Source organism: Simochromis diagramma, unplaced genomic scaffold, assembly GCF_900408965.1.
Source record: "Simochromis diagramma unplaced genomic scaffold, fSimDia1.1 OVJJ01000768.1, whole genome shotgun sequence".
NCBI lineage: Eukaryota > Metazoa > Chordata > Actinopteri > Cichliformes > Cichlidae > Simochromis > Simochromis diagramma.
Genome location: NW_024387035.1, coordinates 910,131 through 982,219, shown reverse-complemented (window position 1 = coordinate 982,219; position 72,089 = coordinate 910,131). Strand labels below are relative to the sequence as shown.

At 43.7% G+C, this 72,089-nt stretch overlaps 2 protein-coding genes and 1 long non-coding RNA gene across 4 annotated transcripts; 2 read left to right on the top strand and 1 right to left on the bottom strand.

Moving 5' to 3' along the window:
- The first annotated feature begins 15,034 nt into the window (after nt 1-15,034).
- Nucleotides 15,035-19,534, top strand: LOC120740784. Its single transcript, XM_040043266.1, has 6 exons — nt 15,035-15,164; nt 15,428-15,469; nt 17,188-17,445; nt 17,533-17,769; nt 17,853-18,065; nt 18,143-19,534. Exons 1-6 carry the CDS (start codon nt 15,077-15,079, stop codon nt 18,217-18,219), a joined length of 915 nt encoding a protein of 304 aa, XP_039899200.1. The 5' UTR covers nt 15,035-15,076; the 3' UTR covers nt 18,220-19,534.
- Nucleotides 19,535-21,510: 1,976 nt separating this feature from the next.
- On the top strand, nt 21,511-44,294 carry LOC120740803. Its single transcript, XR_005697500.1, has 3 exons — nt 21,511-21,521; nt 31,373-31,382; nt 44,111-44,294. It is a non-coding gene; the product is annotated as an uncharacterized LOC120740803 (long non-coding RNA).
- On the bottom strand, nt 26,618-55,874 carry LOC120740771 (E3 ubiquitin-protein ligase TRIM21-like). Of its 2 annotated transcripts, XR_005697493.1 has the most exons (3): nt 27,280-28,287; nt 27,132-27,182; nt 26,618-26,880 (listed from the first exon to the last, which is right to left on the bottom strand). XR_005697493.1 is itself a non-coding variant. In XM_040043248.1 (2 exons), the coding sequence occupies exon 2, from the start codon at nt 37,353-37,355 to the stop codon at nt 35,700-35,702; it is 1,656 nt and encodes a 551-aa protein (XP_039899182.1). In that variant the 5' UTR covers nt 37,356-37,364; nt 55,807-55,874; the 3' UTR covers nt 35,179-35,699. The 2 variants fall into 2 exon arrangements, 1 of the variants encoding a protein (XP_039899182.1); XM_040043248.1 differs by lacking the exons at nt 26,618-26,880; nt 27,132-27,182; nt 27,280-28,287 and adding exons at nt 35,179-37,364; nt 55,807-55,874.
- Nucleotides 55,875-72,089: the final 16,215 nt, after the last annotated feature.

The following is a 72,089-nucleotide window of genomic DNA, read 5'->3' as shown; positions in this document are numbered from 1 at the left end:
GATCCTGGATGGGGGGCAGGGGCGTGCCGATGATCCTTTCTGCTGCCCGTACAGTCCGCTGCAGTCTGCTCCTGTCCTGTTTAGTGGCTGCTCCATACCAGACTGTGATGGAGGAGCACAGGACAGACTCAATGACCGCAGTGTAGAACTGGATCAGCAGCTCCTGTGGAAGACTGTACTTCCCCAGTTGTCTCAGGAAGTACATCCTCTGCTGGGTCTTTTTGAGGATGGAGTTGATGTTGGTCTCCCACTTCAGGTCCTGGGAGATGGTGATACCCAGGAACTTGAAGGTCTTCACAGTTGACACAGGGCTGACTTCAACATAATATTACCATATTGTGTGTGTGTGTATAAGGTGCTCAAAATGGCACCTGCTAAGAGATATGGTTACAAAGCAGATTTCAACATCAAGGCAATAAGTTACGCTTCAGAACATGGGAATAGAGCAGCTGTGAGAGAATTCAGTATCAATGAATCAATGGTATGGAAGTGGAGGAAGCAAGAAGATGGCCTGCGCCAATAAAGAAGACCAAATAAAGTTTTAGAGGGAAGAAGGTGTGACAGCCACAGTTAGAGGACACAATTGAACAGTGGGTTATTGAACAAAGAACAGCAGGTAGAAGCATGTCTACGGTCTCTATTCGACTCAAGGCAACAACAGTAGTGCGTGACATGCAGATCAACATCTTTCAAGGAAGACCTTCTTGGTGCTTCTGTTTTACTAAAAGGCATAATCTCTCAATCTGCACAAGAACTACCATCTCGAAACAATTGCTTACGGATTACAAAGAAAAGCTGGCCATTTTTCGCACCTACTGCAAGAATAAGATCACTAAAAAGAAGATCTGGCCAGAACACATCACCAACATTGATGAGGTCGCCTCACCTTTGAAATTCCCATTTACCGTACTGTCAAGAAAACAGGGACCAGTACAGTGTCTATACTGACCACAGGGAAGGAGAAGTCATCCTTCACTGTAGTTCGCGGTTGCCATTCTAATGGCCAAAATTACCACCCATGGTCATTTTCAAGAGGAAGTCTTTGCCAAAAGAAAAGTTCCTCGCGTTCTTCAAGACTAACCCAAAGGGCTGGATGGACGGGCAAGTTACACCAATGGATCACGGATGCTTGGGATAAGGCATCAGTCTCAAGTGTTGTCGGGGAGCTGGAGCCTATCCCAGCTGTCATAGGGCGAGAGGTGGGGTGCACCCTGGACAGGTCGCCAGTCTGGCACTGGGCTTAGCACCGACCGACCAACTCAGATAAAGATGAGTGTGATCCGGGCATGCTTGATGCCAAAATCGCCCAAATGTTAAACTCCGACACTGAAGATGAAGAATTTGAAGGATTTGTGGAAGCGGAACGAACTGAAAAAGTAAGTGTATTGTTCAGTATTTTATGCAATGTTAACAATGTTGAGAGATACTCTGAATGAGTTGAATTAAGTTTGACAGTGACTGTTTTGTATTGCTTAATTGTCACTGGCTCTTGATTCACCTCCTGATCATGAGACTGGTTTTGGCCATTCTCCTGTTTTCTGTGGGCACAGGCAGCGCTTAAAGCCAATCCAGACATAACCTACGCTGTTTTTCTCTCGAAGTTTAAAAATGTTTTTGAGAAGGGATCCGGCGCCGAAGCAGCAGCTCATCGGTTGCTGAACCTGAAGCAGGGGAAGCGGAGTATGGCAGACTACTCCATTGACTTCCAGATTCTGGCTGAGGAGACCGGCTGGGGTGAGGATGCATTACGTTGTACCCTTCTAAACAACCTTTGTGAGGAGTTAAAGGATGAATTAGCCATGCGGGAATTGCCCTCCTCGCTAGATGCTTTAATGAGTTTGTGTGTGAAAGTAGACGGCCGCCTGCGTGCACGACGGAGTTCCCGGCTCCACTACTTTCATGAGCCTTCGGGGCAGCCCAAGACGGCGCCCGGAGGAGCCCAGGCAGAGCTCCGTGAGCGAAGGGAGGAGTTGGATCAGGAGGAACCCATGCAATTGGGGCACTCCCGGGTTAACGCCACTGAGCGCCATCGCCGTTTGGTTTCTGGTGAGTGCTTGTTTTGTGGCAAGACAGGCCATTTCGTGGCAACCTGCCCGTTGCGATCAAAAGGACGCGCCCGCCAGTAAAGGCAGGAATACTGGTGGGCGGGCTCTCTCAAGATTCTCCTCCACGTCTTCTGCTGCCAGCCAAGATAACTAAGCAAACCATGACACACTCTCTCTCCGCTTTAATAGACTCCGGCGCCGAACAAAACTTCATTGACTCAAACCTTGCCAAACGCTTAAACTTGGTCTCTGACCCATTGCCACACCCCCTTCGTGTTTCTGCTTTGTCTGGGCAGCGCCTACCAGACATCACTCACGTTACGGAGCCGGTTACCCTCACGTTATCTGGCAATCATTCTGAAACAATCAGCCTTTTTGTGTTTCAGGCTCCACACGCGCCCTTGGTTTTGGGCCACCCCTGGTTACAACAACACGATCCGCGCATAAATTGGAGGAGGGGGTGCGTGTCTGGGTGGGGGGAGGAGTGTCATATGAACTGTCTTAGATCGGCCCCTCCCCTCGCTTCTACTGTCGATCCGCCCCCAGCTTTGGAACCACCGGACCTCTCCTCTGTGCCGCCAGTTTATCATGACTTGGCCGAGGTGTTTTGCAAGGACAGGGCGAGGTCGTTACCCCCCCACCGGCCATACGACTGCGCGATTGAATTGCTTCCTGGGGCTCCGTTACCTACGAGCCGCTTGTACAGCATCTCGCAGCCTGAGCGGGAAGACATACATCTCAGACTCCTTGGCTGCTGGCATAATACGCCCTTCCTCGTCCCCGGTAGGGGCTGGGTTTTTCTTTGTTGAGAAGAAGGACAAATCGCTACGTCCTTGCATTGATTACCGGGGGCTGAACAAAATTACAGTCAAGAATAAATATCCTCTCCCGCTTCTCTCATCTGCATTCGAACTCCTTCAAGGGGCCACCATGTTCAGCAAACTGGACCTCCGAAATGCATATCACCTGGTCAGACTCCGAGACGGTGATGAGTGGAAAACCGCTTTTAGCACACACCTCGGTCATTTCGAGTACCTGGTGATGCCGTTCGGGCTAACCAATGCCCCAGCCATCTTCCAAGCGTTGGTTAACGACGTGCTCCGAGATTTCTTAGATCGTTTCGTTTTCGTCTATCTGGACGACATCCTGATTCTTTCTAAGTCTGAAACCGAACATGTAACCCATGTAAAACAGGTCCTCCAGCGGCTGCTAGAGAACAGACTTTTTGTAAAAGGGGAGAAATGTGAATTTCACGTTCAAACAGTGTCGTTCCTGGGTTACATAATTGACCAGGGCAACCTCAAACCAGATCCGGCCAAGATCAAAGCTGTAGTGGAATGGCCGGAACCAACTGATCGCCGTAAGCTTCAGCAGTTCCTCGGCTTTGCGAATTTTTATCGCCGGTTCATTAGGGATTTCAGTAAAATCGCTCTGCCTTTGACCCGCTTAACCTCTCCTAAGTTCTCTTTTCAGTGGGATCAGGCGGCCCAAAAGGCCTTCACACAGCTCAAGGACCGATTCACCACCGCACCCATCCTGGCTCAGCCCGACTTGCGACTCCAATTCATTGTGGAGGTGGATGCCTCCAACTCGGGGGTCGGCGCTGTGCTCTCACAACAGCGAGAGGGTAAGCTACGGCCCTGTGCCTTCTTCTCTCGCCGCCTCTCCCCAGCTGAACGCAACTATGACGTGGGAGGCCGGGAGCTCTTGGCTATAAAACTGGACTTGGAGGAATGGAGGCACTGGTTGGAGGGCACGGCTCAGCCATTCATTGTATGGACAGACCACAAAAACCTGGCTTACCTGCAAACAGCAAAACGTCTCAACGCTCGACGGGCCAGGTGGGCTCTTTTTTTCACCCGTTTCAACTTTTCAATCTCTTACGGACCGGGCTCGCGGAATGTGAAGCCGGACGCCCTATCACGTCAGTTCTCGGTGCCTGAGGAGAGGCAGGACCCTGAGCCTATCCTGCCAGCGACTTGTGCCATTGGTACAATAACATGGGAAATCGAGTCGGCCATTCGTAAGCCTCAGCGGGCTGAACCAGACCCTGGAGGAGGACCAGCGGGGCGGCTCTTTGTTCCATCGGCCACTCGGTCTCAGGTACTGCATTGGGCTCACACTGCCCGTTTCACATGTCACCCAGGAGTACACAGAATGATCACCTTCCTTCAGCGCTATTTCTGGTGGCCCACGTTTTCACGAGACGTTCGGGAGTACGTCTCTGCCTGTTCAACCTGCGCCTGCAGCAAGCTGGGACATCAACCTCCGGCCGGCTTGCTGCAACCTTTACCTACACCGTCTCGGCCGTGGTCCCATATCGCTGTGGATTTTGTTACCGGCCTCCCACAGTCAGCAGGTAACACCACTATAATGACTATTGTTGACCGCTTTTCGAAGGCTGCGCATTTTGTTGCACTCCCCAAGCTCCCGACGGCCCTGGAGATGGTTCGGCATCTCACGAATCATGTGTTCCGCCTCCATGGCATCCCAGAGGACGTGGTCTCGGATCGTTGGCCACAATTCACCTCTCGTGTGTGGAAGGAGTTCTGCTCGGCGCTAGGAGCCAAGGTCAGTCTCTCCTCTGGTTACCACCCACAGAGCAACGGACAAACTGAGCGCACTAACCAGGAGCTGGAGACCGCTCTGCGCTGCATAGTTGCTTCCAACCAAACCATCTGGAGCGACCAACTGCCCTGGGTGGAATATGCCCACAACAGCCTGACATCTTCAGCTACAGGGCAATCTCCATTTGAGGCCTCCCTAGGGTATCAGCCTCCTCTGTTCCCTGCTCTGGAAGGTGAGCACTTTGTCCCTTCGGTCCAGTTTCACCTTCGTAGGTGTCGCCGGGTTTGGAGGGCCACCTGGGCGGCCTTGCTGCGCACGAAGGAACGCAACAAACGTCTGGCCGACCGGCGCCGCACTCCTGCTCCTGAGTACACCATCGGTCAAAAGGTTTGGTTGTCCACACGCTTCGTTCCTGTTCATGCCGAATCAAAGAAACTCACCTCAACCTTCATCGGGCCTTTTGAAATTGCTGCTTTGATAAACCCTGTTTCTGTTCGCCTTAAGTTGCCGCGCAACATGAAGATACACAATGTCTTCCATGTGTCTCAGATTAAGCCATGTCTCTCCAGTCCATTGTGCCCTCCTTCCAGGCCCCCTCCGCCCGCTCGGGTCGTTGGTGGCCTCCCTGCCTACACGATCTCCCGCATCATGGACTCTCGCCGTTGCGGGAGGGGTCTTCAATATCTGGTGGATTGGGAGGGTTATGGCCTTGAGGAACGTTGCTGGGTTCCCCGCTCCGCAGTGTTGGATCCCGGGATGGTTGCGGACTTTCATCGCCTTCATCCGGATAAGCCTGGTGGGTCGCCGGGAGGCTCCCGTTAAGGGGGGGGGGGGTACTGTCACGGTCCCCGTGTCTCTCTGGTTGGCCCACGCTGGCTACAGGTTTTGTTGTTGTTAGTTTTGGTTTTTTGTCTCTCCTCCTCCTCTCTGCCTGGGTGGAGCTCGTTACGGGCTCTCGCTCTTGGCCCACGCACCCGTGTGATGGTGTCCGCCTGCGGCTGATCTGGCTGATTTCCCCAGCTGCTATTTAAGGCAGTGGCACAGAGCAGCTCACCGCTGGAACGTTGAACCACCTGAGTTCGTGCTCGCGGCATATTCAAAGAAGAATCTCTTACATGTATGTTGTTGTGGGACTAACCTTGAACTTCTGTCTGTAGATATCCCTCTTCTGGACCGAATCACCGGACCTGTCCAAGTGGGGCAGTGTGTGGAGTGTTGGAGCGAGTGCGGCTGAAGAGGAGTGTGTGTGTGCGGAGGAGCGGTGGCGGTGACTGAGTGGAAGAGGAAGCGTGTGTGTGGATCCCCCCCCCCCTTCTCTCCCTGGAGCCCTGGACCCCCCTCCCAATTCACTGTACATATATTTTGCACTAAGGTGATCCCTATTGTAAATAAATCCCCTTTTGTTTCCTTGAAAAGAACTGTCTGCGCGTGGGTCCGTTCAGTAGCCATGACACTCAGAGGATCTTCATTCATCCCTGTGCGGTCTCTGTGATTCTGGTCCTTTAATAGAGACTGATTTCCACCATCCTTATACACATGGACCATCGTGTTTTGATGACTCCACTCCACTTTGACGTCCAGAGGAACATCTTTTTCTTCTGTGATCTGAAAGGACAGCTGGACAGACTCCTCCCCCTGTTTCAACTCAACCATCTCCACTGGATAGACTGAGAGAAGAACAGAGCAGAACATGACATCAGTGAGTGAGATCCTCCTTCATCTCCTCTGCTGTGTAACCATTAGTTTTCAGTGTGTCTCTGATTTGGAGCTGAACTGCGTGTGTGCAGCATTAACTCTGACACAGCTGGAAACAGCTGGACAGACTCATGTGGGAGCTGGTTTTGATGAGGATCTGTGATTCTACATGAGCAGCTTCTTTTACTTACCAGCTGCTGTGGAGTCAAATCATCATGTTAGTTCATTTGTATAATGAGAGTGACCTGACTGGATGAGTTACTATGACCTGGTGCGTATAAAACGTATAGCACTGATCAAGTGGGTAAGGCATGTGGGAGCGCCATCAAACATTGTTAGCTCTATGACTCCATCGGAGCTGGAGGAAAACATTTTGAGGTCTTCTGCAGCCTGTGATTAAGGCCTTGACTGTCCTGGAACTAAAGGGAAATTTATTGTATTTTGTGATTGTGGCAGGATGAATGTTATTTCTCGGTTCAACCCACTTTCAGCCTGGCGCATTAGGGGGGTGCTAGTATAAATAGTGGCCATTTGAGCATTCCTGGATCGCTTACCTGTGAGTCAGGTGACCTTTTTGGTCACCTGACTTCCCTTTGCTGTTGCAGAGATCATTTGCGGGTTACCCTTCTGAAGCCTCCATCGCGGCTGGTCATAGCTGTAGAAGCCTCCTATGAGCCACTCTGCTCATGTTTCATGACGCGGTTTACTCGGTACGTAATTCAATTTTGTTACGATCTCTGCCTTTTATTGTTCTTTTATAGTAATTACTTATTATGCTTTGCAGGAAGTGTGGGCCTTAGTTTTACGCAACGCCACGCTAACTGAAGTGCTGCTGCTTTGCTTTTACCGTCTGTTCCCGTTGCGAAGTTTCTTTTCCTGCTGCTGCCAGCTTTTTGAAGTGGACGTCGGCGTGGACAGCTGCCATATGCATGCCGGTTATGGGAATCAGCTGGCGTGCATATTGATTGACCGGATGATTAACTTATAGTCGGGCAGACGGCAAGTTGGAGTAATACGGCGATTCCGTTTGATTTTAAAGTTTTATCCAGATTGTATGTTGCTTTTCTGTTGTTTTGATTTGTAGTTTGGGTTTTTGTTACGCCACTGGTGGGAGGCCCTTTTTCTAGCTGTACATCACCAGTGTGGTCCTGCAGTTGGGTTATCCCCCGGTGCTACACATTAGTTTTGTTGTAATATATTAAAATTTTCTTTGTTTCTTTTATTCAGATGCAGAGTGCCGACGTGGAGGAGACTAGGGTGCCTTGGTGGTGGGATCCTTTGAGTGTACACACCTGCCTTGTTTAGTTTATTAGTGTGAGTGTGTGATAGTGTGTTGCACTTGTGTCTTGGTGTGTTTTCCTCTTTTTTTTGAGTTGTGCGTGGCATCCCTGCCCCTCCACTGGTAAGCCTCAGCTCTGAATACCTTTTTTTAAGCATATTTGTACATGGATATTTATGATTGTGCTTTTATACGGTGTTTTAAATAATTATTAATAAACTGTCAAACTGTTTTATCACTGAACCTCGTCTCTGTACTGAGTATAACAAACCTAACTGCCTTCTTGGTGATTTAGTGTTACTTCCAGTATTCTCTGGGTGAAATTCCCAGGGTGGCGTTGTCTTTTAAACGGTGAAGCCTACTTACTTTATTATTACTTTATTATTTAGTATTTATTAGTATTTATTATATATATATATATATATATATATATATATTAGGGGTGCAACGATATTCGTATCGATATTGAACCGTTCGATACAGTGCTTTCGGTTCGGTACGCATATGTATCGAACAATACAACATTTGTAATTTATTTTATCAACTTTCCTTCTGATGATGCTGTCTGTGTTGAGCGCTCAGTGAATCTGCGTTCGACTACTCCGCCTAGGCTGCACTGTCGAGCGCAGATCCACTGCGCGCTCAACACAGACAGCATAGTCAGAAGGAAGAGCGCAGGGCAAGCTAGCGAGAAAGAAGTTGCAACATGGACCTCCCCCACTCTCATTCAGATCTGGCATTTGGAATTATTTTGGTTTTCATGTGACGTATGACCCTGAAGGTAAGCGAGTCATGGACTAAAGTAAAACAGTATGTTGGATGTGTCATGCAATGCTCAATTACATGGGTGGGAACTAGTGTGTTAGCGCAGTTAGCTCGTTAACGTGTTGGCCGTCTAGCCCCATGCACGGGGCGATCCGCGGTAGCTCGTTAACGGAGATTTGCCGTGTTGTGGCGTTAAGGTCATTTTAACGAGGTTAACCTGAAAGCACTAGTGGGAACACAACGAATATGACTGCACATTTACGCCGACATCATCCTAGTGCAAAGACAAAAACAACAAGCATGCTACTAACTTTAGCCGAGTCATTTAGACAGCTGTTAGCACATGAGTCTCCTTATGCTGCTGAGAATATAGCCCAGAAGAAGCGGATAGTATAGCTTTTATTTTGGAAAGAGACATTTCTCTGTAATAAACTCTCTTTTCCAAAGATGAGTGATTCCTCAATCAGATACAGGGCTCGCAATATCGCTAGCCCGACGTCCCGGGGCTAGCGGTTTTTTTCAGTCGGGCTACCAAAATCTATCTCTTCCCTGCCCGTCAGGCTATTGTAGGAAGGAAAAATATATGTCAATGCTTTTGCATTCTTTCAGAAATGTAGCTGGGTAATTATGTCATTGGCATCGGTGAGCCACTGTCAATATGTGACATATTGTAATCGCGTTTGAATTCGCGCTTGTTTTTTGCTTTCACTTTGCAATCGTGTGAACTGTGTATAGAGAGCGACAGCACTGATCTGTGAGTGATGATAATTTGTGCACCAATTCCTCTGACATCGTCTTATTAATCGTTAGCTTACTATGCAAACATGACAAGTGAAATCTCCCGCAAGCTTAAACATGTGAGAGGTTGATCGCGCAGAGAATCGCTGAGCTTATGTGAGTGAGCGTGTAAAAGCATTTCAGTTCTGCTGAGCCAAATAAGACAGGTCAGGGTGAAGAAGTGACAGCCAAAGAAAAGCTTACCACAAAACGGAGAAGTTATGACAAATCAGACTATAAGGCAAAAAGAAAGTGCAGCTTTATGGTTTCATGGACAAAAGAATTTCTGTGGCTGCAATATGACGAGCTAAATAACCAGGGCTGCACATAAGTGGTCCGCAGGTGCGCATTCGCTGTCAAAATAAAAAACACGCACAAGGGTTAGGGTTAAATTTAAAAACTGTACTTTTGAGTTAAAATATATATTTATAATTTTAATAAATGACATTAAAAATGCATGAACATGTTTTTGTATCGAAAAAATATCGAACCGTGACACCAAAGTATCGAACCGAACCGAACCGAACCGTGAATTTTGTGTATCGTTGCACCCCTAATATATATATATATATAAATAAATAAATGTATAACCCCAACTGATGCAGTGAGTGGCTTTTCATTTCTTAAGCAGGTCAGCTGATCACCTGAATACATGGATGTTTTGTTCCATGTGAGGATTTCTGCTTTTCTGGTGGTCCAGGCTATTCCAAGATGCCATCACCAGGCTTCATCACACTAGAACTGTGACAGTGTGGGTCAGGGAAATTCACCACCACCGACCCGAACCCCACAGAGATCATTTGGAAGAAGACTTTATGCACAGCTTACCAAAACGATGCTAATGCTAAAGGCAGTCAATGAAATAAAATACTAATACACTTTATTTTTGTTGCACACAGCAGTGGACACATTTCATGGTGAATGTCGCTCGCTCACACCTGCACAACCACCCACAGCACTCAGTGTAGCACCCTGAGCTGACGAACGTAAACTATCATCAGTGGACACCAGGGTTCACCATGGCAACGGGATTGAGTCAGTGACCATGGTTACCTTGGATGACGCTGTAACCTGACAGGATCCACATGTGGATCAAACCTTAAAGAAATGTGATGGAACTGTGATGTCAGACACTGTAACACTGATCTGCAAGTTCAAAGTTCAAACCATCGTTTGCTGACTGTATTTCATCATGCGAGCATGAATCTGTCTGAAACATTCAGACTGGTTTGAGAAACCACTTTAAAATGGTAAATGGTAAATGGCCTGTATTTGTATAGCGCTTTACTTTAAACTGCAGCTCACCCAGTTATCGGTGCTCATTAATGATTCTCATTAATGTGTGACAACTGCATTAACATCCACAGAGCTCCCACTGTCACTCAGACCAAGCTGTGGGTCAGTCTCATCTCACAGTTTGGAAACGTGCACAGTCTTTGTGTGTCCTCCAATCACACTGAGAAAACACACAGTGGATGTTATGCATGAGCTTTGTGTGCGCACAGTCACATCAATGGCTGTGTTGTTGGGGGTGGGACTGCACACGCAGGTGGTGAGATGCTGTCCTCCAGCGGTGAGGTCAGCTACAAAAACTCAGTGTGGTCCTTAATAAAGCTGTTTTTGACCCTGCCCACTGACAAACGGCACACATCCTTAAAGCTAACGTCCTAATAACTTGTAAAAAGAGGCCACGCTCATCCTGCTTCAGAGATTATGGGATATGTGCTCAATCCTCTTCAACCTGCTGACTCACACTGTTTTTAGATCAGCTGCTGTGACAGAACTTAAAACATCAGGCAGAGATAATTCATATTATTGCTGTGGTTAACAGCCAATGCAAGGCCTTTCTGCTTTGTGTGTGTGTGTTACTGGACAACTGCACACCTGTACAGGTGCAGGAAGAAGACCTGAGTTTGATTTTAAGCCCATTCTGTTGAAATGAACACTGTGTAAGATGGTTCACACAGCCTGTGGACTGATGTGCAGACACTCATATACAGTTGTAGCTGGTCACAGTCACCAGGGGGCGATGTTTTTAACACCTCTCCCTACTGGGACAGTGGCGCGGCTGCTGAGTGAGCCCTCATCTGGGACTCTCCTCAGCTCTTACTGGGACAGTGGCGCGGCTGCCCCTCTGTTGGTCTTCCTTGGTCTCTTGTGTTCTGGGGGCCTCTGGATGTCTGGAGTTTTGATCTCCTCCATACCTGCTTCATGCCCTGGAGGACGGGGCTGTGGCTCCCCACACTCCCTAGCAGATCGTTACATGGAGAAACCTTTGGAATAGCAAGCATGCTGATCCACACAGGTATGCACACAGGTGTACACATGGGTATTCACAGACGCGGACTACAGCTTTCTTGGCTGCTGCCTCAAAGCACATTGTGCGCTGTCTATCTTGCGTGCTGCACAATATCGTTTATTATTTAGTATCTATTGATATCTACTGCTAGCTAGTTTATTGTGATGGTGCTTTTTTTTTTATTATGTTGCTCTTTGTTGTTTGCTGTCTCCTCTGTTTTTTTTTCCTCCATACAGGTGACCCAGGTGTTTTGTTTTTTTTGTTTGTTTGTTTTTTTTCTCTCTTCCCCCCCTTTCTCACCGTCTCTTCTCCCCTTTGGTTTTCTTTCTCTCCCTCTCTTTCTTTCATTCTTTCTCCCTGTCCTATCCCACAGTCATGTCTGTCCCGTTTGTAGCAACTGAAAATAAAATAAATTCACAATTATAATAAAGGTCAATCAAATGGACCAATATGGCAAGGCCATGATGATCCACTTGGTAAAATAAATCCGCTTGGCATCTTTCTTGGCCTTAAGACAACAATTCTGATGGCTATAGATCCAAACGGGACACACACAAAAAAAAAAAACACCTCTCCCTCTGCATGGTGGCCTGTGCTCAACCAGTCAACCTACACAACCGTCACAAGGAGCTGTTGCCTGTTTGGAGCACATGCATGTTAGCGGTGTAATCCTCTGCATCGGCTCAGTGTTGGAAAACACCTCCACAAATAAATCTTCATCTTCAGCACACATGAAGCACTAACTCATTTATTCATTCAGGACCGTGCGGCTGGTATGAAGTGAACCAAACTGAAGTAATACCAGTTTTCTGGGTGTGCCCACATTCATTGCTGAAAGAGTGACACACACTACTGCAGTGCTGTTTACATCTGTAACAAGGTCACATGATTACAAAGATGATTCCCAAGGTTTTTTAACTAAATATATTTAGACCCGTCAAACACCAGTGATTATTTAAAAGCAGCTGCCTCAGAAAAAGTAACATTTTTTCTTCTTTTTGATTTCATATCCGAGAGTCCATCCTGCATATGTCCACACCCACATCCACCCTCATCCTCAGACAGAAGCACCAGCTGTGAGCTGCTGGCAAAACACAGCCAAAACAATGAACCTCATCTTCATCATGTTAAAAATAACATCCAGCACAGTCTGCATTTACACAACACCTCCCAGCACTGACTGTATGAGAGCCCCCCTTAAGGGGGCTGGAGCCCACATACCCATCACTCACCACAGATTCACAGCTCCCCGTGGGCACAGGCCTCCCGAACTGAGACACAGTTACTGCTGTTTGTCACACAGTTCACATGGAGCATTTTACAAGAAGTACCTTTGATAAACATGAGCGTTTTGATGTTTTATGTTCATTGATGCTTTGATTTCTTTTTTATTTCTATGAGATAAACCAAAAAAAATGTTTCTGTGCTTGAAGAATAAAAATGAAGATGTCAGAGTCATTTACTGTTCACAGCCTGAGGCTCTGTGTGGAACCTTTAATGACCACTGACCCACTGTGACTGTGACTTTCCACAGTGATGAGTATGTCAAGAGATTTATTCTAAAAGACACTTCTTCAGCTGAGAGTCAGAGAGTGGAGACACACACGCTGCAGTTTTTACTTGCAAGGGCGGTCACAGAGCGCTCACATCAGAGAGTGGGGGCCCTGTGATCAGCGCTCTGTTACCGCTCTGGTCTTTATTTATATACAAAAAATAATACAATAGTGAATAGACAGAGGAATGTTGGTGCATATGTAGAAGGGAGTGAAGATAAGAGTGGTTCAGGTGTATGTGTGTGTGTTGTGGGATACAGAAGGACGTGGCCCCTCTTCTTGTTAGGGAGCGCAGATAAAAGTGTCCAGCTCTCCTCTTCCTGGCAGGAGTGAAATAATAATAGCTTGTTCAGCTATTATCGCTGTGAGAAAGAATTTATAAAACAGAAACAAGTCTTGTAGTGGACAACAGACTAAGTCATCAAAAGGTCATCATGCAGTTTTCTATCATATGCAAACTTATAACATTAAAAGCTTATACTGACTACTAAGTACAATTTTATATTGACAGAGTAACACAGTCAAACACAGCAGTAAGCTTCCTGCCTAAATGTGTTACAGGCTGTAAACAAAGAGACTCAGCACACAAACACTCACATTTTACATACTTCATGTTCCCCCCATCACAAACAAAAGCAACACAATTCTGTGGGCTACATATTGAACACAGAAACAAAGCATTGATCGACTACAATTTATATCTGGATCAATCCACCCGCCTCTAAATCAGACCCGACCAACACAGACTGAAAGTTCATCACTTCCCATCATCAGTCACGGCTCGCCATCCCGACACCTTTTAAGGAAAAAGATGAAGCAGGAAAAGAAACAGAAACAGTTTCAGGAGCATCATGTAGAGACGTGCAGGATAAACATACAAGCTGAGAGTCGCAGCACTGTGCAGGACCAAAATCTGACGCTGCAGAGCAAATGGACACATATTTAAATCCACAATGAATATCTGAACACCTTCAGCTAACCTGTCAGTCCAACAGTGACCCAGAGCAGACATCCACATAAACAAAAGCAGGAAACACCAGAAGAAGGTGAAAGTTTTAGATGATCCATCTGAAATCTGTGGGGTGACCTGATGAGGTAAATGGTAAATGGCTTGTATTTGTATAGCGCTTTTCTAGTCCATAGGACCCCAAAGCGCTTTACACTACATGCAGTCATTCACCCATTCACACACACATTCACACACTGGCGATAGCAGCTACATTGTAGCCATAGCTGCCTTGGGGCGCACTGACAGAGGCGAGGGCGCTCATAGAGCTGCAATGTTCCTGCAAACATGGGCAAAAATCTAAAGGTGCTTCTACAGAGTTTGAGAAACACCTGTAGGGGTCTTCACCTGAATGCAACCAGGTTATTGTAGGTTTTTATTTTATCCCCGTTAATATTCCAGCCCAGTTCAGGGCGATGGTGACGTTAAAGGTGGAAAGGTTCAGGATTAAGGTGAGTTTCCAGACATTTCTGCTGATTCAGTGATCCTGTCATTGTCTCTGACTGTGGCTATGATGAAGCACAGGTGAGGCCACATGCTGCTGTTTTGTAGGTTTCTCTTCAGATCTGTGACGCTGTCAGCATGATTTATGATGGAGTAGTGACACTTTAAAGTGTGATCTCACCCCAACCGGTCGTGGCCGCCCCTCCCTGAGCCTGGTTCTGCTGGAGGTTTCTTCCTGTTAAAATGGAGCTTTTTTGTTCCCACTGTCACCAAAGTGCTGCTCATAGGGGGTCACATGAGTGTTGGGTTTTCTCTGTATGTATTACTGTAGGAGCTACCTTACAATATAAAGGTCCTTGAGGCGACTGTTGTTGTGATTTGGTCCTGTGTCAATAAAGTTGAATAATGTCTCTGTTTGGCAGACAGGATCTGTACCACACACCAGGAGGAGGTCACTTGTTATAATTAAGATGCAGGATTACATGGAAAAAAGATCATTTAATAATGAACTTGTGATGTTGGTGTAACAGAGGGATTCTTCACTTGATGCCTGATTTTGTGCAGGTGCGTTCTGACTCAGCTCAGTCAGACGAGTAGTGAAAGTGTTGGAGCAGAGGGAAGTGTTGAGTGTGTAACAGGGAAGTGATGAAGCTGAAAGCACCTCTGCTGCTCAGGCTTCAGACTCTCAGTCGTCACTCAGACATGAAGCCTGCGTCCGTCTGTCTGCTCCGGGGTGAGTGAACATCCTTACAGCTTCATCCAACATGCGCTCAGACAGCACGTCTGCATGAGTGCATCAGGGACGCTTCCACTGATGTATCACCTGAGTATCTGCAGGTACATGAGCTCAGTACCTGTTCTGCTCAGAGTCGGGATGAGGTTCTTGGTTCTGGTTTTCCTTCAGTGGAGGAACATAAAAATCCTAAAACAGCATCATTTCTGAACTGAGCTTTCATTGACCTCTGACCCTCAGTGACCTCTGCCCTCCTGTTGCAGGTGTGTGTGTGCTGCTGCTGTCTGCACCGACTGTTTCTGCAGGTGAGTCTTTTCTAAGTTTATATTTATGATTTCAGGAGACAGTCTGCAGTCATTCCCAGTATTCAGATCTCTGTGACAGAACAGAGTGCATTTCATATAAACTGAGCCAATACTAAATGTTTGTCTAACAGCAGTAATCCCACTCAGTTACATGTAATACAGAGCAGTTACATGTAATACAGAGCAGTTACATGTAATACAGAGCAGTTACATGTAATACAGAGCAGTTACATGTAATACAGAGCAGTTACATGTTTCCAACATTACTCATTTTTACGGAGTTATTCATTCTTTTGGAAGTGCCCTAAAATTCTAGTTCTTCATATAAGTTATAAATCTTTTTAAATATGGCCTTTTTCATTGGTTGTGAATGGCCTTATGCACAATGTTCTCCACCAGCTGTACTTTTTCCATTAATACATTTTTACTGCTTAAAGTCTTTAAAATAATCTGTTCGCCGGTCTTAATCTTAAGGAAAGCCCTTTGAAGAGGTCCCTCATTGACCCTGTAGTCACAGACTTACAGTAAGTTGTAGATTTTGTGGATAATTTACCAGAGTAAATATCCGTCTGTCATCACCCTTGTTTCCACGTATCAGGATGGTTGACAGATGCATTAAAGAACAACACATCCAGCCTTATTCACAATATAATCTGATATTTTTGGTAATAAGGGTTAAGCATGAAACATCCTGGCTTTTACTTTTTGTATTATGACGTACGTGTAATAAATGGTTCGTAGGAAAAAGTCCAAATTTATAAATATCAACAGTGTTAAGACAGAGATGATTAAAATAAGCAAACATTTTGTTAATAAGTTTACGCAGGCACGGTCAGTCATTCCATGTCACATAACACGGACCTTATATAAGGATTTTTAACTTCATGTATCAAATACTTTTCAAGATACTTAATAAAAATATCACATTGCAAAAGACACATAGTGACTGAATCGTACTGTACATTAAACATAAAATTCTCAGACACAAAAATAAAGAAACTTTCCTGCATGAATTAGTGCGACTGCAGTGATGCAGATGCTGACAGATGCCGGTCCGTCATGGTGAAGAGAGAGCCGTTGATTTATCAGTCGATCTGCATCCCTACCCTCACCCATTCTCACAAACTCTGACTTTGACCGAAAGAATAAGATTGTGGATGCAAACGATGGAAATGAGTTTTCTCCAAGGTGTGGCTGTCAGAGAACAATTTCCTGCAGACTGATTCTTTGCTGATTTAGAATACATTTGCACAATAATTGCAAAAGACAGCCAAAGAAAAAATTAAGTTATTTTATTTACATTTAGCTTTGACTCAAACTCAGAATACGAATATCTGACGATGTGTCACAGGCATGTGTGGTCCTTTAAAATCTGCCTGTGCCTCAAAACTACGTACTGATTGTACTGATTTCTAATGGTCTTTAAAAGTTCTTAAACAAAGCTCTTCCACTCTTATGCTGATGACACATACACATTTTTGACAGTTATAATTGATGATTTAAAGATTTATAGTCTTTAATACTAACTCAGTCATGCCAAGTAAAGAGTTAATTGGTCTGCATCCTGTCAAATTCAAATTACCATGGCAACCATGCCCATGTGAGCTGGCTGCACATTTGGATTCTGGTTTTGATGCAGGTTGGTGTGAAGTTTGATGATCATCGTGACGCTGGTCCTCTCCTCTTTGGTGGTGATTATCTGTCTGTCTGTCCTCCAGTGTCTCTGTCTGTCAGTCCAAACCTTCAGCAGGTCTTCAGTGGATCTTCTTCAGTGTCTCTGAGTTGTGTTGATGATGGACAGACAGCTGATGGATGGACAGTGAAGATGACCAGCGGAGGTCCCACTGAGGACTGTGGAGCAGCTGAGATGAGTGGAAGTTTGTGCGTTTTGGATCGTAACTCGTCCTACGGTGGAACCTTCTGGTGTGAAAGCTCATCTGGACAGCAGAGCGATGAAGTGTCCATCAGTGTTTCAGGTACAGTGAGATGTTCCAGCTGTGTCTCTGTCTCTGTGTGACTCCAATCTGATGGTGGAAGTCTGTCTCTGTTTACCTGCTATTCAGAAAAAGGTGTGATCCTGGAGATCCCTGCACTTCCTGTGAGACCAGGAAGTGATGTTACTCTGCAATGCAAGAAGAAGAGTGGTGAAACAGTTCCATCGTTTTTCTTCATGAATGGACGTCTCCTTGGGTCTAAAGCAGAACACGTTATCCCTAATGTCAGGCACTCTGATGAAGGTCTCTACTGGTGTGCTTCTAACACATTTGGATCATCTCCTCAGAGCTTTCTGAGGGTCCGAGGTCAGAACACTGACATAACTCCGTGTTTAAAGACCTGACCTGCTGAGCTGACTCATTAACCTGTTTCATCATGTCTCCTGCAGGGTCTCCTATAACTACTCTCAGAAAGTCCGTCCCTCCACCTCCAGTTTCTGAGGCCAGTTCTTCTCTGTCCACTCTTCCTCCTCTCACCAACTCTTCCTCCCCCTATTCTCCCTCTGTGTCTTGGATCAGAGTCATCTGCCACCTGTTGGCCTTCTGCCCGTACTGCATCTGCACCATCCTGCTCGTGTCCATCTGCTGCAGCAGGAGCTCAGGTACAAACTCAGGCAGATACTCACAGAAACACTTTGATCACGTCAGCACTGTCCTGATTTCTCCACTCTGCCCACAGGTAACAAACATGCTGTCTCCATGGAGATGCCATTGGATGTTGACGAGCATGATGACACCACTGAGCATTATGTTTGAGCGGATGGATCCTCTGATAGAATTAAATGTTTCTAAAGCTGAAAACTCTGAAGTCCTCACTCTGAGTTTCTCAATCAGAACCTGATCTGTTCACTGATCGATCAATAACGCTCAAACTACTGATGAATTACTGAATTATTGAATTATTGGATGAAAGCTTTGTTTGACATTGTTAGCATCTTCAAACATTGAAATCTCTGTGCACCTCTCTCAAGTTATTTACTGCATTTCATTTATTTACCACTGGTTCCCAACCTTTGGGAGCCACGGCACATATTTCACATTAGAAAAATCACACCACCAACAAAAATATCACAGAAAGTATATTGATAGTTTTTTCCTGCACACCAGGTACAGTGGTATTGGCTCGTTTTGTCCCCAGTGTACCTGTTGTACTTTCTTCTGACCACTACTCATGCTAGGACCTTCATCTGCGTCTGAGTTTTCTCCAGGACCAGGTCCGATTGTTTTACTGCCAGTTGGCAACTCATTTAAATAGAGCTGGTAGTTGTACTGCCCTCTAGTGGAAGAGAATGTAATTGTTCCACCCGTTACTCGATTACTTCGAGGACTAATCAGGTGGAACCAGATAATCGTCCACGGCACACCTGATCATTTCTCAGGGCACACCTATGTGCTGCGCCACAGTGGTTGGGAAACACTGGGATAAATGGTATCAAACACTGGGAGCGTTTGCCGGCGTTTTACAGAATGATGGTGAAAGAAATGGTTGATGCACTTTGAGTTCTTCAGCTTTGTTAAGGTTTTATTTTAATCAGCAGGAGAAAAAAAAGCCATGTAGTTTTAGGAGATTATCATATTTATTACCAATCCCAGGTTTCTGCCACGGCTGACTAAATACAGTCAATCCAGCAGTGTGCACGACCTCTTTAAAAAAATGATATTTCAATGCTCAGATCCATGAATTTTCAGTTCCATGGATAAAACGATAAAATTAAACCAGATTGTATTCCATTAAGATTCCAAATGACAGTTTTTTACTTTCATCCCTGAAGAGGAACTTCGTGTTTTTGAGTTTTTTTGAGATGTCCAGTGTGTCGGCTCAAATTTGGATTTATAAAAAACAGATTCAGGTTCCAAAAGGTAAAACAGGGAGAACTCAGTAAAAACGAGGGTTAGATGACAGGAGGTTTAATAAGTGTGTTGATCAGTGTTTGTGGAAGCTCCGACAGAGTTAGTTCAGTTCTGAAACTTTACTGTGGCCTCACAGCTCTTCTTCTACTGTGTCATTGAAGAACCTTCAAACTCTCTGAGCTGGTTTTCCTCCTCAGCCCTGTTTGATGACAGAAAGCACCAAACTGTGTCCTAATCTCACTTCATTATTTATCAACTTGTTTCTTTACTAACCAACAAATTATTTGAACATGTCAGCAAATAGCAGATTGTAGAAGAGTAAAATAATAACTTTAACTCCAAGTGTCTCATATTTGATGCGCGAGTTTTTCACACTTCTACATCGTCATTTTACATTTTACACAATAACCTGCTGGATGCAGCAAATGTGATACAAATTAAAACTCGCATAAGCAAATGAATGTTACATTTTTAAGTTCTGTTTTTTATGTTTCGTCAGAAGGTTCAATAAACATTCAATAAAAAAACTTTTTTTTCTGGTGATTATTTCATAGTTAATGGTTTTAACGGCACAGGAGCTAAACAAAAGTCATCAAAGGTCAGCATGTAATGACATGAGTCAACATCACACTGCTCTGTGACATCTGTGACATCACTTCCTCTTTTGTAAAGTTTTTTTTTTCATTTAAATGTTCCATTCAGAGTTTAATCATTCACTTTATTTGGACACTGTTGATTTGTTTCACACAGTCAAAATCTTCTTCAAGTCATTAGTAAAACACAGTTCACGTGTCAGTCAGGCGTCTGTTTGTCTTCCCAATAAACACGTTAGAAAGAGACCAAACCAACAAAACCTCTGCTTCAAACACTAAATCCATCCATTCTCCTCTGCTTATCTCTGTCGGGTCACTCGAGCCCTCGTTTATCCCTCGTTTCAAACAGCTTCTGGATGTTACCTGGTAACTGTCTTCTATGTCTTTTAATATTATCATCTAATAAATCCTTAAATTCCATTGCATTTAATTAAATAAATGATGAATTTGTTGACTTTAGGATTAGGATTCAACTTTATTGTCATTACAAATGTATAAACAGAGACTGAAATATTGTTTGCATCTAATCAGATGTGCAAGAGCAGTAAGTGCAATAAGAGCAGATTATATGCAGATAAGGATAGTGTGAAAGGTGGGAACAGTTATGAACAGAGTATGTACAAGTAAGCTAAGTGTACAGATGTTTATATTGCTATACAAAAAGCAAATATACAGATGTACTACGGACAATGTACAGATATACAAGTCAAGTGGCTTTATTGTGATTTCAACCATGTGCAGTGGTACAGTACAGAGTAAAATGAGACAGCTTTCCTCTGAGACCCTGGTGCTACACATGACATATAACAGACAAACACACGACTACGTAAAGTGCAATGTGCAAAAAATTGCAAATAAACAAGACAACACAGTGCAATGGAAATGTGCAAAATGCTAAGTATTTTGAAAAGTAACTTGGTGTGTGTGTGTGTGTGTGTGTGTGTGTGTGTGTGTGTGTGTGTGTGTGTGTGTGTGTGTGTGTGTGTGTGTGTGTGTGTGTGTGTCAGTCCAGTCTCTGCGTGTCTGATGACACGACTATGTCAGTGTCCTAAAACTACAGCAACTTTATCATGTTAATCTATCATTGAAGTTTTTCAAAGTAAAATGATTCAGCTGATGTTTGTCTCGGGTCTCCTGGCACCGCTTCACAAATATTGCTGTGAAACTTCATTTGTTACATTTTCCTGTGAATATTTAATGAGTGATTTCCTAATACTAAACATTTTTTCCTAAGTGAAGAGAGAGGTGAATAGCATGTGTTACAATCAAAGCAGTTTACTAACAGTCACCAGCTCACGTTCCATGGGATCCAGAAGCTGCTGTAAATGTTCCTGACTACAATAAAGTTGTGTCATCAGCAAAGAAGATACACCTCAGAGACATGAGACTGAACATTAACCTGTAATAAATAAACAAACATGGTCCCAGTACCGAACCGTCTTTGGATGAGAGTGCAGAAACATGAGTGAGACTCCTTTATAATCTGGTTATTTCTGCTTTAACAGCAATGATAAAAGGAGGAACCATCAGGACGCTGCAGCTGCTTCACTCCAAAAACTCTAAAATGACCTGTAATGATACCGGCAGGAAACAGTCACAAAGAAACTCAACAGAGTGGAACTGATCTCAGCAGCTGGACGTCTATTTTAGCTCTTCTGGAAACAGCTCAGTCAAACCTGAAGTGACAAACTGGGACTTCTGCTTTTCATGCACAAACTGCTTCCATCCTGTCCGTGAGCTGCCTGTGAGGCCATGAACCTGCTGCTGTGATCTCACACACGCACGCACACACACACACACACACACACACACACACACACACACACACACACACACAACATCATTTTATTCTGTCTTTGCACATTGCACTTTATGTCGTCCTGTGTTGATTGTCTGTTATATGTAGGGATGGGTAACGGTATCCGGTGCCGTAAACGGTAGTAACCAGACCGAAAAGCAGCGCACGTTTCGGTGCTTTTTTTTTTCCTGAGATGTGATACACTTCTAGCCAATCATTTTACCTTTCCAAGGATAGTAGGCGGGCCCAGGTACGTACGTTCTTTTAGAGCAGAGCTACAGATTAAATAGGCGAAGCGGTCAAAGTCTGGCTGTACTTCACAGCAAAAGATGCAAACTCAGCAGCAACAAGTGCTTTAAGCTGATACTGTGATACTGTGCAAAGGAGGTAACACCTCGAATCCGATGAAACACCTGGCGACGCATAGCGTTTTTTTAAAAGCCGAGAAATGCGCCGTATTTGATAGCTTGCTGCGAGACCTCACACCGAGCGCATCTACTGCGGGTGGGTTGCCTGTTATCGACCCGGAGTTAGCAACATCCCCCAAAAACACGAAGAGGAGAGTCCTGGCCCCTAGCCCTGCCAGTGTAGCAGAAATGATGAGGATGATGATGCAGCAGCAGCCGTTCTTCTCTGCGTGAGTAGCTTAATGTTGTTCGTGTATAATTTACGTTGAGTAGGCTAACCACGTTATTACATTAATGCATGTAAGGTGAACTAGCAAACACCATCATAGCTACATGCGGCTGTCTTCTTGTTTGATGGCAGATACTCCCTTCACCCTGGCCAAAAAGGCTAAAATAACCAAAGAAAAAGAGGGAAACAGTTAAACATGAGAGGTTTTTGGACAAAGTTTGTGTTTTTTCCATTGTTTAAGCACTGCTTCCAGCCAAGAGTGATACCATATATGCCCCATAGCTGCAGAAAAGGCTAACATTGTTATCTTTTTACAAAAAAAACAGCTGAACATGAGAGGTTTTTGGACCAATTTTGTGTTCTCCATTCTTTAAGCACCGGTTTGAGCACCGTTTAAGCAGTAACATTGTGTACTGTACCTGGACATGGTTGTGTAACACAGTAACGGGAAAAGACAATATTAATTATTATTAATTAAAGAATATATTAATGGGCCAATAGGTTCGACTATAGAAGCACAGGGGTGTGTTTTAATGAGACACAGAGACAGGAATGTAACTCAAAAGAACAAACCGGCTTTAGTGAAATAAAGCATGAGTTTGACAACCACAGGTTAAAGGCGATTTACAATTGTAGAAAAGAACAACAAATGAAAGCAAAGTAAAACACATAAAAATAGTAACTTTTGATCTCAATGTTGGGACACCCTAGTAACCGGACTCCTTAACTGTTATAGAAAGCAGATTACACAAATTCAATGTTCATTCAGATGAAAATCTCACACACCTTTCACATGTGGAGAATGTTCTACACAACAGCTTATCATTTAAAGTCCCAAATAAAACATGTCCAAGGGGTAAAGTCCAAAAACTCCCAGGGTGTGAAAGAAAATAGGGGTGAGAGAATGTCAGTCAGTGGTGTTATGTATAACCAGCTGTGTGTGAAAGTGTGAGTGATACAGTCCTACCACAACACAAAGTGCAGCAGATCATCAAGAAAGAAGCGAATCTCAGTCTTTCAAAGTCCAGGTGGGAAGGCTCGCACCTCAGGAACAATCCAGTGTACAACCTGTCAACAGACAGGGTCAGCAACTCAAATATTAATTATGCTGTTCTAGCTGTAATTCACAACTTAGAAGTTTGATGACATCATATTTAACATAAATGACAAAAAATAAAACATCTCTCTTATACAAACTATGCATTAATGCAACGTATTGTAAAACACTTTTCCAAATAATATATGAAAACATTAAAACTTACAGTCCAACTAAGTAAAGTTATTGCAAATGCGACAATTATAAATCAAAGCAATTTAGATAAATTCAGTTACTCAACAATAAAGTGCAAAACAACCTAAACTAACTGAGACATACAGTATGTGCTCACTGATCTCAGCGCATCGTGGCCGAACACAGTGGTATGGTGTCTCTCAGTCAGAATCCGTATGGGGTTAGAACGATGCCACCTTAAAATGGAACTGAGAAAAAAATATTGTAACTGAAATAAATGTACTCTTGTATTGAAAGTTTAAAAAAAATGATAGTGAAAAAACAATTAATTGAAACTACATTTTTTGTATCGCTTACAATTTGTTTTTCAGTTTCAATCTGCTGGCACTGTCTGGGGGCGCGCTTGAGCTACATCTGGTGAAGTTGTGGTAAAATGTTAATGTAACCCAGTGTTAATTTGGTGATCTGATATGGTGTGATATTCAGTATATATGTATATATCTGTATTGGGTGTTCGGTTATAAAATGTTCTTCAATGATTTTGAGGGTTTTTGTATTGCTATTGATTTGCGGCTGCTTTACGACGGTCGACTGTGGTAGTACATCCTAGTGGGAGGGGCTACGAGCTCACATGGCTTGTAGCTGTGCCAGAGCAACACGTTCTCACTCCCAACTTGTCAAATGTGTGACGCATGGTCAGGCTCCCTCTGCTTCACTTATCGACGCGAAGGGGGTACCCTGCGCGTCGAGAACTGACGTGCAGGGTCCTCTCATTGAATACTATAGAGCTCCCTAAACGTTGCTTATTGACGACAAGAGATTGCCGTGGAAGAGCCTGTTGTCCATATTTATATATTTCCGAAATCCCACTGTAGTGACGTGTACTGAACACAATATACAGGGTGGGCCATTTATATGGATACACCGTAATAACATGGGAATGGTTGGTGATATTAAAGTCCTGTTTGTGGCACATTAGTATATGTGAGGGGGCAAACTCCTCAAGATGGGCGGTGACCATGGTGGCCATTTAGAAGTCGGCCATCTTGGATACAACTTTTGTTTTTCCAATAGGAAGAGGGCCATGTGACACATCACACTTATTGGTAATGTCACAAGAAAAACAATGGTGTGCTTGGTTTCAACGTAGCTTTATTCTTTCATGAGTTATTTACAAGTTTCTCTTTGTTCACAGCCATTGACATGTCGAAGAGGTTAACGTTTCTCGCGGTTAGTATCATGGTTGCTAGGCAACCTGAACAGCACGCCTCTCACTTCCGCACTTCTCGTACTTATAGTACGCACCGTACGTAGTGCGCGTAGTGCGCGTACGTCAAGCATGCGACCCTGAATTGGGGCACAGCCCTGGAATCGATTAGTCACTTCCGGAGTACTTCCGGTAAGGTCAAAAGGTCAAGGCTAGGGTCATCAATCAAACTCGCATTCTTGAGTGACACAAGCAGGGGTGGTTATCGCTCTGTGGAAAAATTAAATAATTATAACTTAAGCTGTCAACTGACCATAGTTGGTTTTAGTACATAAATACTGGGCTGACTGTGTTTCTGCCCATATGGAAAAGAAATAGTAAAAACTTATAAAAGACTTGCATCAGATGTGGCCTGCTTCATATAGTGAATCATATCAGGCTTACATGATTTACTCATGAAAGTGGCCACTTTCTCATTACTTTCACATAAGTATCCAAAACATACATGTTTCATTTATATGATTTTTCTAGGCATCTTATATCTGTTTTCACTCTTGCATGCTGTTCATACAAGTTTTCATACAAGTTTTTTTCTTTAGCATTCTGCAGTGTATAGGCAGCGTGAGCTAGTGCATGAGGTTGAGAAATACTTTATTATACGTTTTTAAAAGTTTTAAATTGTGTAACAAAAAAATATACAAATACCAATTTAATAATTGTTTAAGTATTATTAAACAGCACAAGACACAATAGTAGGAATATGCTTGTTTGATATTTAGCAGAACAGTGTCCAAGATGTTTACTGATATACTTTCTTGCATTTGAAAATCACCGTTGGACTGAGTTTAACTGCATTAGAAGAAATGCTGATAGTTATTTTTTTAGCCATAATTATAGTGTTTAAGTGTTCTACTATAAATCTCAAGTTCAAGGATGATAAAACATTAGCAAAATTTAAAATAGTAAGCTAACACAAAATTTATATATATTTTTATTTTGTTAGATTTAAAATCTTTTTCAGTGGATAAACCATTAGTATTGCTCACTCAGAAAAAATGAAGTCATCTGTAGTACTTTGTACTCACAATGATTAAGTCGTCCTAATTTAGTCATCTTAAGTAAGCGTTGTTAGTGTTTCTTTGTTTTCTAGGCAATGCGTTTGCATACGTTTTTTAAGCTCAGAGAACTAGTTAGATTTTACAGTGCGGATGTATGTGATATTTAAGAGTACACTGATAAGCATGAAGCATTTAAATGCACAGAACATTTTGATTCAATGCTTAAGATTTTAATGATGAAGAAGATGAGAAACAACAATTCATTCTGGGAAACAAAGCTTTGCTAAAAGCATTCTTTCAAGTGCACATGCAATTTGCTCCTGTTAAAAGAGCAGCTCCAGCTTATGTCACTTGTCGCTTCATTCCTTATGCAGCATTACAGTAAAAGAAAAGAAGTAAATCAAATCAGAACCAGATTCTTATTGTGATATATTAGAGCATTTGCTCTGTCGTCAGGTAGGCCACGCCTTCACGAGAGCCCAGGAATCAGCAGATGGCCCTGACACAAATAAATGGGTATTGGCTGTCACATCTCCCATCATTCCAACACTTGCTTCCTGTAAGTACACAAGATCAGCATGAACTGAAATCACAATCACATGGAGAAATGATCACTGATCTAAATATGTTGTTCTGTATAACAACAGCACCTGACACATACATGTGTTTAGTATTGCATCAAAACACTATGTAAATAATTAATATGATAGAAAAATGTTACCCATGTTAGTCCGCTTTCACGAGAGGCACTAGATATGACGGCTCGAATGAACTGGTACTCGTCGTTGCTGTTTACAGATGCCAGGTTTGCATTCAAGGACTGGCAGATTCGCTACAATGGAAATCAACAGACTGAGTTTATAGAAATGACAACGTAAACAGAAAGATTTAAGATTGCACAAAGGATAAATGATAAATTCACATCAGTGCTTTTATCTGCGCCTGAGCCCAAGTCATTTGACGGTTATCGTAGAGAAAGCATCGATTCCCATACTGAGTCCAGCCGCTTGGACAAGATGCTGCTCTCTTCTCAACATGATGTTCTGCTGAAGACAATCAAAGAATATTGAGCTACTTTACTGTGTCGGAAAAGTTTTTAAAATATAAATTCATGAAAAATGTGTTTTTATCTGAGTGTTAAAGATGAACTTTTTTAAGCTATAAATGTACTTGTCCATCACACATGAAAACAAGTTTATGAAAGCTGACATAGGAAAGCTGATGTACTCTTCTTCTGTTCAGCATGATAAAAAATGTGATTGGTTTTGGTTTCAAACCTGAAAAGTCCACTGACCTGCTGAAATTGATGCCTCTGTCCCATTACTGGCCACTTCATCTGGAAGTGCTAGACAACAGCAAATGTTGATTTTCATTATAATTTTCAGTTTAATATATTCATGCATAAGATGTATAGATGATGCTCAGTATACTGGAATACTCACCAGCAGCAGTGCCCAGAGCCACCATTGCGCAGAGAAGTGTAGACACAGTCAGCAGCTTCATGGTGATGTTTAGCATCTCTGTACAAATCAGAAAATTCAAAGTAGGTCGTTTATGAAAGAAAAGACAATAATCTGACACTTCCCAGCAAGCATTTGATATAATACCTTATCTTCCCTGTTATCAGTGTCAGCTTGTAACTTCAGCCTTCAAGTGTGGAGGTGCTGAACCTAACACCAGCACTTATATACTGTTTCTGTACCTTCACTCAAAACCAAGAACAAACAGACTAAAATACACTGTTATTTATTTTAGCTCCATGCTTGCTGGCATTTCGCTTTATAACAATGGTTTTTACCTCCACCCAGATAAAATGTCACTGCTGTTTAATTTGTCATATTGACTGATGGTCAACACAGAGATACATAACCTCATCTTTGTGTCACACTGTTGTTTTGCATGGTGAATGTAGCTGTCTTTTACTCATCATTATCCACACTAGATGAAATAAAACATGCCAACAGTATGTTCCTTTTTTCTTCCCAGTAATGACTGGGGACACCCCTGAAATTGAGGAGCAACCTGAACAGTGATTTGGTGAACAGCCAATTGGAAAATGAGACAGAAAAGGACCGTTTAGAATGACTTCCATGTAAAATAAAAGTCATTAGATTATCTATTAGTACACCAACTATATACATTTCAAGTGTGCAATAGGCCTGAAACCCAAAAATTCTACAAAAAGAAAAGAAAAGGAAATAAAATGGTCTCTCAAACCTTTTTTTGTAGAAGAACACAAAACCCAAGTCCTAACTCAAGCATGGAGCTTTAACAGCAGCCCAGAGGACTCAGCTGAAAACTGCTTGGAAACCAAAAACCTCTGTGAAACGGTGACAGAAGCATCTTTGTGCTTCTTGGTTTCATTAAGTACCTCCAGATTATGGCAAATGTCATCTTGATGATTTTCAAACTCAATATTGCCAAATAAAAAACCAAAAGGATATGGTTCAGTTGGACAACACACACACTTTCAGATTACCAGTCAGTGACATGCAGTAAATGGTGTGGGCTACAGTGTTGAAGACACAGCCACTGTGCATGATGCAGGCTCTCAGGTGAGCTATTAAAAATGTTAGCTTCTTATAGTTAGTAAAGCATATGCTTTTGAAATAAGTGTTTCCTAGCTTTAGTGGTTTTTTGTGCTACTGAGCCACGTGTTTTCATTTAGTAGTCTTAGGCTACGTTCACACTGCAGGCGAAAGCGCATCAAATCCAACTTTTTTGACCCTATGAGACACATCTATCCCATCATGGTGTGACAGTGTGAACGGCACAAATCCGATATTTTCAAATCCGATCTGGGTCACTTTCGTATGTGGTGCTGAATCCGACACATATCCGATGTTTTAGAAAGCGACTGCTGTTTGATGGTCATGTCGCATTAAATCCGTCTTTTACGTCACCGACACAAGACAGACGCTCCGGAGAAGACATCGCAAACGCTTCCTGGCCATCCAGTGTAGATGTCAGTGAAACTGTTGGGAAGACAACGTTGGAGAAACGTGAACATTTTATTTGTACTGCAGAAATTTGCAACTATCTTTTGAAGCACCGCTCCTCTAAAACAGCAGTAAGGATCATTATTAGGCCAAACGTAAATAAGAAAATAACTTTATAACTTAAAGCAAAATTGGGAAACGCAAAGTCTGAAACAAGTCTTTATATTAAGGCCATCAGTCAAACAACACTGTTTGCTCTGGGTCTGAACAGAGTGCCTTGTGTGTGACATCTTCTTTTGTGCATGCTTTGAGCGTTCACACTAGAGCACGTTTGCTGTCGCATTTTAATTGTAGTGTGAACGAGCAGACAAAAAAATCGGATTTGATCAAAATATCAGAATTAAGCATTAAGACCTGCAGAGTGAACGTAGCCTTAGAGTTGGCTGGAAAGAGTGCTAATGAAAAAGTAACAAAGGAGACCCATAAGAATCTACATCAACCCATGGCGTAAGACTAGCTGATGTGTGAGCGGAGGCTGCTCAGCAGCAGGAGTGGAGAGCCAGACAGCGCAGGACCCAGCACACATGTGTCAAAGTCAAGGCCCGCGGGCCACATCCGGCCCGGCGGACATTTATATCCTGCCTGCGAGATCCTTTTATATAGATGTGCTATTATTGTTATGCATGGCCCGGCGAGATGAGGCGCTAATAATATACAAACTACAGATCCCATAATGCAGCGCTGCAGCCTCCTTGCTGAACGCTAGGCTACCTGGGAACATCAATCAAGTCAAACTTCTGTTATTGAAGCTCGCTGCTCACAATGGTGGAGAGAAAAGTTGATTCTGACAGCAGAGCCTTTCAGCGCCAGTGGGAGGCTGAATATATGTTTACAGACATGCAGGTAAACTGTGCGTCTTATTAGTGGAGCTAATGTGGCTGTAATGAAGGAATTTAACTTAAGACGGCACTGCGAGACAAAACGTCAGGATAAGCTGAAAAACCTAAATTCAGAAACTACAGAAAGTAGAAGAGCTGAAGAAGAATCTGACATTTCAGCAGACGTTTGTCACCAGAGCAAAATCACAAAGTGAAGCTGTTGTGTAGCAAGTTTTATTGTAACAGAGGAGCCAAATCAGCCCGGTACCTCTCTGAAGAGCTGCAGGATGAAGCTGTGGACGTCTTGTGTCCAGACAAAACGCAGATTTAGGCAAACGTGAGCCTGAGCAGAAATACGATTGCTGATCGGGTTTGTGAGATGGCCACTGATTTAAGAACACAGCTGTGTGAAAGAAGCTAAAACTTTATTGCTGTGGATGAAAGTACAGACATGATGGACACTGCACAGCTGGCCATCTTCATCCGTGGAGAGGAAATATTGAACATTAAATCAATGCACAACGACAGGAAAAGACATTTTTTAAAACGTATGTCAAAGTGTAACGACATGAAACTGCCCTGGGACAAACTTGTTGGACTGACAACAGATGGAGCGCCGGTGCTGTGCGGTGAAAAAAGCGGACTAGGCAGCAGGATGCGAGTAAAGATGCAGGAGAACTGTACCGGTGAGTTATCAGCATCACTGCATCACACACCAGGAAAGGCTGTGTGGTAAAGTCCTAAAAATGGAGCATGTAATGATCACCGTGACGCAGACCGTACATTTGATCTGAGCTAAAAGTTTAAATCACCGTCAGTTTCAGTCTTTTATGTGGGAAATAGATTCAGAGTTTGCCCACATTCCTTCATGCAGAGCTCCGCTGGCTGAGTTGGGATAAAAGTTCTCAACAGAGTTTTTGAGCTCAGCAAGGAAACCTGTCAGTTCATGGACATGTATGATGCGGTGAAGCTGTCACAAATGCACCAGTGCAGCCTGCCTCACTTTCCCTGTTGCAGTAATGTTGAACCAAGTCAGCGGACTTTGCTGAGCTGCACCTGTGCAGATTCAGATGGAGCTGCAGTGTAACGATGCACTCAGGGAAAGTACGACACTGACTGGCCGCACAGTTTATTTGCTCCACTCCTGCAGCAGCGCCCAGCTCCGTCTGCATGCGGCTCCAACCTTGTGTTTGCTCTCATTTATTTTTTCTGGGGTTCTGGCAGCATGTTCATATTTCTAACTTGTGTAATTTTGACAGGATATATTTTTATGAAGAGCAAAATATTTAAAGTTAAAGTTTATTTTTTTAAGTTTATTTAATCTTTAATAATATTCCTGTCTTTTTTTATTCATATTTATGTTTAAAAACATTGTTTTAGTGCTCAATAAATGTTTATCTTGTGTGGCCCGAGACCTAAAGTGTGCCTTGACCTTTGGCCCCCTGTGCGATTGAGTTTGACACCCCTGACCTAGCACGATTGTTGGAACAATACAAGTAAGAATACAAGACTTTAACTATGTCCTTATTGCAGCATTAATGAGCACAATAAAGCCAGCCTACTGATAAACATAAAGGCTGTTGAACAGATGATTTGTTTTTTTGTGAGACATAGAAAAGTTCTGGCTTCAGCGAACATGATTCAAGGTGAAAGGCGAAGACGTGGGTCAGGCAGCCAGGAGAAGCGGTGTGCCCAGAACCACAGGAGGACCACAGAAGAGTGGCTCGTGTTCTTGGGTAAGCCACCCCTGCTGATACAAGTGTCCTTCAACATGGAAAGTGCTGCTCATTGCTACATATAACAATTCTGGTCTGTTTGGTCCATTTCTTGGTCTTGGCTGCCCAGCTTGGCCTTACCTTGTAATTAGAAGGTTGTGATCTCATAGTGTGGCTGTGGTTCAGAAGGGAGCACATCTATTATTCAGACAGTTGCAGTCTGCATGCCAAATATCCTCGGGCACGATGCTGACCCCAGGTTGTTCTCCACAGTCCACTGCAGTGTGAGTGTGGGATAGAAAGCACTTAAAGCTTGTGCCATTAATGAGGCGTGTTGTATAAAGTGGTGTGAGTGCTCAGGCAGAGTGTAAACAAGCTGAGTAAGACATACTCCACAAAATGACTACTACATAATTCATTCTAAAGTTCAGAAGCTATATCTGAATTCTGCACTTATATTCTAATCTCTCTGCCTTATTTAAACATACGCGTTTTCAAAAATCTGTGATAACCTTAATTGTTTTAGTAATACATGTCGATTAGCTCTCCATTGTGTAGCCCCTTAAAATACAGCTTATTTCAAACCGTCAATCCTTCCTCTTGGATGCAGGATTATATTCTGTAGGAAAGCTGAACAGATGTGGAAAAAGACCTTATTAACCTTGTTCAACTGACTAAACGCTGCAAGAACATCTTACTTTACTGGCTTGATTAGCAATGATAAGCACTATACGCACATCTTTGACTGCTTTGTCAAGGAGGGAGTGACAAAGCCGTCCTTCGGTGTAACCCGCCCTCAGAAAAGAATCTCCACAAATATTTGCGTACTCATACTCAAGCTTGATACATTACTCCCTGTCTCGTGAAGGTGTCTGATGATCAGTGTGTCAACGTTTTAAAATTCTCTCCCAAGTTGTGCATTAACTTGGCACTTTGGCACTTTGGTCAACAAAGTTGGATGTAAAGTGCGTTATAAATAAAGATGCTATGCTATGCTATTAAGGTGAGCCTGACTCTGTCTGGCTGGTACTCCTCAGATAATATCTGATGTTTAGATTATTTATGATGTTTGTGCTTAAATGGTTTTATTTCATATTAAAAACGCTACAGTTACAAGCAAAATAGAGTAGAAAGCATTCTGTTTGTTCAGGCTTATTAAAAGCAGAAGAAAATCCAAATCTCTGGTGTAATGCACACACTGCTTCAGTCCTTAAGCTGCAGAACAAAGGAGAGAATAAAAATGCAGACAATTAGCGTCTGAGCCGATCACGTTCATCTGTCGTTCAGACATGTGGATTACAAACTGAGTTACAGGTGAACTGTTAGCTTGTTTCAGTGCTGGGATGATCACAGATTATGATAACGACAGATGGAGATTAGCATCATTCATATAAGAACAGGATCCAGATTTCCTCGCACACAGACAGTGAGAGCGACGGTGATCATGACAATCAAAACAAAAGTAGTTTATCGAAGCAGCCGCTCAAAGACACAAAGAGAAGAAGAGCTTCATCTATCAGTGTCTCACACACAGCAATGACTTCTGAACATTGATTTATGTGTCATTAGAAGTGACCGAGATGCAGGAGTTAAACACAACTACAGCACTTTTCAATTTTTAATTCGGTTTTATTGCCACTTCACATAATAAGATATGATTTACTCTGTGTGCTGGGATATGAGAATGTTTTCAAAGCCACTGTATCAGTTAAAGAACCACCTCTGCATCTGCTACCAACTCCTATTGAACAAACGCAGCTCAATGTCATCACATTAACTAACACCTGAGTACTCTGCTGTGTGACTGATCTACTTTGAAACGTCTCGTTTTATTTCCAGTGTTCATTTCTGTTGCTTTATCCTATAGTCTATCGTTCAGCATCGCCTCACTCAAAACGCGCAATGGGTGCTTCGACTTACGAAAATTTTCGACTTACGAAAGACCCTCGGGAACGAATTAATTTCGTCGGTTGGGGTTCCACTGTATATAGAAGCCCTACAACAAAGTGCATGGAGTTATGGAACAAGGCCTGTCATTCTACAGTGGCTGCAGAGACAGTGACAATCATGTTTTATTTTAGACTTTATGATGTTGTATGATGTATGACTAAAGAGCAGACCTTCTGCTGTGAAGAAAAAACAGAAAGCATTCACTTAAAAAAATAACACTTATGAAATTTATTAATCTTTATTAAATAAAGAAATGAATATAAGTTTTAGCATGTTTATTAATTTATATTTTAGTATTTTAGTTCCATTCAGAGGGGATCCAAATTTTTATTGTTAAATATTTTTTTTAAAGTACAACAGTAGTTACTTTTTCTGTAATTAGTTACTTTTATAAAATTGTAACTCAGTTACTAATTCAGTAACAGTAACTTTTTTGAAGTGGTAAATAGTAACAATAACTAATTACTTTTCAACTGAAGTAATGTCTCTGCTGCAATTGATCAAGGTCTTAAAAACAAACCCATGGTAAACTTATTTCAAATAATTTTCTGCTTCCTCACCAAGGAATAATCGAAACAATATTAATACCAACAGAGGACAATTTAATTAGGTTTCTAATGGCAGTTTACCATCAGTGTTCAATACCTCACTTGATGGACTGGAACACATGCTACTTTAACACCTCCAGAACTTCCTAACATACCCTCTTACACATCAGCTTGACACTGGCAAATCGAAGGAAACTTAACCAACACTAGGTTAATATTTCCCAAAGTAGTTTTTGTTCAACTGGTCATAACATTTTCAGTGGGGGACATGTTTCATCACTCATCCGAGTGACTTCTTCAGTCTCAGCTGACTGCAGTTTTTCGCAATCTTATAAACTGTACATTTGCATAATGACTGAAACCAGCCCACTGAATGAACAATGGGGGTTTGAGGTCAGTTTCGTGATCATTAATATGCAAATTCTCATGACCATTGATCTACAATTACTGATGAAAGTCCATTGTCCAATGGCCATGATTACCATTCACAGAAAGTTGGGGAATGGCTGCAATATCAGCATTGTAAGATGATCTAGGTGAATATGTTTACAACCTGAACAACTTACAGTTCTCTTGGAATAAAGTTTAAACAAAGATTAGAAGATGAAAAGAAAATATTTGCATCAATTACCCTTCTCTTAGCCTGGAGATATGTGAGTATGGTATTTATAGAGTCTTCTTCTCAGTCCTGGGGTTGCAAAACTGCAGCCTCCTCAGTCCGTAATCAGAGTGTGTCTATTTGGTACTAACCAAAATGTCTTTGTATACTCTTTGTGAATGAGAAAACAATTGTAATAGCTGTCCAGCCAAATAAAGAAAATGCACAGCACTGAATGTGAACATGTGTGTGAGTACTTAGATTCAAACACTCGAGGTCTGGAATAGATGGCAGCCGCTAATCCCTCAATGTCATCAGCGAGACAGCCGGACTGCGAGGCCTCTTCTTCAACCGAAAGAAAGTAAAGAAGTCTCCTCCACCACTGGCAGGAGAACGAACAATAAGTCTTAATAAGGCTCCTGCAGGTGTAGATGTTCAACACTAGCTCACCCAAGCTTGCTCTCTGCCGTGGACAGGTCAAGAGAGAGACACACAACCATTCAGGACTACAGGAAATTTAGAAGCGCTAATTAACCAAATGTAGCAGCATGAAGGAGGAAAACATAAATGTAAGTAAAGGGTGATGACAATACCACATGCGGGGAGAGGGAGTTACACCCTAGGAGATTATAATAGCCAGTGCAAATGTTGTAACTGTTACAAAAGGCCATCAGGCTCATTACTCATATAAACAAGCAGAGGCATGGCAAAGACAAAGTTTAGTGGACAAAACAAGTACAAATATAGCCTTCAGCATCTCATTCATGCTGTGATTGCAGCCATTTTCCAACTCTATGTTTATCTTTAAACCAAATCATCAGAACATGGAAATATAATCATCACATCAAAATTATGTGACTAGAAGGATGCAGCAGTCTGTACTTCACCTTCTCCTTTCTCCACCACTCTTTGAATATTATCCCGTCTTATCAGTTTTCAGTAAACACATCAAAAATCCTCACAGACCCAAAATAACCAAACCACTTTTTATCCAACTCCCCTCAGCTGAAAACTGAATGCTCCGTATAACACCCACACATGATTCTTCAGCTTGAGTCTCCATTAGTAGGAACATTTCCTGATTCAACTTTTCTTCTGTTTGCGTCAAATTCCATGAGAATCAGATCAAAGTCAGAGTCCTGATAATCAGATTCTATAGAAAACATGGAGAGTATTATGCTCAATATGTTCATTTGTTCTCCTCAATAAAAATCAATCAGTTCATCAAATAAAATCAGTCGTTGATCAACTCAGTTTGATTGACAGGACAGATGATCAGAGGTGCAGAGTTTTTACCGCCATCATTGTTACTGGGACAGAAGTATGGGTGGAGTTTGTGAGTGAAGGAGCAGCCAGTAAAGGAGTAGATCAGAGCTGCAGCACCTACATCATAAAAGGAGACCAGACCCTCCTCATAATCCACAAACACCCCCACCTTCTCAGGACCAGGATGAAGACAGAGACGGACTGGAGGTGAAGCACAAGCACTGTACTTATTTCCATTTCTCAACCTCACAGTCCAGAAACCATCCTGAGGACTCAATGTGATGTTTCCCTTCCTGTTGATCGACTCTGTGGCCACTCCTAAAGTCCATTTAGTCTTTCCTTTAACCTGAACCTCAAAGTAAAATCTGCCTGAAGAGAAACTCTGCTCTCCTAAAACATTAGGACATGGAGAAAATCTCTCTGGGTTGTCTGGAAGTTTCTTCTTCACATCACCATACTTCACTTGTTTTCCATCATCAGACAGGATGAGATAAGGATGAGCTGTATCAGGATCCAGAGACACATCTACTGCATACTGCTGCACCCTCTGCAGCTCAGCCTCAAACAGCTCATTCATATCTTTCCAGAGTGTCTCCTCCAGTGTCTCCACAGCTCTCACCACAGTCCCCTCATATGATGGTGGACGGACTCTGACCTCTGTCCAGTCCTTGGTGGGTGAAGCAGCTTTCAGGGAGGAGAAGCTTTGGAGGAGGTGGAGGTGGTCTTCAGAGCGTGAGAGCTGCTCCACCTCAGAGCTTCTCTCCATCAGCTCAGAGATTTCCTGTTCCAGATCTTTGATGAGACCTTCAGCCTGTTTCTCTGTAGTTTCCTGTTTGTCTTCGATCTCCTTCATGAGCTCCTTCAGGCGTCTTTCAACAGACTCCATCAGAGCCGTGAAGACCTGAACACCTTCTGCTTTCTGTCTGTCTGCAGCATCTTTACTCATCTTCACCGACTCTGTGATCTCCTGAATCTTCAGTCGTCTCTTCTGGATCATCTGCTGAATCTCAGCCTCTGTCTTCTCCAGCTCTGCCTTCTTTCCTTCATATTCTTCTCTCAGAGGAACAAACTCGTGGTTCTTGTGGTCTAAAGCAGAGCAGAGCATGCAGACACATGTCTGGTCGGTCTTACAGAACAGCTCCAGGAGTTTATCGTGCTTCATACACATGCTGTTTTCCAGGTTCTCCACAGCAACAATCAGCTGATGTCTTTTCAAACCTTTCACTGTCAGATGAGGCTCCAGGTGAGTCTGACAGTAGGAGGTCTGACACACCAGGCAGGACTTCAGGGCCTTCAGTCTGGTTCCAGTGCAGACGTCACAGGGAACTTCTCCTGGTTTGGCAGCTTGTTGCTCTGAGCTGCTGCTGCTGGCTTTCTGCTGAGCTTCACGTCTGAACTGAGCAACTATCTCAGAGATGAAGGTGTTGACCCTCAGCTGAGGTCTAGTGTAGAAAGTCTCTTTACACAAGGGACACTTACAGATGACATTCATGTCCCAGTGCTGACTGATGCAGGTTTTGCAGAAGTTGTGTCCACATGATGTAGTGACTGGATCAGTGAACACATCCAGACAGATGGAGCACAGAAACTGATTTTCAGATCTCAGATTGTTGGCAGCTGACATGTCTGCACTCTAAAGGAGAAAGGAAAAAAACACATTTTATTCAAAATTCAATTTAAATTTCATTTTACAAAGAGAAAAACAAGCGTCAGTGATCTAAGGAGCTTGGAAAGAAAATGGTCTGCAAGTTTCACCAGTAAAGCTTCTTCAGTTCTAAGAGTAAGTGGTGGAGATCAAGCCACACACTGAGACACAAACGGGTTCATCCAAAACACAAGCTTAAAAAATTAAAGAAACTTAAAGAAGCCAGGGATGCCTCGAAGGGAGACAATCCAGTGGCCAAAGAGGTGAGGCTGTTACGCGAGTATTCGATCCAAAGGAGATGTTTGCTCCAGGTGGTCTGGTGGGTAGAGGCCACACATTGGAGGGCTGCCTCAAGCTCTTGGTTAGCCTGTTCTCTGTTTACTTGTCTGTGGATGAAAAGCAGAAGAAACACTAACCTGGGCTCCCAGAACCGAACAGAACACCTTCCAGCCTTGTGATGTGAATTGTGGGCCTCGGTGAGAGACAATGTCAGCAGGGATACCATGAAGACGAAGTACGTGAGTTGTTAGGAGCCAGGCAGTTGCCAGAGCTGTGGGGAGCTTAGGTAGAAACGACCAATGATAGTTAGGATGATTGTGTTACCTGATTAGGGTGGCAGGCCCGTGACAAAGTCGATGGTGATATGTGATCAGGGATGGCCTGCCATCGGCAAGGATCAGAGCATGCCAGAGGCCGGTTGGTTAGAGGTCTTGTTCTGTGCGCAGACTGGCCAGGCAGAAATGTACTCACGGACATCTTTGGCGAGAGTAGGCCACTAAGCGAAGCTTTAAATTAGGGCTTGGCCATATTATACAGTTCACGGTAATACCGGTACAATGTTAGGCAACGATAAGAAAATGAATATGGGTAAAACGCGAATGCGCAGTGGCTTTGTCTTCATACGCACATGGACGAAAAAGCATGGCGACAACGGAGAATGAGAAGGGAGAAAGCATCTTATTGAGTGAAACGGATGAACCACAATTGGTTTGTAAAAATGGTGCCACTTCAGTGATGTGGAACTGGTTTGGTGTTTGTCTGTCAGATACCCACCAAAGCACATTTTTTTGTAGAACATGCAAGCAGACCGTCGTTATTGCCGTATTTGTCGGACTAAGGTGCTTGTAAATCTGGGAGTAATCTGGGTCCTAAACTCCCTCCGCTTCAGGTCCCGAAGTCAAACGAACACGGCAGCATCACTGAGAGTTAAAAACTGTCTAAATTCTTTCATCTTTAATAAAACAATCAGCATTGCTGCTTAACCAGGTGTAACTATGAAGTTTAACATCTGGGCATCCATGAAAACAGAATTTATTACATTTAACGAAGTTAAAAGTTAGCAGGAAGTTAGTGGAAGTTAGCTCGCTAGTTTCGCTAGTTACCTAAGCATGATATAGCATGTTCTGACTAAGAGATTTCTGAAAAAATTAAAACGTGCAGCTCTGCTATCACTTCCAACATAAACGAAGACAGGAAACTAAACAGCAGTGACGTTGGTAAGGTTACTGAAGTTGGGCTAGGTGGTATATAATGATGTGCTACGTGATCGCTAGCGACACAGCTATGTTAGCATAACATAAACAGCAACGTTGGAGGATGAACGCTAACGCTTTTCCACTCGATAAAAGTTAACGTGAAGGTTCCTGATGATTAGAGACAAATGCAATCGCATGGCAGAATGCTGTAAACGGACCAAACTTCAGTCAGCAGAACAACTGAGATAATCCATCCACAATAGAAGGTTAGTCATTAATATACTGCAACAACATGGGAATAGAGCAGCTGTGATAGAATACAGCATTAATGGTACACTTCTGTACCATTAATGAATCAATGGTACAGAAGTGGAGGAAGCAAGAAGTAGGAGTTGAATAAAGCTTGATTTATCTGACTGCTTTGTTTCGCTTAATGTGCCTTATAATCCCGTGCACTTTATGGCTCGAAAAATACGTATTTTACTTTTTTATTTGGCACACTGCAGTTTAATGTTGCACCTCTTTTTAACTTCAGTGGATATTTTACATGGTTATGCTCAGGATGTGTCAGCCCATTTCTAAACTTTCAGCAAGGAATTTGCTTTTGCACTGTTAAATTTTTATATAGCTTTAATGCACATAAAAAACAGCTGCTTGTTTAAGTGAAAATAGATTTTTTTTGTGCTAGTAAAGTTGTGGAGTTGTATTTTGTCTCGCATCAATTATATCGTCAGTTATATTGTTAGCGCAAATTTTCAAATATATATCGTGATACATATTTTTTGCCATGTCGTCCTGCTCTACTTTAAATGAATGAGATGGTGTGGTGGACCCCTGGGTGCCAGGTGAATGTGGTTGTGCGTGCCCAGTGACCTAACAGAGGAGGGAACAAAGAGTCCTGGAGGGACAGTCCCAGGGTCCGGTTCAGTTCGTTGGGCCTCCTATATGCCAAACTCAATCTCCTAGGTCAGTCATTCTCAGACTGTGGCACATGTACCACTAGTTTAATAATAATCGCACCGGCAACTGTTGAAGGAAGACGTGAGTCTCTTCAAGGTCGTGATAAACAGATGGAACTGAAGAATGGTAAGGTGGATTGTGTGACAGAGGGATTCAGTAAACTGACAGAGAGGGTGGTGGCTTTTAAACAGGTCGTATGGCACCACCCCTTTACCCCACAAGGCATTCCCTTTTCCAATCCAACATGGGTTTATGTTGCTGTAACAGGGGAAACCCTAAAACCAGTGGCGTAAGGGGCGGTAACGGACTCCATCCTCTTTGGTCACTCGCTGCTCGCAGCCAGACACTCAAGACTCAAGAAAAAAAGGGACAATTCAAGGGAGTGCGAGTCACACAATGATCTGGTGATGAATTGCTGCCATCCCTCTGCTTAAATGCTGGCAGGGGAAATGAGGCTCAGGTGCTTCCACTTCACAGGTGCGTGGGCAAGGGCGTAAACCAGCAATGACTTCAGATGTTTCAAAGTAAAACTTTAAAGACATTAATCAGAGCAGAAAGTGATGAACAAACAGTAATCAGAGCAGAAAGTGACGAACAACCAGTAATCAGAACAGAAAGTGATGAACATCCAGTAATCAGAACAGAAAGTGATGAACAAACAGTAATCAGAACAGAAAGTGGTGAACAAACAGTAATCAGAACAGAAAGTGATGAACAAACATTAATCAGAACAGAAAGTGATGAGCAAACATTAATCAGAACATACGGTTACAGTGTAACCTTGGTTCTCTTAGTGAGAGACTATCTCTCCACACTGTTACATATTCCATATGTACAGGGTACGACCCCCCCTTAGTCGTGGCGTGTGGATATTTCTTTAAGACACTCCGGCACGCCCGGCTACACCCCACAGCTTACGTATAAAACAGCTGTGCAGACGTGACACCGGTGATCGTTTGATCGGAACGCGTCTCCGAGTGGCCTCACGGTGGAGAGATAGTCTCGATATGCTAGAGAATGTACGGTTATGGTGTAACCTTGGTTCTCTTAGTGAGAGACTATCTCTCCACACCGTTACATATTCCATATGTACGGTAACTCTTTAAGACACCCCGCGAGGAGACAGTGCAACCGAACTGCCGAGAGTGAAGAACTATGTACAAATACACATATGTACACACCACCCCAGTCAGGGCCAAGCCAGACACGAAGGCCGAGCCAGGGGGTGGAGGCAGCAGTCTGCAGATACCAGACTGGCCTGAACCGGTCCTGCAGGACGCAGGACCGCAAGTGATCGGCCGCTCAATGTTAGCCCAGGAACCGCGAGGCAGATAGCCAGGGAACGCAGCACACCGAGCCACCAAGTAACAGCCCGCATCCGGGGCAGCCGATGCGCCAGCGCTGGGGACCCAGGGCGCTGGTGGGAAATGGACTACTGGCCATCAATTCCATCGTCTCACGCCCAAGACGCCGATCAACATTGCAGCATGGAATGTCAGAACTGGTCATCTTGTTGGGCAGAAGGAGATCATCGCCCGTGAACTTTCAAAACTCAACGTCTCGATAACGGCCCTATCGGAACTTCGGCTGACTGGAACTGGCACTGTCTCTGTCGAAGTGCCGGCCATGGACGAAAAGATGACGTTGTATTACTCGGGCGGCGACAAAAGAGAAGCCGGAGTTGGCTTCATGGTACACCATCGGTTCTCTGCAAGCGTCGTGGCCTTCCAACCTATATCTGACCGTATCGCTGTCCTAACTGTCAACGGTACAATCAAGCTACATATCATCGCGGTCTATGCACCGACCGAAATGAACTCCGACGCATCTAAAGATGATTTCTATGATTGCCTGCAAGACGTCTTGGACTCCCTACCTCAAACCGGCATGATCATGATCGCCGGCGACATGAACGCCCACGTCGGAGAAGACTGCACTGGCTGGGAATCGACGATGGGAAAATTCGGCCATGCAAAAATGAACGACAACGGGCTACGATTGCTGTCATTTGCCGCCGCCAACAAACTGGTCCTCGGGAACACGCTATTCCAACACTCGCTCAAGCACCGTCTGACATGGCGCAACCCAAGAGGAAATGACTCAGCGCTACTCGACTATGTGCTCATCAACACCCGGTTCCGATCATCCTTGCAAGATGTCCGGGCGATGCGCGGACCTGACTGCGGCTCTGATCACTATCTTTTCCGCGCCAGAGTGCGCCTGAAGCTCCAACGAGCGAAGAGGCCGACACCCAAACCGCCCAGGCTGGGCTGGCATCACCTCACCAACAATGACCGCCGTCAAGAATTCCAGATCGCATTATCGAACCGCTTCGCCCTACTCCCCCTGAGCGACGATGCCAACAAAGAAGAGCAAACAATATCGGAAGCCATCTTGGACTGCGCCAAGCCGCTGTGCCCACCCGCCTGACGTCACACACAACCGTGGATCTCGGACGACTGTCTCGACTTGGTCGTCGAACGCAAGAAGGCCAAGCTAACCAACTTTGAAAAGTGTCGTCGGCTAAACCGTGAGGTGCGGCTGAAGATGAAAGCAGACCCTGAGGCGTACTGGAACAAAGTCACTGAGGAACTTGAAAATCAGAATCAGAATCAGAATACTTTATTGATCCCTGGGGGAAATTATTTTTTGTTACAGTGCTCCATTATAAACCAACATTAAGACAAGACAGACAATACGCTAACTAAGAATAGTACAATATATACATATATATATATACATACATACATAAGTCAGTCATAAATAAATAGCTGGAAAAGAAACATGTGTAGTTGTAGCAGTAACCAGTGTGTTAAGTGGATGCGTTGTACAGGGAGATGGCCACAGGCAGGAAAGATTTCCTGTGTCGTTCAGTGGTGCTTTTCGATAATCTCAGTCTCTCACTGAACGTGCTCCTGTGACTGACCAGCATGTCATGGAGTGGGTGGGAGGTGTTATCCAACATTGTCTTTATCTTGGACAGCATCCACCTTTCCGACACCACCTTGAGGGAGTCCAGCTCCATCCCCACAACATTGCTGGCCTTACGGATTAGTTTATTAAGTCTGTTGGCATCTGCGACCCTCAGCCTGCTCCCCCAGCATGCAACAGCATAGAGGATCGCACTGGCCACAACAGACTCATAGAAAATCCTGAGCATTTTCTGGCAGATGTTGAAGGACCTCAGTTGCCTCAAAAAATAGAGACGACTCTGGCCCTTCCTGTAAAGTGCTGTGGTGTTTTTAGCCCAGTCCAGTTTATTGTCAATGTGTACTCCAAGGTATTTATAGTCCTCCACAATGTCAACTCTGACCCCCAAGTGTTTCCTGGTCTTCCTGAAGTCCACGATCAGTTCCTTGGTCTTTGCCACATTGAGCTGCAGATGATTCTGCTCACACCACGTGACAAAGGAGTCGACCACAGCCCGGTACTCTGTCACATCATCCCTGCTGATGCATCCAACCACCGCAGAGTCATCAGAAAACTTCTGAAGATGGCAGGTCTCCGTGCAGTGGCTGAAGTCTGTGGTGTAGAGGGTGAAGAGGAAAGGGGAGAGGACAGTCCCCCGTGGTGCCCCTGTGGGGGGGGGGCACCACAGGGGCACCACAGAAAATACGGCCGAACGACAAGACTACAGGGTGTTGTACCAGACCATACGTAGTCTCAGTGGCAAGTGCAAGACGATGAATGATAACATCAGGAAGGTGGATGGCTCGTTTGTAAAGTCAACTGCGGAGCGCCTGCAATGGTGGAAAGAATACTTCAATGAACTCTACAATCACGATCTGCCCCAACGTCCGGCTGCAGCGCCGCCCATCATCGACCCTCCTACGGTGCCGATGTCTGATGCAATCCATTCGCTAAAGAACAACAAGGCCGCTGGCCCTGATCATGTGGCAGCAGAAGCCCTCAAAGCTGGAGGAGAAGTCCTCGTCATACGTCTACACTCATTATTCAAACTGATCTGGACATCAAATGTGATACCAGCAAATTGGAAGAAGGCGGCTGTCATTCCTATCCTAAAGAAAGGCGACAACCGAGAATGTAAAAACTACCGGGGCATCAGCTTACTGTCCATCGTCGGCAAGGTCCTTATGAAAATAATTCAATCACGCCTTCAAAATCACCGTGAGATGACCAGCCGGGAAGAACAGGCCGGGTTCCGACCCGGACGAGGCTGCAGCGACCAGATCTTCACCCTACGTCGACTCATGGAGGAACGGATCAGATGCGGACGCCGAACAGTCATCATCTTCATTGATTTCAAGTCTGCGTTTGATTGCAACGACCGGCCAGCAGTGAAGATCATTGAGCTACTACAAACCGCCTACGATGGCTCGACTAGCCAGGTACGTATTCATGACGAAGTGTCCGAAGAATTCCCCATCATGACAGGGGTCCGGCAGGGCGATGTGATGTCACCGCTGTTGTTCAACATCGTCATCGATGCGATAATGCGCAAAGCATTCGAGGGCCGCCGCGGAGTCCAAGCCTCGATCGATCGATTTATCACCGATCTAATGTTCGCTGACGATAGTGCCATTTTTGCCGAAGACGACACCGAGGCAACTCACATCCTCTATGACATCGCCCGGCACTCCAAACTGTACGGCCTCAAGGTTAACGCCGAGAAGACCAAAGTCCTGACCACCGACGGCTCACCAACGATCATCCACCTTGATGGTGTGCAGATCAAACAAGTCCAACAATTTCAATATCTGGGGTCCCTCGTCGAGGAGAAGAAAGTGGCATCATCAGCGGAGATACGCTCCAGAATTGGGCAGGCGGCGGCAGCATTCGCCTCCCTGCGCTGGTGCGTCTGGAAGAAGAACAACATCTCATTAGCGACAAAGATCCTCCTTTACCGAACCCTGATCCTGCCCATTCTACTTTACGGTGCAGAGACGTGGACAATGCTAAAACACGACCTGAGCAAGCTCGAAGTTTTCCAAATGCGTTGCCTTAGATGCATGCTCGGCGTTTCCCTTCGCGACCGTCATTCGAATGACACCATCCTCACCAGCTGCGGCAGCCAACCGACGATCGCGACCTAATCCAGCGCCACCGACTCCGTTGGTTTGGCCACATTTGTCGAATGGACCCGAGCCGCTACCCCCATGGCCTACTCTGGTTGACCCGCCCCACCGATTGGAGGGTGCATCGAAATGCACCAAAGAAGACATGGATGAAACAAATCCAGGATGATTTGAAGGCCCTTCGACTTGACCTCGAGCAGGCAAGAACCATCGCCTTGGATCGAAAAGCGTGGAAGATAATCGTTGGTCAAGCAAGAGAACCTGCGGCACCTACAGCAGCATACTGGTTGCGCGGCAGACCTCCGCCGCTGGTCGCCCGCTAAGGACAAGAAGGAAGGAACAGCCCGCCTGTCGCATAGGGCTACAACATGCGGGCAATGCCAGACAGAGAGTTGGCACTAAAGTTGGAGAACTCTCACTCACCACAGCGAGGTCCGACTGGTGTGTACGCCAGCGAAGCGGGCAACCACAGGTGAAGCTTGGGATGTGACCCGTCCATCCTCAAAGCTGAAGCCACCCCGAGCTGTTGAGAGACAGGGAGGGGGGGGGGGGGGCTGGCGCTGTCCGCAGACAGGGGAGCAGCAAGACTGAACTTCAAAAACAAGACACCCATACATAGCGTTTCAGGCCGGAGAACACCCACGCGCCGGCCGAATGATCAGACACAGCGAGTCCCAGCTGGCGTGTAAACTGGCGAAGCGCAGGCAACACACCAAGGGAACACAACCGGGAGCTGCAGCAGCTGACATGCCAGAGAGAATCTGGCTAAAATAGGCTGGAAAATGCATACACGCCGCAGCGAGGTCCAACCGACGAATGCAGGCAACATGCCAGGGGAAGACTGCCCGGAGCTGCAGTGCAGCCAGGGACGTGACTCACCGGGGATGTCAGCTCACTGAGCGGGCCCTGCCGGCCACGTAAACCCGCAACATTTGGAGAATGTGCCAGACAGAGAGCCAGCGCCGCAGGCTGGAGAACTGTCAACTGCTGGCCGAGCGGTCAGACGCAGCGAGGTCCGACTGACGTATGAACCCGCGAAGCGGGAAATAGGCCAGGAGAGCACAGCCTGCAGCAGAGCTGGCCACTAGGCTAGCTGAGGATGTCAGGAGGGAGGAGAGCGGCTGGAGGACAGCTGAGCCTAGGCTCCAAGACCTCCCCACCTCAACTCAACACGGCCGTCTCTGCACGCCTGCAGAGGCCCCTCAGCTTCTTTAAAGCGAGGTGGCCGCAGGCCAGACAGACAGTTACATCAGTCTGTCTAGTCGTCTGACCGGAGCCAAGCGTCATAAACATCAACCTCCTGACCATCAACCTCCACCAGCCCAGGCCTCAAGGAGGCGGGGTCATGGGAGAGAATGCCATGGGAGGGCCCCAGAACCCAGGGAACCCAGACATGGGTTCACCCGTCCGGACCCTACCCCAGTGGCTGCCAGAGGGGATTGAAGCTTCTTCAACATCCACCTCACGATAATCAACCTCCACCGGCCCAGGCCTCGCAGAGGCGGGGCCCTGGGAGGGAACGCTGCAGCCATCATCCTCATGTAGCCTGAAAGGCACGGGATTGGGGTGGGCTCTCCATGCCCAGCCCGCCTGCAGCTGTCGTGTCAAGCACCATCCACAGAGGAAGTGACAGAATGGCTACCAGCAGGGCATAAGTAACCCTCACGCCCCTGTCAGGGCATGCCGCCCTGCCCAGGGAAGGCCCGAAGGGGCAACTAGGGACCAAGGGGGGGGGGGGGGGGGGCTACGAGGGAGGGGCCAAAGGCAACTACTCCTGCCATGCATGGCAGCATTCAACTGCGGGCAGGGGATCATAAACGCCAGGAGGCAGGGCACATACGGCAGCAGCGGCACCTTAGGCAGTAGGCACTGAGGCTGCGTGATAGCAACAACCTGGAGGTCTATTAAGCTAGAGTGGACCCCAGGAAGGGTTAATTCCCACACCCAGCATGCTGCAATCAGGAGCCGAAAGGACCCAACTCGCCAGACAGCCCAGGGCAGCCCAGGGACAGGTGGGCAACACCGAAGGAGAAGATGGAAGCTTCTTCAACATCCGCCACATGTCAGTCAACCTCCAAGCCCAGGCCTCACGGAGGCGGAGCCATGGGAGGGACGCTGTGGGAAGGGCCAGCAGTAAATCAGCAACAGGTATGGGAGGGGACCCAGCCCATGGCCCATGCCATGACTGGAGTCACAGCAGTGGCAGCCATGTTCCCCATAGTAGCCTGCTCTCTCATTTTTGGAGGCAGGAGAAGGGGGAGGGGCGGGTCATTTAATGCTTTCAAACCCAGCACGGTCTGTCTAGTCCGCGCTGGCAACAAAGCAGTGCATGCAAGCAACAGCTTCTTCAGCCAGCACAGTGCCTACGATAAAAAGGCAAAAATGCCATACACAGACATGTTTGGGACGTGTGGGCTGCCATACTTCTGCTACCAAGCAAGGGGGCGGGGCCACATGCTAACCAGGAAGTGCTAACAGGTAGCCGGTGTTCTGACAAAACGCCCATCAAGCTGCCCTACTTGTTGTTACTGCGCATGCGCACAATTCAAAACGGCCATGTTTCCGGTGTAAATAGTACACGCCTATTATTTCATCCTACCCCGATCTTGTGCCGATCTCGTTGCTTTCGAAAAAAGGTTTGTATTATAAGTTTTACTTCTTTATTACAGATGATAATTGTTTACCTTAAGCTGCTCACTCGAAGTCATATTCCAAGTGTTTATTTTGTGCTTTTCAACTTCTGCAAACCTTCTCAATGTATTTTAGTCCTCCTGCAGTTACTGGACACCATGCTCCGTTGTTATGTCGAAGAAAGTACTACTGCACCACATACTTGTTAATTGCGTGATAACGTCGTGTAGTCGTTTTATTTTACTGTATGGATTCCGAAGCCATGTTGAAATTGTCCAATTTTCTCCTTAGTTATGGAGAACAAATACGAGGAACTGCTCATGTTTCTGTCTGCTGGGTCCTACCCATCGGAATACGATAAGTCCCAGAGGCAAACCCTTAGGAGATATGCCGCAAAATTCAGACTGAAGGGTCAGTATTGTAATGTAAATAAACAACCAAATGTAATTATTGGTTAAATACATGTTATAATTAATTTACATTTTTTTAAATATAGGCGGAGTGCTCTTGTTTGGAAACAGGAGAGTGATAAAAACAAAAGAAGAAGCCATGGGACTATTCCAAGAGTTTCATTCAAGTCCCATCGGTGGACACACTGGTGTACTCAAGACTCGAACTGCAATTTGTTCCAGATTTTACTGGTATGGCATGTCGGTTGACACTGGGAATTGGGTATGTATTTTTAAAGTTGTTATTTATATATAGTATGTTAATAGTGCACCAATAGAATGCATAGTTATCCTGAAGACACGTACCAGATTTCAGGATGATGTACAGTAATTAACACTGTTTCGCCACTTGATCGAGTATTTTTATAGAACATTTGCAATTTTGTTGTCACGGTCCGCTGTGACAGACCGTGTGGAGAGTGCGTGGAGGACTCAGGTGCAGACACGAGTGACTCGGGAGTGAACTTTAAACAAAAGCGAGCCTTTTATTGTGGCTGGTAACACAAGGGAAACAAACAAGAATAAGGGCAGCACAAAAGCAATAACTAAAAAGAAACCTAAACTGGAAATGAACTAAGGTAAGGCTATGACTTAGAATACAACAGACCGGGCATGGAAACATGGAGGGTGGGAACACAGACGACGCGACACAGACTGTAAGAAACACAGAGACTAAATACGCATGAGGGATGATCAGGGGAAGTGGCCACACATGGGAACGCAGCTGATATACATGAACTTAACGACAGGACAGGAGGAGTGAAACTGAATACACTGACAGTGAATGCAGGCCTTCAAAGTAAAACAGGAAACATGGGACATGAACCGGGGAGACGTAGTACAGGGGGAGGTGACAGACGCGACAGCATGAACTTGACAATACAAGACACACAGACATAAACACACGAAGGGCAAGGGAGGCTTGATACAAGGGTAACATAACTACAAAAGGACTGGACTACCTTAAAGAACCTAAACAATCAATAACCATCAAAATAGACTAAACACAAAACACTGGGTCGCACGACCCAGGACCATGACACCTGTTGTTTAATTAATTGCGATTGTTGGGTAATATAAAGATCGTTCAATATGTTTAAGGTCCTGGCTTGTGACCAGTGTCAAAAAATGGGAAAACCATTGGCTGCTGTGCAACCACTGCAGTGTATAAAGGTAAATATCAGTAGCATTTTAGTAGAAAATAGTAATGTTATAATGTACATTACATATTAATGTGATTCTTTTATCATTGACAGGTGTCACATGTCTGGGAGCTAATCGGAATAGATCTAACTGGACCTCTTCCAAAAACGTCTAGTGGCTTCCAGTACATTATGACTGCAACAGACTATTTTTCAAAATGGGTTGAGGCTTTTCCATTAAAAAGCAAAAGTGCTGCTGAGGTAGCTCATCAGTTGTGCTCACTCATATATAGACATGGCTGCCCAAAACGAATTTTATCCGACCAAGGAAGAGAATTTGTTAACAAGGTAAGTGTTAAGTTTACTTTTCCATACCTCTTTAGGTAAATACTTGGCCACAGTGTGCCAAGTAGCTGCCAGGCCAAAGGTTTTGTGTGGTTGTTTTTAAAAAACAATTTTCTTTTTTCTTTGAAGCTCAACTCAAGACTTTGCAGCTTAATGAAAATAGAAAGAAGTGTCACAGCAGCGTATCACCCTCAGACAAATGGCCTAGACGAAAAGACAAATGACAACATAAAAAGGTATGTTTTATTTGTATGTAACATTTCATTTGCTTTTAAGACACTGTCACTATTGTGTTGTTTTTATGTCCACATGTAGAGCCCTGAGAAAATTAGTCAACAGTCAACAGAATGACTGGGATGTGTATCTGGATGCTACACTGTTTTCTTTGAGGTCCAAGGTCCACACCACAACCAAATACACACCATTCCGTTTAATGTATGGGAGAGAAGCTACATATCCTTCTGAAGTTCCTGTTGAAGTCCCAGTAAGTGTTATTAAGGAATTCTATTTATGCAACAACTATGATAATGCATAAATTAAATGTAATCTTAATTGGAAATTGTGCATATTGATATTGGCTGCAGCTTTAATCTTCTCTGCTTAACTTCTATATGCAAGAAACATTTAAAAGATAAAGTAAGTGACTAGTTACTTCTTTATATTTGTATCTTTATGTAAAGTAATACATCTTGAGGAGACCTTTCAGTATAATGTGTTCACCTATGGAAGTGTATCAAGAGTAAAAAGTGACTATACAAAAAATGATAGGAGTCTATCTTTGTGGCTTTCTGTGATCAAAGCTTTATAATAGTATATTTACTTTTAAACATGAGTTATTATAGTTAGAATTTTCAGTTCATGTTTCACATGCATTATTTGTCTTTATGATTTTAATTGTAATTTAAAATGTGAAAATTTTAGCTGTCCTCCATCATTCTCCCTGAGGAGTCGAGTTACGGTGACTTTGTATCTTCTACAAGAGACACACAAGGGCAAGTTAAAAAAACTGTAGAGGAAAATATGGCAAAGTCCCAAGACTTACAAAAGGAAGCCTATGCCAGACGAGTCCAGAAGAAGTACAGAAACCTTGTGTACAGCGTTGGAGATGAAGTTCTTCTCCTGAACATGAGGAAACGTGGAAGGAAGGGAGGAAGGTTTGATCCAGATTTTTCAGGACCCTACACCATTCAAGACATCGCTGGCAAATGTGTGAGATTAAAAAAACACGGAAGGAGCAACTTTAAAAAAATCACTACAGCATTGACCATATCAAGCCGTACAGAAGAAGCCACCATGTAAATGTCATGTGGTTGTGCCCTGTGAACTTTGGTATGCACTGGATTCTTGTGGTATGTGTCCATTTAGTTATTAATTTGTTGTGAAGCAGTTTCTTGCTGAAAGTGTTATTCTTAAATAGGTTTTCAGTGGCAAAAACTATAGTAATTTTAATTAATTTATTAACTTTTTCTTTAGATTGTCAACATTTCTGCACAGAAAATACTGCTCATAGACCCCATGGGGAATGAAGGTGTTTATGACAGGAAAATTCTGCGCAACTGGAGGTATGCATGATACTGAGGTATTATTCTTAGATAAAACATTTCTTGTTTCATTACAAACATTTTTGTTCAACTAGGAATTTTCTGAGGATGAGAGGGCATGAAGACACCATGGAGTGGCAGTTACAGACTATGCAACACAACAAGCAACAGGATTCCAGCAGTTGCAGAGTTTTGCTGTTAAAGGTAACCCTTATTCAAATGATTCCATTTATTGTTAGCTACAATTAGGACTTTACATTATAATAATGAGAAATCTCAGTTTGCAGAACACTACCTTGCTTTTGGAGAGGTCAGTGAAGTATTAACCACTACAGAAGCAGTTGTGCTGGAGCGAATGCAGATAGCTTGCACCCTACTTGAACATCGAGGTAAGTCCAGTAAAGTCCTTATCACGTTAGAGTGTGTACTTCCAATTTAAATAGTGCTTTTCAAACACTTTCAGATAAGACCCTTCTTTAAGTCTAATTAAAAAAATTCAAGGGACTAATTTGCCATGAAGTATTTGTGGAACAAATTTACTATTATTTTTTAATTAATCAATAAATAATGTTTGATTAAAACCTAAAAATGAATGTGTTTCAGGGAACGCTGAGGATTACTGCATTGTTTGCTCTATGTTAGATGCTGACGCTGACCGCAGCATGATTGAAATGGTAAAACAAAACAAAACAAAAGAAACACATAAGTCTTAGTATCATTACTTGCTAATCATGTTTAAAATGTTGACTAATAGTATTCACCAAACATAATACGAGCTGTTTATTTTTCCTTTCCAGGTGCAGTGTGAATCTTGCCAAAGATGGGCACATTTTGCATGTGCAAAATATAAAGAGAGCAACCAAGAATATAAATGCAAAAAATGTAAGGAAAACACATAACAACTTCTAATAAAAACAGCTGTCTTTCCCCCTCCATGTCTCTTTGCATTCTTTGTCAACATTAGATGATTGTGTGCAGGAAGCATGTTTTGATAGTGTGATTTGGCCATCTGAACATGCTACCTAAATAAAACTATGCAGGAAGCATGTTTTAATAGTGTGATTTGGCCATCTGAACATGCTACCCAAATAAAACCATGCAGGAAGCATGTTTTAATAGTGTGATTTGGCCATCTGAACATGCTACCCAAATAAAACCATGCAGGAAGCATGTTTTAATAGTGTGATTTGGCCATCTGAACATGCTACCTAAATAAAACTATGCAGGAAGCATGTTTTAATAGTGTGATTTGGCCATCTGAAACATGCTACCACAAATAAACCATGCAGGAAGCATGTTTTAATAGTGTGATTTGGCCATCTGAACATGCTACCCAAATAAAACCATGCAGGAAGCATGTTTTAATAGTGTGATTTGGCCATCTGAACATGCTACCTAAATAAAACTATGCAGGAAGCATGTTTTGATAGTGTGATTTGGCCATCTGAACGTGCTACCCAAATAAAGCTATGCAGGAAGCATGTTTTGATAGTGTGATTTGGCCATCTGAACATGCTACCCAAATAAAGCTATGCAGGAAGCATGTTTTAATAGTGTGATTTGGCCATCTGAACATGCTACCTAAATAAAACTATGCAGGAAGCATGTTTTGATATAGTGTGATTTGGCCATCTGAACATGCTACCCAAATAAAACCATGCAGGAAGCATGTTTTAATAGTGTGATTTGGCCATCTGAACATGCTACCCAAATAAATCCCAGCAGGAAGCATGTTTTAATAGTGTGATTTGGCCATCTGAACATGCTACCCAAATAAATCCCAGCAGGAAGCATGTTTTAATAGTGTGATTTGGCCATCTGAACTTGCTACCTAAATAAATCCCAGCAGGAAGCATGTTTTAATAGTGTAATTTGGCCATCTGAACTTGCTACCTAAATAAATCCCAGCAGGAAGCATGTTCTTAACGTCCTAGCGAAATAACTCAAAGTTTTTAAGTGTGAATTGGCCATCTGAACGTCCTACCTATACGACGGAGCCATTAACTACGTAAGGTAGCATATTCTGATAAGGTAGCACGGATTGATAGACAAGACCATAAATTTACGCTACGGTAGGATGTTTTGACAAGGTAGGACGTTTTGTCAGAACACCGGCGCTAGCCACAACCTGAATTCCCCTTCCACTGTTTATTAGCTCCTGCGTCACAGTGCTGACAGGTAAAAGCATATGCTTGGAACTCTGACACATTTCCCCAATGTAGCCGAGCTACGAGCGGAGCCCTGCTGGCCGCGTTAACCCCCGAGCTGCGGGCGACACGCCAGACAGGCTAACCGGCTGGAATCCTACTCGCAGGCCGGCTAACGATTAGCTGACACGAAACGTAGCATAATTCCCCACTGTTTATTCCCACATTGTTAAGCAGGCCAACAGCGAACGTTAGGAAGGCTGAAGTCGTATCCTCTCTGTGTTAACACACTTAGCAGCCGAGCTGCACAGTGCCAAGGCGACAGCGTATGCTTGAACACTGAAGCCGTGTCCCTGCCGTGTTTCCTCACTGTAGCCGAGCTACGCACTAGCCGGCAGCTGCACAGCATGGTCCAACCGGTGCATAATCCTGTTTTTTTTTTCGAGGCGATATGCCGGGGAAGGGGGACCAACCAAGGAGAAGCAAGGGCCAGCTAGGGGGAACCAAGCTAAGGGGTACCAGGGGAATACCGGGGCTACCAGGGGACCTAGAAGGGAGAAATACATCGCCCACGGAGGATGCTGAAGCACGCTCCAATAGACGCACATACACAGTACTCTGAAGGTAAGCACTCTTTTGCCCACACACACAAGTGGAGATCAACGATCACCGGTGTCACGTCTGCACAGCTGTTTTATACATAAGCTGTGGGGCGTAGCCGGGCGTGCCGGAGTGTCTTGAAGAGATATCCACACGCCACGACCAGGGGGGTCGTATCCCGTACATATGGAATATGTAATGGTATGGAGAGATAGTCTCGATATGCTAGAGAACAGAAAGTGATGAACAAACAGTAATCAGAAAAGAAAGTGATGAACAAACATTAATCAGAACACAAAGTGATGAACAAACAGTAATCAGAAGAGAAAGTGATGAACAAACAGTAATCAGAACAGAAAGTGATGAACAAACAGTAATCAGAAAAGAAAGTGATGAACAAACATTAATCAGAACACAAAGTGATGAACAAACAGTAATCAGAAGAGAAAGTGATGAACAAACAGTAATCAGAAAAGAAAGTGATGAACAAACATTAATCAGAACACAAAGTGATGAACAAACATTAATCAGAACAGAAAGTGATGAACAAACATTAATCAGAACAGAAAGTGATGAACAAACCAGTAATCAGAAGAGAAAGTGATGAACAAACCAGTAATCAGAAGAGAAAGTGATGAACAAACAGTAATAAGAAAAGAAAGTGACGAACAAACATTAATCAGAACAGAAAGTGACGAACAAACATTAATCAGAACAGAAAGTGACGAACAAACATTAATCAGAACAGAAAGTGATGAACAAACCAGTAATCAGAACAGAAAGTGATGAACAAACCAGTAATCAGAAGAGAAAGTGATGAACAAACATTAATCAGAAAAGAAAGTGACGAACAAACAGTAATCAGAACAGAAAGTGACGAACAAACATTAATCAGAACAGAAAGTGACGAACAAGCACTAATCAGAACAGAAAGTGACGAACAAACATTAATCAGAACAGAAAGTGACGAACAAGCACTAATCAGAACAGAAAGTGACGAACAAACATTAATCAGAACAGAAAGTGACGAACAAACATTAATCAGAACAGAAAGTGATGAACAAACCAGTAATCAGAACAGAAAGTGATGAACAAACCAGTAATCAGAACAGAAAGTGATGAACAAACCAGTAATCAGAAGAGAAAGTGATGAACAAACATTAATCAGAAAAGAAAGTGACGAACAAACAGTAATCAGAACAGAAAGTGACGAACAAACAGTAATCAGAACAGAAAGTGACGAACAAGCACTAATCAGAACAGAAAGTGACGAACAAACAGTAATCAGAACAGAAAGTGTGGAGTCAGTCCAAAGTTTAGAGCACATGCTTTGAGTGCAGAGTCCTGTTTGAAACAGCATCAACATCTGTGGTTACTGTTACGTTTGTATTTTATTATTGTCGTTTGTATTGAGAAACATATAATCATTTATGCTTAGAAGTATATAGTTGATTGCATATTGAAAGAATGTCTCATCCTATGAGGTCTGTAACAGCTCTGTGCAGAAGGAAGAGGGGAGTGCGTTCACTCCTCTTCAGAGTGTTCTGGCATAGATCACACACCTCCTAGGGTCATGAGAGAGGTCGTATCTTCTCTCGCTGATATGTGGTATAGCAAGCACACGTATATCTGTTTGAGTGTAAGAGCCTTTAGTTCATGTGAGCTGCTGGACTCCCTGGCGCCAATAGGTGTGGGGATTCTTCACAGGGTCACATCTTGACCGCACACACACACACACACACACACACACACACAGACACAGACACAGACACACACACACACACACACACACACACACAGACACACACACACACACACATAGACACACACACACACACACACACACGCTGCTGGTCAGCGACAGGAACACGCTCGTCACAGTTCTCTCCCTCGTGCACGAGTAACACAAAGAACTTTGGTGACTTGCGTCTTGCTTTTGCTGTTGTAGTAGAATTGTCTCGTTCCAGCGAGGGGTTGTGCTAGACAGACCCATCAGTTAAATGAGTAGATTTTTTGGAACCAATGTGACTGTCAATGAGTCAACATGAAGTGAACAGAGAGAGAAGATTTGTGTGGAAAAGGAAGTGTGATCAGCTGCACTCACCACTGTTGCTGACAGAAACCTGATGGACTCCAGTGAATCTTCTTTTAGAGACAAACAGGACTCGACTGCAGCTCTGCTGCTGCTCTCTCACACTTTCACTTCTTGAAAATGATGTTGAATTTCTTGTATTTGAGGTGTTGCTCCGCCTCTACCTGCAGCTGTTTTTCTGGTTTTGCTGCCTCTCCCTTTACAGGAATTATGGTTGCAAATTTTGAAGCTAACATGATAAGATTTTCACCAATTATGTTGAGATTCAGCTTTTTTAGATCCTAATAAAATATATGCAATAACTGCACTGAACACCATTTAATGAACAGCAGCTGTCCCACCCTGATGGTGTTCACATCCACTCCAGATCCACTTGCACATTGTCCAAAACACTGCAGCAAGGCTTCTGTCCAAAACATCTAAACACTCACGTCTAAATACCGTTGCTAATACAGCTGCATTGGCTCCCCATTGAATTCATCAACATTGTTGTGTTTGTTGGGGAGAAAACTCAGAAACATACAGTGCAGCACTTCACAGTCACGCTGCTAGTGAATGAAGATTTATGTAAAAAACTTTTTTTTTTTTTTGGCCTGTCCCGTTTGGCTCTTTTGCATCAGAATTATTGTCTAAAGGCAAAGAAAGATGCCCAACGGATTTACTTTACCAAATGGACCATCCCAGCCTTGCCATAATGGTCCATTTGATTCACCTTTATTGTTTATTTTATTTTCACTTGCTGAATACGGGACAGACTTGACTGGGGGAAAGAAGGGGAGAAAGAAAGAGGGAAAGAGAAACAGCTGAGAAGAGGGACGGGGGAGAAGGGCAAAAGACAAAAACCAACAGAATGGGCAGGAAAAAGAAAAAAAGAAAAGAAAATGCATATATCGATCACCTGGATCACCTGCTGAGAAAGAAAAAAGAAAACAAGCAGAAGAGAACAAGAGTAATAGAATAAACAACATCACAATGATATATGGGAATATGACAGTAAATACTAAATATTAAACATTATTGTGCAGCACATAAGATCAACAGAACACAGTGTGCTTTGAGGTAGGAGCCAAAAAGGGTGTAGTTTGTGGGTGTGATCACCCGTGTGTACACCTGTGAGCATGGACGCGCTTGTTTTTTTAAAATGGTGAATGGTAAATGGCCTGTATTTATATAGCACTTTTACTAGTCCCTAAGGACCCCAAAGCGCTTTACATATCCAGTCATCCACCCATTCACACACACATTCACACACTGGTGATGGCAGCTACATTGTAGCCACAGCCACCCTGGGGCGCACTGACAGAGGCGAGGCTGCCGGACACTGGCGCCACCGGGCCCTCTGACCACCACCAGTAGGCAACGGGTGAAGTGTCTTGCCCAAGGAAAGAACGACCGAGACTGTCCAAGCCGGGGCTCGAACCGGCAACCTTCCGATTACAAGGCGAACACCCAACTCTTGAGCCACGATCGCCGAGAGGCCGGGGGCACCCCACCTCCGAAGTGGCCCGAGCGAGCCCCAGGCTCCAGGCCCCGATAAGCGGCCACCAAGGAGTGAGCCGGTGTGTACCTGGACACCCATCCCCAGACACAAAGAACCACCAACGCACCGATGTCTGAGGGAGTCCGCCACTGGCAGGGGAAGTGGTGGTGGGGGGAGATAGGCCTCCAAACCTTGGAGGGCCTGAGATGTCCCCAGAGAGGTGGCGTCTGACACCCAACCTGACATATAGACACAGACATACAGGCACACACAGATACAAACATCCATTCCCACCCTCATGCTCTCATATGCACTTACTCCACACTCAACCAACGTGGAGACAGACATAAAGAGACGCTGTACACACAATCACACTCCCCAAGCGTACTCTACGAACCGGGTCTAGGTACCCTTGCCCCTGGAGGGGGGAACTGCACCCCAGACCCAGGTGGTGTTACCCTTTTCCCTGCGGTGGGGAGAGGCAGACCGCCCCGACTCCGCAGCAGCAGGGAGGCCCCACACTCCAGACCGCAGTCGGACGGCCAACTCCTCCTCCTAGCCCCCCCGCTCCAGCAGGTCGCAGAGAATTTATGTAAATTTAACAAGCTGAACACATTCTGTACTGTACAGGAGACATGGCACAAAACTGATTGACAATGGTCTACAGCCAATCAGGACACTGCGCTCTTTTTTAAAAAAAAAAGCAGCATGCAAAATTGCACACAAAAAAATCCACGAACAGCGAGGCTGCGAAAGGTAAACTGGCATTTTTTGATGGGTTGGGTCTTACACGGTTAAGCAACAGTACTGGAAATTTAAATAATCTACAAAATATACATTGATGCTAGTGAAGGCTGGTTTTCACAGCCAACGAGCATCATTTAGTCATGCCTAGACTAAATGATGCTCGTTGGCTGTGAAAACCAGCCTTCACTATTTCAAGAGCAGCTAGGCCGGAGAGGAGGAGGATAGAGCTGCAGGAGCAGAGAGCCAGTGCAGACCGGAGCAGTGAGCACTGCAAAATGCTGAAGGGTGCAGGGAAAAGCCACAGACACTGTCACAAAATAAAAACCAAACTGTGAGCTTCTGAGTCGTGTCAGGTCCTTTGGGTTACAATTATGTACTGGTTTTGATTGTCTTTCAGTGCTATTTCAGTATCATCAGTGGTGGATCTGGATGCTGAAGTGTAATACACCTTTTCAAAAAAGTTAGAATGGAGATAGGTCTATCCTCGTTTGTGACATTTAAACACCTAAGAAGTGGAGCCTGTGTCTCCTACTGGCTTATAATCAACAATGTTGCTGTATATGAACATATAGTATCTTCCACCCTAAATATCCACGGGCTGGGGGGGGAATGTCTGGGTTGTTTTTGTCTTTTGGAGTGTAATTTTCTTCCTAATTAGATGCCTGACTGACAACTGTATAAAACAAAAACTACACACACTACAAGCACAAAGCGCAGACTGTAGGAATTTACCACTGTGCGTAAATCCCCTCTAATTTCAAGAGCACCTGGCTGCAGCCAGACCCTTCTCCTCACTTCCGCACTTGTCGTACTTCCTCGTACGTGCCGTACGTAGTACGCGAACTGCGCGTACTCCGAAGCGTGCGGTCGCTGAATTGGGTACAGCCTCAAATGACTTACTTTTTCCAGCAGCATCATGATCATTTGTGTCAGCTGTGTCTCCTCAGGCGTTTCCACTTCCCTCATTAACCTTCTGTGTATTTAAGTCCTCTGTTGGGCCGTCTGTCTTCATGTCAGTTCACAGAGATTTTGCTTCCCACTGTTGCATGTTTGGATTGTTTCACACTTATGGTTTTGCGTGTTCCTGTGCAGTTTCATAGTTAGTGTTACTTTTTTCCAATTTAGGTTTTAGTTTAGTGTCAACTTTGTTTCGCCTTTTCTTATTTTCTATTTTGTCATCAGACCCAAAATAAAGATTCAGTTCTGTCTCTCCCTTGTATGTTTTTGGGTTTGCTCCATAGACACACCGGTGATCCCCTGCTAAAACCACCATCCACTACTGTGTCTGACTGTGTGCTGTTGCCACTGGCAGTTTACGCTTAAAGAGATACGTGTTTAAAAAAACAGACCACCTAAATTAATCTTTGGTCTCTGAGAGTTTTGTGAGAGTTGTAGCTACCTTAGCAATCCAGTGTCACAGCAGTGTCAAATGGACACGCATTCACAAGTTGCAGTAAGCTGCGGTATCAGCAGTAAGAAGACATTTGATTTCCGACCAACATAAAGACAATTCTAGGACATATCAGACACCCAGCTCGATCTCACCAGGCAAAGAAGGTGCCTGGACAGTACTTCTTAAAAATTTTAAATTCTCAAACAATATAACAATACAGCGCTTATTTTGACATATCAACAAAGAGTCATGTACAAGTATAAGAACAAAGCAGTAGTCAAACAAAAGAACATTTAAAGAACAGTATAGGTCAGGAATAAAGCAGCATACAAGTACAGTAAGGTGACATAACATATGAAAGTATGCATAAACAATCTAGTTACATCAATCAAAAAGCTGCATCAAAAACTCAAGTAAGTTTTTTTTTTTTAATTTTCTGTAACCTGGACTGTACTTCCTACATTCCTTTGCCAGTAGCGACTGGTTGGCTGTGAATAAATAATCGCAGCTTAAATACTTGTGTCCATTTCACACTAAGGAGAGGCAAAGCGTATAGGGATGTAAGAAAATATCGATACATTAAAATATTGTGATATTTCGTGTAATGATACTGAATCGATATTCAAAATCAGTGTTATCGATTTTTTTTAATTAAAAAATTACATGCATTTACTGTGAATTTCTTTTGTATTTTGCAATTTTAACTCTGGCCACTTGTTTGCAGTTTTTACCGCCTTTACGTTATGGAAAAACGAGGTCTCGCAATAACTGTAGAAGCGTCTAGTTTGCTAAAAACCAACGAAATAGAACAGTGGATGTGTGGCCAATTGTGCTAGCTAACTGATGACCAAAGAGGAGAGGATACAACCGGCCGCAGCAGCTTTCAAAGCTGATATGTGGACTTATTTTGGATTTAGGACAAAAGAAGGCAGTAAAGACAATGACAAGAGCTATGCAGTCTGTAAAATCTGCACCGCCAGAGTCAAATATTCGGGTAACACCACAAATTTACGAACACACGTGTGTAGACATCATAGCGATGTAGCGTCAAATGCTAATTTTAAAACGAAACGAGGTGATCCCGCTCAACGGACAATTGAAGAAGTTAACTTTTCGAAACTACCAGCAACTTCAGCTCGTGCAACAAAAATAACGCAGTCAGTACTTGTTTTTATTTGCAAAGACATGCGCCCTCTGAGTGTTGTGGAGAATAAAGCATTTTGTAATATGATTAAAACGCTGGAGCCCCGTTACACCGTTCCTTCCCGACAACACATCACAGACATCGCTCTGCCAAAGTTGTACCAAGAAGTCAAAGCGACAGTGCTGGACTCTCTCAGCTTGGCAGAGACAGTTGCTTTGACATGCGACGCTTGGACTTCGAGAGCCACTGAATCGTACATAACTGTTACATCACATCACATAACGGACCAGTGGAACCTTCAGTCTCATGTACTACAAACTCGAGACATGCATGGCAGTCACACAGGTGAACACATTGCAGCGTTACTAACTGACGCTGTGGCTGAATGGGGATTGAATGCAAAGGACCTTGTTGTTGTTACCGATAATGCACCAAACATGGCTCTCGCGGCTAGACTTGCAGGCATGACGCACATACAATGTTTTGCACACAGTCTGAATCTCGCCTCACAGAAAGCACTGAAAATACAATGTGTGGTGCGACTTCTCGGGAGTATCCGACGTGTAACAGCCTTTTTCAGGCGCAGCACCACAGCCAGCAATCAGTTGAAGCAGAAACAGTGCCTCCTTCAGCTACCAGCTCACAGATTCATCACGGACATAATTACAAGATTGAACAGCTCCTATGATGATAGAACGAGTTTTAGAACCGCAACCAGCCATCTGTGCAGCTCTGCTTTCTGCAGAAGTTAGGAAGAGTGAAAAATAAATTTTCACATTAAGTGAGTCTGACATCACATGTGCAGAAGAAGTTGTCAGGGCACTCAAGCCTATGAAGGACGCCACCCTGGTGATGTCAGAGGAGAGTATGCCAACCCTGTCCATCATTGCTCCTCTTCATGCCAAGCTTGTGATGGGTGCACAAGAAAGTGTTGATGATACACCGACAGTAAGGGACATTTAGACTGCCATAGCAGAAGATCTGGGAAAGAGATATGTAAATGAGATGTTAAGGTCACAAGAAAAGTGCTTTGTTTTGATGCTTCATAGAGCAGTTTTTGGATAAGTACTTTACAATCATAGTACTTAGTAAGTAAGGCCTCAGTGTTACATTGTTTACCTTTTTTCATGTTAAAGAAATAGTTGATATTTCAGTAAAGTAGTTTTTATTTGTTTATTTGACATGACTTCTCATAAGGCAGATGTTAATTTCTCTCATTTTGAACTTAGAGAGTGTTTTTGTTTTACATGGCTCATGTCAAGCATTTAACAGTTTGGACTGTTTACTGTGATTTTTCTTAATTAAATTCAGTCCTAAACACAAATATCGTCTGGCTTTTAGTATCGCAATATATCGTATCGTCTCCCCTGTATTATGATAGATATTGTATCGCCAGATTCTTACCAATACACACCCCTAAAAGCGTAGAATCCACACTGTGGACCAGCGTGTCTGTTAATCGCTTGCTGTGATACAAGATGATAATTATGTCTGAGTCTAGTTTAGTGAAGATAGTGGCTCTGAGGATCACAGGCAGAGGTGATCAAGGGTACAGGACATGTAACCATGACCTGCTGCATGGCTTGAGAGTCCGAGAGCTCAGCTCCTAGAGCAGGAACAGGGTGTTAAAATTAACTTTCAGGATGGAAGAGACTGTGTTAGCACCTGGTGGGAAGGATTCCTTTAGGTTCATTCACTGATGTGTTTTTTAATGTAGCACATGTTGTATTTTGGCTTTATTAAGAACAGCAGATGAAGATAAAATCATTTTTATTTGAGAAATGTCCTGAAACCATTTTGTCCCCCCATCTGGATCTGTTCTTTGTTGGGTTTCTATCAAAAACAGTTTCATGGTTCTCACTAGGGCTGCCACGATTAGTCAACTAGTCACGATTACGTCGAGTATCAAAATCGTCGACGACTGATTTAATAGTCGACACATCGTTTGAAGCTTTGTAAGATCACAAAAGACGCAGGAATAAGTAGCAGGATTTAAGAGTGTAATAACGGACTGAAACAGAAGATGGCAGCACTGCATGTACAAGGATGCCAGCTGCCGTTAAACCCCGAAGAAGAAGAAACTGTCCGAGAATTCATAGCGCAGCCCAGCTCAGTTTTCAACAATGGCGGCAGCTAGTTAGTTTTAATATTACTCTTATTATTCTTTCTGGGTCACAAAATAAATGTTTAACATGTTTTCAGGCGAGAATGTAGCTGTGTAAACCTCAAATATCTGCTCAGTTTATCAAGACAATAACACCAGGATCCTTTTCTAAGTAGCTGACAGCTGGTAACTGTGCAGGGGCGGGTCTAGCAAAGTTTTTCCAGGGGGGCAGGTAGGGCATTAACAGGGAGAGGGGGGCACAAAGAAATACTTTCTTATTCTCAGTTAAAATTTCTCACTTCAACAAATAATAATCTGAATCTTAAAACAAACGTTTTCATCTGATGTAAAATGTATAGAAATCCATTATTGTACATAGTAATTTTTTTTAGGGTCCCAACATAATTTCTTCAGAAGTAGCTAAGTACTGTATATGATGCCAGTATTTTCCCACATTTTCTAGATACTGTACCAGTACTGTGTGTAAATTTCTTTTATTCTTTCTGTCTCCTTTCACTTTTTAAAGGTTGCCATGTTAGACAAAATATTTTGCCCTGCCATGCTGTTTATTGATGTGGCAAATGAATGGTTTATATATATCTAAATCTGTCATCAGTAATCAGTAATGATCATGTCTCACCTCTAGTCTCTTCTGTCTTAATTTCATGTTTTCACCATGTGTTGTAGAAAGTTCAGGAGGTTAACTCGACCAGCAGTCTACTTTCTGGTACTGTTTAGAACAGTGCTTCCCAAACTTTTTCGAGCCACGTACCCCTAGAGACATGTCACCCTCAGCCGCATACCCCCTACTACGAACAACTCTTAATTAGTGTCTATAAATACATTGCAATATCGCATGCATAAAAATAAATACTGCACAGTCGATTATTTCTCACCACCAAATGAATTTATCAATATTTTTTAGTAATGACAGAGTTTTAATAACAAACTTTACTACTTAATACTAGCAGTGTATCAAAGGATTTATTAGAATTCACTTTTTTGTCGAGAGCATAAAGGCCATGAACTTTCATTAAACAGAACTTTATTTAATGTGATGGATGTGCTTGAGCAGAGGCACACAGCTCTTCAATGTTTGGCTCAATTTGGGAAAGGCTGAGTCTTAAATCGTTTTCCACACAAAGTCTTGCTCTGTATTTTGTTTTCATGTTTGTTAAAGCAGAAAATCCCCTTTCGCATAAGTATGTGGTGGCGAAAGGCATCAGAGTCTTGACAGCGCGCTTAGCCAGCGCGGGCTGTTCAGTGCGCAGCCCTATCCAGAAATCCGCCAGGTTCTTTTGAGCGTGTTCAACTTTTAGAGATCCATCTGTGGCGATTTCAATTAGGCTCTCCTGGTCAGACGGTGATAACGAAGTAGGCACGGCGGTGAACGGGTGACGTATCCAATCATTTGAGCCGTCCGTCTCTGGGAAGTATCGGCGTAACTGCACCGCCAGCTCCTCAAGGTGCACGTTACATTCGCGCTTTACACTTTTAGATAGTGTGAGATCATTAGAGCACAGAAAATCATGCAGCACAGGAAAGACTTCAGTGTTGTTTGTATCCAAGCAGTTCTTCCAAAGGTTTAACTTCTTAATCATGGCCTCAACTTTATCTTGAACATTGAATATAGTTGCAGAAACGCCTTGTAATCCGAGATTGAGCTCGTTCAGACGAGAAAATATATCACACAGATAAGCCAGGCAGGTAAGGTACTCTTCATCATGCAAATGTTCTGACAGCTCAAAGGGATGGTTACTGAAGAAAACTTTAAGTTCATCCCTCAACTCAAAGAAACGGGTCAGCACTTTCCCCTCTAGATAGCCAGCGAACCTCTGTGTGGAGTAATAATGTCTCATGCTCGCTGCCCATCTCATTGCACAACGCAGCAAATAAGCAGGAGTTCAGCGGCCTGGCTTTCACAAAGTTAACCATTTTTACACTCGTGTCCAAAACATGTTTCAAACGGACAGGTATTCCCTTTGCAGCAAGAGCCTCTCGGTGGATGCTGCAGTGTACCCAGGAGGCATCTGGCGCGACTGCTTGCACACGCGAAACCACACCTCCGTGTCTCCCAGTCATGGCCCGTGCGCCATCAGTACAGATGCCAACACATCTGTCCCACACGAGTCCATGTGTGTTCATGAATGTGTCCAGCTTTTGAAAAATATCTGCGGCAGTTGTCCTTTGTTCCAGTGGTTTACAGAACAGCATGTCCTCCTTGATGGTTCCTTCATGAATGTAGCGCACATATACGAGAAGATGCGCCAGGCCAGCCACATCCGTGGACTCATCAAGCTGTATTGCATAAAATTCACTGTGGCGTATGCGCAGAAGTAGCTGCTGTAAAACATTTTCTGACATTGCATTGATGCGCCGTGAGACAGTATTGTTTGATGATGGAATGGACTGTATCGTCTTTTTTGCCTTTTCCCCCAACATTGTCCCTACCATATCTCAAGCAGCAGGGAGAATGAGGTCCTCCACAATAGTGTGGGGTTTGTTGTTTTTAGCCACTCTGTAACTGACCATGTAAGATGCTTGTAGTCTGTTTTTATTCATAAGATCTGGCACCTGAATGCAGGTTTTACTTGTTGAAAGTGATTTTAGCTGTCGCTCAAAATATTCCCTTGGTTTATTTTTCAAATGGGGATGATTTGTCTCTAAATGTCTGCGCAAAGGTGAAGGTTTCATTGAGTTCTGAGACAATACTTTTGCACAAATAACACACTGTGGCCGGGGAAATCCACCAATATTTATACACGTAAACCCCAGCGAAATATAATTGTCATCATATTTGCGCTTCTTTGATGAAGTTGTGTTACAGTCCGAGCTGTCATGCTTTCTCCCACTTTGACGCTCCGCATCAGACACTTCATCACTTTCCACATGGCTGGCTCCAGCTATGCTAGCCACTTGGCTAGTAACCACAGATACATCCCTGCTTACATTTTGGGACCCCTTCTGTTTAACATTTACATGCTCCCACTGGCACAGATTATAAAGAACAACAAAATAAACTATCATAGCTATGCGGATGACAGACAAATATATATCACAATGTCACCAGGAGACCGAGGCCCTGTACAGGCTCTTGGTAAATGCATTGAGGAAATTAATGACTGGTTGTGCCACAATTTTCTCCAGCTAAACAAAAACAAAACTGAGGTAATCGTCTTTGGCGCCAAAGAAAAAAGATTACAGGTCACCAGAGAACTTCAGTCTATACACCTAAAAACCACAAACCAGGCGAGAAATTTGGGTGTAGTGATGGATGCAGACCTAAACTTAGAAAAACACATTAAGACAATAACAAAGTCAGCTTACTATCACCTCAAGAATATTTCAAGGATAAAAGATCTGATGTCTCAACAGGACCGGGAAAAACTAGTCCATGCATTCATTTTTAGTAGGCTTGATTACTGTAACAGCATCTTTACAGGTCTACCTAAAAAATCAGTCAGACAACTACAGCTCATTCAGAACTCTGCTGCTCGAGTCCTCACTAAGACCAAAAAAGTGGACCACATCAGTCCAGCTCTGAGGTCTTCACACTGGCTGCCTGTCCGTCAGAGGATAGACTTTAAAGTTCTGATGCTGGTCTATAAAGCTCTGAATGGTTTAGGACCAAAATACATCAGTGACCTCCTGACCCAGTATGAACCTTCCAGATCCCTCAGGTCATCTGGATCCGGTCTTTTATCAGTTCCCAGAGTCAGAACCAGACACTGAGAAGCTGCATTCAGCTTTTATGCTCCTTATATCTGGAACAAACTCCCAGAAAGCCTCAGATCAGCTGAAACACTCAGTTTATTTAAATCCAGGTTGAAGACTCACCTGTTCTCAGCTGCATTTGAATAAAGCACCAAATCCACACTTTTAAGCTTAAATTTCAAAACTTACATTAACTACTGATTTTATCTACTGTTCTGCTTTTATCTGTTTTGATTTTATATACTGTTTTGTTTGTTTGTTTGTAGAGCTCTAGGTAGCTCCCCAGCTGGGTCTAGACTGGGTCTAGAGAGTATTTTAAATTCAGGGAATTTAAAATAGAAAGTAGCTCGTCTGCAGAGGGACTGGTAGCTCCCCTTACGATAAGGGTTCGGATCGCGCGAACAGGTGTGAATAACACAACCTGTGCCAGAAACGCGACGCTGATGAGCCTCAACTGTCGTTCCAACAACAGTATGCAACACAGGAGCATGCAAAACAGTTTTGAGGCAGCCACCGAAGAACTTCTGGTGGCAGTTTGTTTGTTAATTAGTTAGTTTGTTTGCTTGTTTTAATCAATTTTAAATCTTGCCTTTTATTTGTTTTTGTTTCTAATGTCTCTGTAAAGCACTTTGAATCACCTTGTTGTTGAATTGTGCTATACAAATAAATTTGCCTTGCCTTGCCTTGCTAGCACTGCTAGCATCCAAATCTGACGAACACATTGTTGTTGAACAATCACCTGTGCGATCACTGGAAAATGCATCTTCAGATATGAGCTTATTGGTTGTTGTGGCCGGTGTCTCTGTGGTAGGGCCTTTTTTTCTTGTTAACCACTTGTCCATTTTCGCGCTGCACTGAATGCTTGGAGGCAACTTCAACTGTTAGGTGTCAGTCATTTGGGCAAATCACACCCATGTATTTTGTCAGAGCTATTTTTTTGCTGAACACCAGAGGGTGGTATATAGTCATGTATTTGACAGGCAAATAAAACTGCATTAGCGCAAATTTCGGCTTTTAAAACTTTTGATCCCCACTCCAACCCCAACCCACGCGTACCCCCTACAGCCACTTGCGTACCCCCGAGGGTACGCGTACGGTAGTTTGGGAACTACTGGTTTAGAATACCAGAATAGGGAGGATGGTGTAGGTTTAAGTTTATTAGACTGATACATATATACCAACAAGACAGTGTACATCACTGTGACAACAGCGTTTGTTTTCATTCAAAGGATTTATGGTTTTTCCTAGAATACCTGGTGGGCTGGTCTCTAGTCAAAATGCCCGGGCTGATTTTTTTGTCCCAGTCCAGCCCTGATACACAGTAATGGATGTTATCATCTACAGGCTCAGAGTTGTATTAATATCCTTCCTCTCGCTCTGACCCTGTAAACCAGTATATTATTGCTCTGATGTGGCCTCTGTAGAAAAGAGTGTCAGGCCCTTCAAGTGCACACAGGTGGGTCTAAATGTGGTGCTTTAACTATGTTCCAGCATTTTATTAAATTATGACCTGAAAAACATGTTTAAGCTCTGTTAGAAACTGCACCAATACCATCAGACATAGATCCATGATCTAGCGGGAAAACATTTAATATCTGTGATGTAGATACATATATGAACATTGGTACCCTGATCTTTTGAATCCACCTTCACAAAGTGCATTTTGGGTCAAATTTAAGGGTGATATTAGCATGTGTGATAAAAAAAAAAAGCCTCCTTTAGATAAAAGTGACAGACCATTTTTGCCAAACATCTTAAAGAAGTTGTTGAAATGTTTTACACTGAGCTGATATCATGAGTCATGTTGTCAGAGCTCCGTGTGTATATGAGCTTCCTCTGGCATGTTGAACAGGTGAGTCAGCACTACAGCGATCCTCCTCCAAACGCTCTGGCTCAGCTCTTTCACACTGGCCTTACGCTCACAGTAGCAGCGATCCTCAAGCTGGCAGGTAGAGTCTGGCACAGGGAAAAGAGAGCAGGTTAAGTCACATCACGACGGAAACTCAAGAAGAAGCATGAGACTAGTGACGACACAATAATCCGGCAATGAAGCATTCCCAGCAGCCGCCTTAAGTAGCGAGAGCGTTGATTAGAGGATCGTTCGCAGGTGCCGGAGCCAGGGGCAGGAATCACCATGACTCCGCCCTGGTAGAGCGTGGGGGCGTGGGAGGAGAGCGAGAGGAGCAAAACATAAACAGAACACTTGCAGCCATACCGAGTCAGCTGAGCAGGCACAGGGACCATTACAGGTGTTGGAGCTGGATATGTGAAGAATTCTCAAAGGGTCTGAAATGTAACCTTCCAGCCTCCCCTTCAGTTTGATTATTGGGTGACTTAGATTGGTGGTTCTCGGTGTTTGGGGCTGGGTGCTCAGGTGTGTACTGGCTCACTCCAGGAGGTTGCTTGACAGTGCCTGGCCGCCCCTGGCTCTGTCAGGCCCCTGCTGGGGGATGGGGGGCCCTGTGACTTTAAAGCAAAAAAAAATAAAGGAGCTCATCCTCAAAGGCATGTGCAGGGTTAAAGAACAGATGATAATCAAGAGTTTGAAGTTCAGACCTGATAACATTATTTCTTCACAGACTTTAATAAGAAGAGCTAACAGTGGTTGATTATCTCAGTGTCCTGTGATAATGTATGTTAGCAGACCGCAGTGCTCTGAGCTAAATCTCTCAGTCTGTCAGTGTTCGTGACAGTCTGACGGTTTCAAATTCAAATTCAAATTTTATTTGTCACGTACACAGTCATACACAGTACGATATGCAGTGAAATGCTTGGACAACTTCTCGTGACCTAAAGAAAAAAAAAAAAAGGAAAAGGCTATGAATAAGATAGGAAATAAATATGAAAAATTAAAAAGGGTAAATTTAACCAGGAAGGAATAAAATATAAAAAATTAAGGTTAGAAATGAAATAACTGTACAACACTTTTTTTTTTTCCTGAAAACTAACTTAAAAAACAAAGACAAAGAAAAAGTGGTCGGAGCAGTCGTGACGGCAGCCGACCTCACCGGCGCCATCTTGAATACCACACACACTCACAGCTGTGGTTCATGTTTCCAGTACACAGAGTCAGAGATCTGAGTCTCTGTCTCTGCGGTCACTTCCGCTGAGGCTGAAGCATCATTAACATGCACATTTAAACACACGTTATGAAAGCAGGTACACGCCTCGGTGAGATGAGCTGTTGTCACACAGTACGTGACAGTCTTGATAAGATCAGCTCAGATCCGTGCTGCTGTCTTTGTTCTTCTCTGTTTGCCCTTTAGATCATCTGCTACTGTCTTTGTCTTTAATGACCTGTCTTTGTGACCTTCTAAGAAAAACTATTAAACTTCTGACACTGGTGCTTCAGAGAAATACAAGTATTTCATAAAGGTTAAAAAATGGTTCTGGGCCCATAGAAGAGGTCAAATCTGGGCTCTGGGAGTATCATATGAAGTGACTAGAGGTGAGTGAGAGGACATAAGAAGACATTAGAATTTATGAATAAAGATCATCTAAACCATGTGTTCAGGTGTAAAATGTAGAAAACGTTTGGAAACGGCAGAAAATGAGTTTGTTTTTTAAATTATTGTATTAAATTTAAGTAATGAGAGAGTGTGAAAGCAACATCGATCTGTGATGTGGAAATTTATTAACAAAGCCTGCAGACACGATGAGCAGTTAAAACCCAACACTTTATTTCTCATGCATGAGGAGAGACGTCAGTCAGCGGGCACTGAGAGTCGTCTCTGACAATGAACAGTTCAGGTCCTTTTAAACACAGTCACAGAACAAAAGGCAGTTGCAGTTCACACCTTGGCTCTAAACAGAAAAACTCTCTATCACCTGTGTGGATCTCCCCCACTCTGGGGTCAAGTCTCCGTCTCCTGGGAGACATTCACCAGTTTCTCACCATCTGTTTCCCGGCGTGAATGAGGTGTGAACCAGCCATACTAAACTAAGTAACATGAAAGCATTTCATCAAGACAATACATTAAAGGACAATAAGCTAAAGAGAAATCCCACAACAATCTGTCAGTCTGTATCTCCACCTCCACCTGTGGTCATGAGCCAATGAGAGATGCTAAACAGCTGCACTCAAACTACAACACCAGCGTTCAGGTGAACCAGGTCTATCTTAGAAATGAGACACTGAGTCTCAGCAGGACTACCTGTGGAAATAAAGATTAAATAATAAAAGCTAACGGCTCTCCTTCAGTCTGCAAAGATTCATGGGAGTTCTACCTCTGTTTCTTCTCTATAGCACAGCTACATGCTAACCACACAGCTTGCTGAGAGATGTCCTGTTTCCTGCGCTGTAACTTGAGGTGAACCTCGTTGTGTTGTCGCAGTTTTTGAATATTGTGATTGGTCTGTTCCATACAGTCAACTCCTTTTTCGAATCGATCAGTGAGAGAACTTCAAAGATGAAGAGTAATAATCAGAGTTTTAATATAAAGAATATAAAGACTCACAGATATGAGAAATCCTGGAGGCAGATTGCTGAAAGTGTTGGAATGAATGTGAGCAACTGTACAGAGAAGTAGAAGTACTAGAGGGACGTGTATGTTTCAGCCTCTACAGAGACACAGAGTCCATCAGACACTGAAGTCTTTCTGAACAGTTGTCTGTCTCCAGGATCAGAGTGACCGCTATCATCAGCACCCTCATCACAAAAGCACAGCATATAATGAACTTCCTGTGGTCAATGTTACAATGTTAATGTCAATGTTACTCCTTCATCAGTGAATCCATCCTCACCACCTGCAGACTGAAAGCTGATCCCCTGCAGTCTGCTCTCCCTCCACGTGGGCTTCAAGGACCCTGGTACAGGTAGGACCAGGATTAGTAGGATTAGTGCTGACCTCCCCAACCTCCCTCCCTCAAAGAGAAACTTCCTGAGCTGCTTCCCTCAGGCAGGAGGCTGCAGTCCATCAGGGTCAGAACCTCTCAGCACCAGAGCAGTTTCGGTCCATGTGAAGTTGAACTACTGAACATGAGCTTTATTCCTCCAGCCCGTCCCCTGGTCACTTTACAGTTAATGAATTACAATAACACACTCTTACTCAGACTATGAACACATTAGACTCCCTCGCAGGGCCATCTTTCTCCTAATCTGTGCATGGATAAAAAAATAAATAAATAAACTGTGTGCAGCACTAAAATCTCCTGGTCCCTACCTTTTAGATGCATCATGTTTCAGTTTATACCATGAAACTCATCTGTCCCCTCATGTCTTGGTTTTGTACATATTTGTCACTTTTATTATTTCCAATCATGAAACAAATATCATATTAGACAAATACAAACTGAGTAAATACACAATGCAAATATTGTTGAAACTTACCCACTGTGTGGGTGTGCTTCTCATCAGTGGAGCGTTTGCTCAGACAGTGAAAGTGTTAACAGGGAAGTGGTGAAGCTGAAGACATCTACGCTGCTCAGACTTAAAGTATTCAGTCACCATTCAGACACCATGAAGACCCCGTCTGCCTCTCTGCTCCTCAGTGAGTCAAACGTTCATCTACTCATTTATCCATGATATCATCTGCCCAGTGTTGGGAAGTAAAAGAATACATGTACCGGTGTTACATATTTAAAATACAAAATATGGGTAACTGCATTCCTTTACAGTTACTGTTTATATAGGTGGTAATCAGAAGTTACTTTGTTGAAATAAATTGAATACACGGCGGTCATTTCCAGTTTCATATGTTAGCTTATCCCCTCT

What these genes read in the sequence shown, in the direction of transcription:
- LOC120740771 (XM_040043248.1), bottom strand. Translation starts at nt 37,355, where the DNA reads ATGTCAGCTGCCAACAATCTGAGATCTGAAAATCAGTTTCTGTGCTCC.
- LOC120740784 (XM_040043266.1), top strand. Translation starts at nt 15,077, where the DNA reads ATGAAGCTGAAAGCACCTCTGCTGCTCAGGCTTCAGACTCTCAGTCGT. An exon ending in AGTGTCCATCAGTGTTTCAG is followed by an intron (nt 17,446 to 17,532) that starts GTACAGTGAGAT and finishes CCTGCTATTCAG; the next exon opens with AAAAAGGTGTGATCCTGGAG. An exon ending in GAGCTTTCTGAGGGTCCGAG is followed by an intron (nt 17,770 to 17,852) that starts GTCAGAACACTG and finishes TGTCTCCTGCAG; the next exon opens with GGTCTCCTATAACTACTCTC.